Here is a 60,948-nt window from a genome sequence, read left to right on the forward strand (position 1 = left end):
CAGAATTAGGAGTTATAGGCCTTAAATTAAGCAATTTTCCCCAACACCAAGAACATTCCCAAGGCATTTTAGTAGAGCATGAATTTTGTCCTTTCAGTAAGTATTTGTTTACCCAGGCAACCCAGAACAAGCTTGACAGGGTAAAGGCAACCAGACATTCCTCATAACCGAGGCATTATTTGAATTTTGGATTTGAAACAGCTGTCTGATTAACTTTTTTTCTCAGCTGCACTATCTGCACGTTCATTCCACTAGTAAGCATACTTATCAGTTATTTAGGTAACAAAAAAAATCCTGGTAGAGAAGTTGATGTGTTTGATGTGTGCAGTGGAAGCCCTTCAAGAATAGCTACACAGCTGGGGAAGAAAGACTGGAATTTCAAAGTAAATCCATGCAATGACTCAAGCTGGATTACACCAGCTTCAAGTCAGAGGCCATTGTACAATAATTCTATCGTCTGCAATTGTTCCAACACAGGTGGTGTATGCCACGTGGTTAGCATGTAGACTACCTTTGCTTATATAACACAAAAGTTATTCTATTAAATTTTCTTATGAAGGTTGAAAGTTCAAATAGTGTATAAAACACCCTTAAACGTTTAGACTCCTAATTACAAAACAACCAATTCAAGCTTTATGACAAACAACTAGTGTGCAAAAAATGAACAAAAGCTATAAACAGAATTGGTAAACAATCTAAGCCAATTAAAATCACAACCTACGGCAGATAATAAAAGGTAAAGACAAAAGGGAAGGAAGATACAAACACAAGGACAACACCCGATGTGTTATCGAAGAGGAAACCGAAACCCTTGGCGTAAAACCTCTCCGCCGCCTTCAAGCAGAAAGTAATCCACTAGAAAATATAGTTGGGATACATGAACAACAATAGACCCTCTAAGCCTAATCTACCCAGTGTACCTAAACCCTCCAAACTTCTTGCTCCAACGAGGTTGCGCCGAACCTATTTCTTTTCTAGCTTCTCAGATTCCGCTACTTGACCATAACATCAACTAATGTAGATTGGTTCCTTCCTAACTGCTTCCCAGAACACCAAACAGCCCTTTCACAATAATGGATATGGTGAGAACAGGTTTTGGTAAAAGACCTCTCAAGGGTTTAACAATGGAGATGAAGAGAGTTGAGGAATTTGAAGAGACTCTTATGTAAAGATTGTAGATGAATCAATCTTGTTTTACTCTAGGGTTTCTCTCTCAAAATTCTCTCTAGAAGCTCTCATTCTTATGTGGGTATAAGGGGTATTTATACTAGTGTGAGAATGGAATGTGAAGAGTCAGATTTTTTCAAAACAGGGGTGGCTCACTGCTTGGCCTCGCGGCTTGACTGAGTCGTGAGATCCAGCCACGCAATAACAGAACGACCAGTTGTCCTATTTTGTCTTGTAGTGCTCCAGCTAGCATGACGCTTCAACTTCTGGCATGCTTGGCATGTATGCTGCTTCTGGTGGCTTGAAGCCGCGAGTCACCCTCGAGATCAAGTTGCGAGTCTCTGTTTTCTTGCACACTCTTGAGCATTTCAACAATCTATCTCACTCACTACCCTTACAATAATCCCACCTAAATACAAGGTTACTAAATGCTGAAATACAAGCAAATTTGGCACGAAATAAAGCCAACATGATGGTTGATTAAATTCAACCTTACAATCTTCCCCTTTGGCTATTTCATGACAAAACCCTAAAATAGACTCTAGCCTTAACATGTGAGTTAGGAATAGTTGAGCAAAACTCACTCACACCTAACTCTAGAAACTGTGAAGCTCTTGAATCATATGAACATGAAACTCCTGAAACACAACAATACACCATGATCATTGTATGCAGAAAAGCATGAAATGCATATGAAACAGGCAATATGTGATCAAGCAAAGATGGAGTTAAGAAACAAACCATGGCTTGATCAACAAATCAATCACTACAAGGTAGTGACCATAATGCTCATTCACACTTGGAATGAACACTTGAACAAATAAGCAAACAAGCTCAATGCAAGTCACTTGCATACTCAACATTCAACCAATGCACAATACACTAAGTATATGCATTTAGGAACAATCCTACAAGGGCACAAGAGTGACAGTCCTTAACAAGAAAATGCATGACATTTAGTTAAAAGTACTGATTTAACAAAGTATAAAAGGTTGCATAAAGCATGATACAAACCATAAAGCCTACAGATAAGAACATAAACCTTAAAAACTTACAAAAGCAACATGGGTACAAACCATATTATAAACTAAAAAACATCAACAATATATATATATATATAAAGTAAACCAAGTTTCAAAAACATCCATGTGTTAAGAGTTAGAATCTAACATACACCAAAACCACAGTGTATCAAACCCATAATATAAACCTATAAGATAAAAGGTAAGACCAAAACAAAAGTATGTGTACTCCCCCTATTACTATGCACACTTCCCTTTGAGCTTTCTCCCCCTTACTGTATGCTCTCCCCCTTTTTGGCACGAATAGCTAAAGGCTGTCATCTAATTTTTGTTGAATAGTGTCTAGCTGATTCTCCATGGTCTCGAGTCGCATTTGAACATGGTTGTTGGTGGAGTAGAGAAGTGCCACCAATTCCTCAATGCGTTTCTGAATGCTTTCAAGCAAACTACCCACTCTATCAGTTTGAGGATCAGACTGTACTTGTGGAATGCTAGTTTGTTGAACTTCAGGGATGACACGCGAAGTGTGTGTGGTATGCACATGTGTCTCTGACTCAGGAGCAGATGGAGTAACCAGAAAGAAATGTGCACTCTTTGGTGTTTTAGATGAATGACTTTTGTTGGCTTGTAGAGTGAACATGGAAATTGGACGCAGACGGGTCATCATTTTTCCATCTGAGGGAGGAACAATGCCTTCACAGAGAATGATCTTCATGATGAGACTGCAAAATGGAATACATCCTCGAGCTACAGATCGAGCCGCGGTCTTCCTCATGGTTTGAAAGATGTGGGCACAGATATCAATGGGGGCTCCTGTAATAAGATCACAAAGGAATTGAGCTCTTCCAAGATTGATGAAGGTAGTGTTGGACAGTGGGTAGAGATTAGAGAACATGATCAGCTTTAGTGTGGTCAACTCTGGTGCAAACTTTGTGGTGCTTATGGATGTGCCTGTACTGGATACTTCATGATCAGGTCCTAGAACTTGTAGAATGTCTTGAGTCTCTGGCGTTCGATCATCATACGGAGTTAGGTCCACATCCGTAGGTCTAGTGATGCGGAGAATTTTGGCTATGGAGTTTGGGGTGATGATAAATTCCTTTCCTCGTACCTAGCAAACTAGCGCAACTCCAAGATCACTTGAATTAGAGTAGCATTCCTTAACCAGTTCATCCATTGGATCGACAAAATTCCCAAATAAATTTGCCCAATCTCTTGGCTCAAAGATTCGAGGGATAAAAGTGGTCCCTAAGGTGTCAAACTCAACCACCTGTTCCACAATAGGAGATGCCCTGTCAAAAATGTTTGAGTAGATGTATGAGGTAAGTGGGGTTCTGAACCTCTCCAAATTGGAGTCTTGAGATGACTGAGATGAGAGTCGAGTCCTATTAGCAATTGGGGTTGATGGATCATCAGTAACAATGTCTTTGCCCTTAGAGGATCAACGAGACATCTACAGGAGAATAGGCACACAACAAAGAACCAAAAACAGCACCACAAAGGACAGATATCAACTTGATTAGATTCAAATATGAGTGTAAACCAGAGATATCATACACAACTACAAACATAAGTTAGGTTAGTGCTAAACAAAACCATAAGTAACATTGAAGTGCAGAATGAGGCAGGTGCATCAAAATGGTGATTGTGTAAGAGAACACAGAGAAACACAAATTTATGAATAACTGTTAATGAGACAGTCTACCATGAGCATGATATGCACAGATCAAGAACATTAGTGAAATAAGGACGGATAGCACAAATAAGACCACAGAAGATAGGAACAGGCATAAAACATCAATATGGAAGAACAGTGGAAACCACATACACCCAAGATAGAGCACATGGTAGTGAGGCACAGCATTCTGAAAATGAAATGATTTAAAGTAATACCCTCAAGACACAAGCACACACATGTTATGTCAACATAAAAACACAGTAATATATAAGATAAGCAATCCAATGCCTCTGACATACTTAAAAACTCACACATACAAACGGAGTAAAACAAAAAAAATACCAAATCCATTTACCAAATGAGTATGAAATCCAACAACAGCCAAAGCACAGAACAAAGAAAATCACAATGAGACCAACAATATGAAAACGGATGAAATCAGCATCAAACACAACCCTCCATACCCAGCAATCTAAGAGTAGAATGTTCGAACACAAAAACCAGTAACAACTCAAACGGCAAGAAAATAATACTTAAAACATAACATATGAAGTGAGGAAGAGAAAACCCATACCTTTTCTTGATGATTTTGAGAAGAAATGAAGCAACAATGGAGTTCGAAGTGGGTTACACGGAGTGTTTGGGAAGGAGACAGTTGAGAGAGAAGATGAACAGTCACAAAAAGTTCGAGGGAAAACTGAAAAAGAGTTTAACAACTGCCCTCACTGTGCAAAACACGCGTTTTTCGCGGCTGAGGTAAGTCGCCAGATACACCCGCCAAAACACTTCAAGCCAAAATTTATGAAAAAATTTCTAAGTGTTTTTCGCGACTAGAAGTCTCACTCGCGAGGGATTCACGAGCTGAGCCACGAAAATCTATGTGTACCCTTCGCGACTGGACCTTCCACTCGCGAACAAGTCGCCAAAAATGACCCGCGAGCTCGCGACTGTTGCATGTGACTTGACTAACCCGCGACTGAGCCGCCAAAACAGGGCAACACTGTTTTTTGAAATTTTCAGTTTTTGAAGAACAAAACACTTTCCAAAAACACCTAAAACACTCAAAAAATTTTTTGTGTTTGAATCAACAAAGATTGAGCATGTGAAAACACATTTTATCAAGTACAATCACACAAATGAATATGGCATTCATTGAATATAAACTTGTGTGTCATGTGTGGGTATCAACAATGAGATAGTCCTTAGTCTAATGTGAAGTTTCAATGATCAATTCAACCAAGGCATACACAATTAGCACTAGATCATGTGACCCATCTCAATTACAGAAGTATGCATATATGACCTCCCATAAGACTTGATTACATAATTTGGAGCTTTACTTTTGACTCCACTTTCAATCATAACATTTGATCTTTTTGATCCTTTTGAGACAATCACCTCTTATTGTGAGAGTGATATTTGATATTTCACCTTAATGAGACAGCCTTTGGCTTTTTGAATAATCATTCACTTTAATTTTTGGTCGCTTTCCCTTTTTTTCTAGTCGAATACTAGTATGTGCGACAGACTTTTGCAGCTCAATATCTCTTTTCATTTGGAGATTTACATTTGGTGAGCTCTTTTTAGCAAAAACAAAAATAAAGAGTGGGAAGATATATAGGCACAAGTCTATGCATGTCTCAAGATCAACATAACCATTCACGAATCATTCATGACAAGTTTGAAGATCTATTTACAACAGTCACAAAGATTTCAAGATTTCTTCCACAGTGATAAGAGTGCAAAGAAACAAGCTATGCTCATAAATGCACAAAGCCATTAGTACAAAGGTACAAGGCAAAACAAGTTTTGAAGCAAAACTCAACAATGTCGATCAAACTTTTTGATTTTCTACTTTTTATGTGGTTTTTGGATTTTTGACACATAAGAAGGAAAAGATTGATAAAAAACAACAAAAAGGAATAAACGATAGAATGCAAAAATAAACAAACACATTTCAACCAACACAAATAAAAAGCAAACATCCAAACTAAGTCACAAACCATATGAAGTATTGATGCATAGACATGTTGTAATGCTTATGCATGAGTACCCTTTTTCACCCACATGTCACTTGCGTTTGGGGTGATTTCCTTATAGGATTGGGTATGGGAGTTAGGGCTTTCAAACCTTCGTGTGAAGCTCTCCAAGCAGTTGGTGAAAGCACCAATCATCTTCATCACATCCATCATTCCGGTATCACCACTTTGATATCTTGATGGTTCACCAGCCCAATTTCTCCTGTCATTTCTAGGTCCTCATGACCTTGGAGCAATTGCATTATTCATTGCTCTCAGCTTTTGACAATTTGGCTGAGTATGCCCTTGAAGTTCGCAATGACGACACACATAGTTCGATCTAGGACCTCTTTGTGATCGTGGACGAGACTTGGCTCGAGATTCAGACCTACCCACAAATTGATTACGAGGGTTGTTCAACATCCGTTGGTTCTCCACATTCCTCTTCTCCTCAATCTTGGGCTTCTCAGCAGTAGGGCCAACTTCAGTTGACTCTTTGGCCTTTATAAACTTCACTTCTTTAGTGATATTGCCAGATGAGCTACCCCCTCCGATATATCCCAACTCGGATTTGTCTGAAAAGCTCTTTTGTGATGAAACAACATCATCTAGCTTCTTGGTGGTGACCCTCTCTATTTTAGCATTTGCTTGCACAATCTCTTGCTCAAGAAATCTCACTTTTGTGTAGGCTTCTGACAGCTCACCATTCAGTGTTTCTATCTCACATTTAGCCTCCTTATAGCGAATTAGGAGACTTTTATAGTGCTCCTCTGCCTTCTTCATTTTTCTCACAGCTGCCTTGGCCACCCTCGTGTACTCACCCAACTTCTCCAGGAGTGAGTTATAATTCTCTTGAAGATTGGCTGTGCTTTCATCTTCTTCAGTATCTGATTCTTCAACAACTCCCAATGATTCTTCATCACTATGTTCTCCAAGTTCTTGTACAAGCAGATTCAACTCGTCTGAAGACTCAACATGGGCAATAGTCATAAAAGCTGAATAATTCCCTTCTCCGTCACAGCTTTCCTCAGAATCTGAGTCGGATGAATCCGAGTCACTCAATGTCGTGGCATACACTTTGCCTTTCGATTTCAAATAATTCGGACATTCTTTCTTAAAGTGTCCATGCTCGTTGCATTCAAAATAAGTGACACCTTGTGTAGATTGAGATTCTTTTCCATCTTTCTTTTTGAATTCCCTTTTCTCCCTTCCTGAACTTTGGAATTTCCCTTTATCACCAAATTTGCCATTATTCTTGAATTTCAAGAATTTTCAGAAATTTTTTACAAGGTATGCAACATCTTTGTTAACTACATCTTCTTCCGATGAGTCATGGACTTCCACTTTCTCATTAATGGTCTTAAGAGCAAGAGATTTGCTCTTCCGTTGATTGGGTAGCGACATTTCATAAATCTGAAGAGAACCAACCAGCTTTTGGACTTTGATGTCATCAAGGTCCTTGCTCTCTTCAATAACTGTCACTTTGGCACGAAAACTTTTCGGTAATGATTGAAGGATCTTCCTTACAATTTTAGAATCCTCCGTTTTCTCTCCCAAATTGAACTTGCTTACAATCACCTCATTCAGCTTGCTATAGAAAGAGTCAAAGGACTCATCCTCACTCATTTTTAGCTCCTCAAACTGAGTGGTTAGCATCTGCAGCTTATTATCTTTCACTTTCTTCGTTCCTTCGTAGGTGGTCTCCAATATCTCCCGTGCTTCTTTGGCAATGGTAATGTGAGAAATCCTATGAAACTCATCTGGAGACACACCACAAAAAATTGCATTAAGTGCTTTACTGTTAGCATTAGATGCAGCAAGTGCTGCCTTATCCCATGTGGATTTGGCTTCCTCAGGCTTGGTCCAACCTATATCAACAACATCCCAAACTGATTCATCAATGGAACATAGAAATGCTCTCATGCGAACCTTCCAAAAAACATAATTACTACCATCAAAATATGGAGGTGCATTCAGGGATTGAGACCGATCCATCTTAATAGGGAGTCAAGGATCACACTATAGTAATGAAACCACTAAAAGTGTACCCGCTCTGATACCAATTGAAAGTTCAAATAGTGTATAAAACACCCTTGAATGTTTAGACCCCCAATTACAAAACAACCAATTCAAGCTTTATGACAAACAACTAGTGTGCGGAAAATGAACAAAAGCTATAAACAGAATTGGTAAACAATCTAAGCCAATTAAAATCACAACCCATAGCAGATAATAAAAGGTAAAGATAAAAGGGAAGGAAGATGCAAACACAAGGACAACACCCGATGTGTTATCGAAGAGGAAACCGAAGCCCTCAGCATGAAACCTCTCTGCTGCCCTCCAAGCGGTAAGTAATCCACTAGAAAATGTAGTTGGGATACATGAACAGTAATAGACCCTCCAAGCTTCTTACTCTAACGAGGTTGCACCGAACCTATTTTTTTTCTAACTTCCCGGATTCCGCTACTTGACCATAGTATCAACCAATGTAAATTGGTTCCTTCCTAACTGCTTCCCAGAACACCAAACAGCCCTCTCACAATAATGGATATGGTGAGAACATGTTTTGGTAAAAGACCTTTCAAGAGTTTAACAATGGAGAGGAAGAGAGTTGAGGAATTTGAAGAGACTCTTATGTAAAGATTGTAGATGAATCAATCTTGTTTTACTCTAGGGTTTCTCTCTCAAAATTCTTTCTAGAAGCTCTCATTCTTATGTGGGTATAAGGGGTATTTATACTAGAGTGAGAATGGAATGTGAAGAGTCAGGTTTTTTCAAAACAAGGGTGGCTCGCGGCTTGGCCTTGCGGCTTGACTGAGTCATGAGATCCAGCCGCGCGATAACAGAACCACCAGTTGTCCTATTTTGTCCTGTAGTGCTCCAGCTAGCATGACGCTTCAACTTCTGGCATGCTTGACACGTGTGCTTCTTTTGGCGGTTTGAAGCCGCGAGTCACCCGCGAGATCAAGTTGCGAGTCTCTGTTTTCTTGCACACTCTTGACCATTTCAACACTCTATCTCACTCACTACCCTTACAACAATCCCACCTAAATACAGGGTTACTAAATGCTGAAATACAAGCAAATTTGACACGGAATAAAGCCAACATGATGATTGATTAAATTCAACCTTACAAAGGTTAATGGCAAATAATAGCAATGAATATTTGAATAAGATGTGTAACTTAGTTGAAAATTGGATAAACACCTATTTCTTTATTTTGCTAAATTTTTCTCTCTTTTAGTCATCGAATTTAAGCTAAGACATTACTTTGAAATTGTTACATAAAATTGTAATCTCTCTCTATTTTTATTTTACTTTAATCTTTGTTATACAGATTTCTTAAAGGGCAAGATCTTGCTGGTATACTTCCACCATCTTTGGTTAAGCTACCCAACCTTAAGGAAATGTAAGAAAGGCTTCCGATTATTTGTTTTTCTTGTTAGCCAGCAAATTGGACTATAGGCTTCTACTTACAGCAGACTTTCCTCTTGCTAACAGTGATTTGAATAGAAACTACCTTAGTGGAATGATACCACGAGAATGAGCTTCAATGAAGTTGGAATTTCTGTAAATGACTCACTACCCTTTCGAGTCCAAGGTTAGCTGGTTAAAGCTAATTATTAAACTAATGAAAATGAATCAAGTGCAGGTCCATCAGTACGAACAACTTATCAGGATGTATTGACTACTTGGCAAACATTACCACTCTGAGAGCTCTATCTGTTCTGGATCTCTATGTTAAATAATTTCAACAAATCGTTTGGTTAAGCTCTGCTGTCTGTAATCTTGGACTGTATTTCAGATCCATTGAAAGCAACCTGTTCTCTGGCCCTGTTCCCCCTGGGCTTGCAAACTTGGTTGACTTGGAGATTCTGTTAGTGATTCTTTCTTTTCAAATCACATTTGATTAGTCATTTCTAAATTCTCAATGAGTTTCATAACATAATAATAGCGTATGTTGAACTGATCTTAAATTTTCTTTTTTACTGCAGCGTTCTTAATGCTAACAATCTCACGGGAGAGTTGCCAGTAGCTCTCACTAGTCTGACCCAATTAAGAGTGCTGTAAGTGGTTGTCAACTTTTCAATTTCTGTACTAACAGTAATTTTTTATTTTTTGTTGAAAAATGATCTGGTTTGTATTTCATTCTATCTTGTTTCTATCTAGCCCATATGCAGTGGGATTAGCAGTAACAACTTCACTGGAAGAATACCTGATTCCGTTCAAAGTTGGAAACAACTTCAGAATTTGTATGTGATATTCCTACAATTTTATGTAAAGCACTTCTACTCAAAAGTTTTAGGCTTAATCTAAATCCATTGGACTTATGTCCTTAACAGAGAGATCCAAGCTTGTGGTCTTGAGGGGCCCATTCCTCCTAGCGTTTCGATCTTAAGCAATTTAACAGTGCTGTGAGTTCTGTGTTCTATGTTAAAATTTCTTGAGTTTCATAATCTCTGCAATAATTTCTTGTGATTTTAAACTAATAAAATTCATAGCCAATGAAAATAACAGTTATTGATGGTGCAATATCATGCAGACGGATTAGTGACTTGCATGGAGTGGGTTCACTTTTTCCGAACCTAAGTAGCATGGGAGGCCTGACAAGATTGTAAGGTTTTTATGTTGTAAAATTATCTGCAATTAGAATAATACACATATTATTGCAATTTTGCTTATATGAAATTGGTTTATGTTTCAGGATGTGGAGAAGCTGTAATATCTCAGGACAAATCCCTGGATATATATATCAGAAATGACACAGCTGAAAATTTTGTAATTCCTCTCTTCATTCTTCTCTTTAATTTTTAGTGAATTACAAGAAGATTAAGAAATATGGAGAAAAATATTTACACTTGACAGGTATTGAAGTTCAAAATGAGTGGACTTAAGCTACATTGCAATTGATAACTTGCTAAATTCTAATTTTTGACACAAAATTTTGAGACCTTTTATTCCTAGCTTGACAAATAGATTATTGTATAGTATTAGAATTAGTATCTCAAGAGTTATGATCTGAATTTATTGCCTCTTTTGTCTAGCGATTGTAATTTAAACTGTTAAAACAGAATGTTAGCCAAGGATATCTACAGATAAGAACGATAATGACATTATGATGTTTAGAAGACCTTTAGTCTCTTTAATTTGGTATATACCATGAAAACCTTTTACACTCTCCAATGTAGGTGTGAGAAACTGAAAATGTTATACTACATAATACATTGATAAAAGATAAAAGTGTCAGGTGGAGCCCAAAATTCATGATAGGAAAGAAAGATGAGTAAGATAAAATTAAGAGAGGTCATATGAAATATGAATAAGTAAAGTTTGGGGGCTAGCTGTATACTTTTCTCAAGTTGCATAATATGACAGGTATTGAGACAATTTGTAAGTTCATTCAAGAAGAATTAAAGTTGAGACTAGTTGTTTAGGTGTACACTATACATAAATATTTGTTTTGGATTGTATGTAATTAGATGAATTCTAGATGATTATGCCCATGCTATTACCTGCCACATGTTTAAAGATAATTTGACTGATGCCTACTTGAGTTACTCAGTACAGCAATGCCCTTCTCAGATTTATGCTTAGTACTCTTCAATTATGAATGGAAACAATAATAGATTTATAGCTCCATGGATTAAGTACGTGAACATATTATCAGGTTTTCCATCAATCTGCTATACCTAAATTTATGTTATTTTCTAGGTCCATTCTCATTTGGGGAACAAGCATGTCTCTAAGTTAACCATGTTGACATGGACAGTTATTTAGCTTACTTTCTTGTGTTCTTATGACATCTGCTTTTTCCTTTTTTATGGATCTTAGCTTCAACAGATTGGAAGGAAACATTCCAAATTTGGAAGTTCTAACTAGTTTGGACACCATGTCAGCAATCTAAATTCATGCAGTGGGCAACTTACAACCTAATCCTGGGGCCATTTATGTTAAGCTGGAAATACTATGTTGGCCTGCTTTCTAAAGCAATTTAATCTTTTGAGATTGTTGATTTACCAACATAGTGTAAGAGCCTTTTTGTCTGAAAGGTTTTTGGAATGAAGCATTATGGTACAAAGTCGTATGTCTGAAAGGTTTCATACAAATAGAGTCAGCTCACAAAAGTTTAAAAATAAATTTTCTTTTATGTACATTCAAAATAGTAACAATATGTGTGTTTCTAATCACAATGTGATGATTTCATGCTCATTGGATAGATATCTGACAAGAAACTTGCTCAGTGGGCCAATTCCAGACTGGATCAAGGGCAGAGATAAGTAGATAACCGCTAGTATGCTTTCCATCTTAACTTCTACACTGAATTTGCATGATATTTTTGTTCACTTATTTTATTTTATTTGGGACAGTAGAAGCATATTCTCTTAAGGTATTACACACAATGTTTTATATCTGAAAATGTATATATTTGAAATCCTAATTTGGATAATGGTTCATTTCATGACCTCTTTATGGGTAGGTTGCAGAGAACATTCTCCACGAAATGGGTGAAATAATCCCATTCTTCTGGCAGCTTAATTTGCATTTTTCTCCATGTAGCATCACCTTGAAAGAGCAGCATTATTTTGTTCCATTGTTCAATGTTTGTTATCTAGAAATGCTGGTGGGGGTGGCCAAGTGGGCCTAAATTGATGTTGCTTTGGCTTTGATAAATCCAGTTTGAAGTTTAAGAAATGCCATATTATGGTAGATATATAGAACACAATTCTGTTATAGAATACATGTAAGATGTCTTTCTTAGAACATCCATAAGGATGGTATAAATCACTGAATTGGTTAATTGTTTAGCTAATTATGGAAAAAAGGGATTAAGATTGTATTAATTGGTGGTTAATATGGTCATAAGTTTGTATACAACTCTCAAATTTCCTCTTTCAACATTTTTACATATTAGATCAATTGTAGCGTTAAGATCAATTCAAATCAAAATTGATGAAAATGTAATTTTATGTATTGGAAGATTAAAGGAAATCACGTTTTTGTGCAGTCAAATAGATATCTCTTACAATAATTTTTCCGAAAGCTCTGCGCCAAACACTTGTCCTGACACCTTGTAAGAAACTTTTTCCTCTTAAAGTCAACCTACTTGAGCTTTCAACACCTTTATTCATTTACTTCTTCTTCTTTTTTTTTTTTGGGGGGGGGGGGGGGGTGGGGTGGGGAAGTAACTCATTTGTAATTCAAAAGAAATTTGTTCAGAAGCTTTTCTGGACAGAACAACTTGTAAGCTTCTAATTTATTTGACTTCTAAGGAGAGCACTTTTTATAATTTTATTTTTCATTTCCATTTTTTTTTTAAATATGCTAATTCTTCTTCCTTATGCTACATTTTAATCTAGAATTCTTACGGAATGTCTGAAGAATAATCCATGTTCAAAAGGTATATATACATATTAGGACCAAACTAGCATTTAGATGCTTCAATTATCAATATCACACATTCCTCATCAATGATTTTTTTATCAAGAAAACAAGAAGAAGATTAAATTATTAATGATAATTGAATATCTCCTGTTTTGTTTGATTGTATCTGATTACTTTGGTGCTCTCTAGATCAGTATTCCTTGAATATAAATTGTGGTGGAAATGCAACCACCATTGGAAACATCAAATACGAAGCAGATTTAGAGCTAGGAGGTGCAGCAAAATTTGTTCGCATGATGTCGGATGATAGTTGGGGCTTTAGTAGCACTGGAGATTTCTGGGGTATTTGGAGTGGCGCACATGACTACATAGCAACAAATGAATCTGTACTCAAAATGAATGACTTCGAATTGTACACAGATGCACGCCTGTCTCCTCTCTCTCACATGTTATGTGCGCTGCTTGGCAAATGGAAGTTGTCCTTTTTCGGTGTTGGAAGACGGATGTTTGATGTTTATATCCAGTTACTGGTAGTCAGTCAGATTATTCTTCTTCCCTAAATGCTATAGATGATAATTTAACCTAAATAAGTTGTTGTAGGATGAACTGGTACTGAAGGATTTTGATATTGAGAAGGAAGCACAAGGAGATGACAAATAAATTGTTAGGAACTTTACAGCATTTGTTAAGAATAAAATTTTGGAGATCTGCTTTCACTGGTCTGGGAAAGGGACAACAAATGTCCCTAAGAGAGGAACATATGGTCCTCTTATATCAGCTATCTCCATAGATGCTGGTAAGTACAAAAGTTGTATGTCCTGTATTCCTTCTTTTACATGGTCAGGCATTTCTCACTCTAACTCTTTCATTTTTGAGTTTTGATTCTTTTGAATGTTTCTATTTTCCAAAACTAAAAAGTAATATATTCTTATTGTATGGTTTACGGAGAAGCAGTCCCCAAAACAACTGGATGCGAAGTAAAATACTTGAAACAATGTTAATGTGCAGCTTGGTCGAAGACATACAAATATTTTTTCTTATTCCTCTCTAATTCCTTTTTTGTTACCTAACCTGTGTTTTGAACCATCTAATAGTATCTAGTTTTACTCTAGATCCACCTACGTGTATGCCTTTACAGTACAATATACAAAATCGAATGCAGTTTTACAATCACTATTTTTTGCTACTTTCCTTCTTTGTAGATGTCAACCCTCCTGATGATAGAAAAAAGAAGATACTTATCACAGTTGGAACTGTAGTTTTGGTGTCAAGCCTTATCCTCCTGATTTTAGGAATTCTTTGGTGGAAAGGATGTTTGGGAGGCAGGACATCAAGGGAAGAAGGTTACTCTGTTTTGATATCATTGACTAGTCAGAATACTAATGAAGCAGTCCTTTAAATTTTTAAGATGCATTCTAATATATGAAACTTGTTCCATACAGAACTGAGAGGCCTAGATCCACAAACTGGTTTTTTTACATTCAGGCAAATCAAAGCTGCCACTAACAATTTTGATGCTGCAAACAAGCTAGGGCAAGGTGGCTTTGGAGCTGTATACAAGGTAATCTACAACTTCATTATGGTGATATGGTCTTCTATCTTTGCATGAATGCATTTAATACCTTTTTCTCTTATTCCCTTCGCATATTCACTGGTCCAGATAGACCTCATACATAACCAATAGCGCAAATTATACTGTCAATGCAGGGCACTTTATTAGATGGTACCATAATTGCAGTTAAGCAACTTTCTTCTAAATCAAAACAGGGGAATCGTGAATTTGTGAATGAAATAGGCATGATTTCTGGATTACAACATCCGAATCTTGTTAGACTGTATGGATGCTGTATTGAACGAAATCAGTTATTGTTGGTATATGAATACATGGAAAACAATAGCCTTGAACATGCTTTATTTGGTAAGCTTAATCTTTCATCTTTGGCATATTATTATCTTGACTTGAAAAGAGTAGGAGTGAATTTCCATGAATCATATAGGACCTATAGGTTGAACTAAAAATTTGGATATCATTGATTGAGCTATCTACATTGCTGGTCCAGAGGAAAGCCGACTGAAATTGGACTGGCCTAGAAGGAAAAAAAAATGTCTTGGCATAGCAAGAGGTCTGACTTTCTTGCATGAGGAATCAACCCTGAAAATTGTTCATAGGGACATCAAGACTAGCAATATACTACTGGATGGGGACCTTAATCCTAAGATTTCTGACTTTGGGTTGGCCAAGCTTTACGAAGAGGAGAACAGCCACATTAGCACCCGAGTTGCAGGAGCCGTGCGAGCTACCTTTTTCTCTTCCTTCATTCTGAACTTATTTTTCTTGTGTTCTTTTTTAGACAAATATGAATCTTAATGGCTCTAATTTCAAGTTGCTTTCCTAAAAGAAGACCAGAATATGGCAGCAGTTGAAGTCTCCATAAACAAGTTCAAGTATACACAGTACTATGGGAAAGTCCTCACTTTAAGTATTAGTAGGAGCTTTATTTATATTAGCCATCTTCATTTGCTACCCAATTGTACTCCTATTTGGTATTCCTGCTTTACAAATCATTTACATGATAATTTAGAAATAATCTACAAAGTTATTTTACCTTAATTTTATATGTATCGAAGCAACATCTCAAACTTCTCATCAAATAGAAACTGCAGAATAAAACAGAAGGATGAGAAAATTCTGTTTTATTCAAAAATTAAATTTCATACGGTGAATGCTACCTCTAAATTTTTACCTTTTTATACAAGGATTAAGCAATATAGAGAAATTTTAATTTATATTCTGCTTTCCAGTATGGCTAATGGTGCATGACGACATCAATTATCAACTTGCAAAGTGGCTATATCAGTAATAGGTAGAGAAATAGAGTCACCCCCCTTCCCCTCCCTCTCTCAACCCACCCAATCAACATTAAGTGTAGTTTTTCAAGGCCTGCAATGGTTAACGGTACAAATATTGTTTTAGGTGAAGTTTCTTTCATGTGAAACATATTTGTGACTAAATAATGCTAGCTTTTTTAATGGCATAATTGCTTGCCAAAATGGAAATAAAATTATTATGATAGGAAATCTAGTTACCTAAAACGATTTTGTCATGGATTTGTTTGTTAGAGAAGCTTGTAACCTCATTCTAGTGAAACCTTACTAATCGAATTATCTTTCTGTGCAGAGAATACATGGCACCAGAATATGCATTATGGGGATATTTAACATATAAAGCAGATGTATATAGTTTTGGGATTGTTGCATTGGAAATTGTTGCTGGGAAGAACAACATGAAATATCGACCAAATGAAAATTTTGTATGCCTTCTAGATTGGGTAAGATAGATCTTCATCAAAATTTTCTTATAACTGAAACTAAAAGCAGCTTTGAGACCCAGTCACTTATTTTGGGACTTCTTTATTTGGCTCTGTATTGTGCGTTTATTTACCAATCCAGATTTAAGTGCCATTTTGCGCAAGACTTATCTTCATTGAAACCAAATAACATTTACTGAGTTCCGATTAAAAAATTTAAAGAGTTATGCATTCCATATATAAAATTTTCTTTATTCTTTTTTTATTTTATTTTATTTATTTATTTGGTGGGTAGAGGGGTGACCTGAATAATGATATAAAATGAAAATGTTAAATTGAGTTAGTGTTGGCAATATAAGAATAGCATGAAATCTAGCACAAATTTCAATTTTATTTTCATTATAAGTCTTTTTATATATAATTTCTTTTTAAGAACAAGTTTTTTAGATATAAGTCTTTTTAGATATAATTTCATTTTCCCCTGTTTGGTAACAACCTTGAAAATGGGCTTGAGAATGTTTTTTAGTGTTCGGTATGCAATTTTTTTTAATATTTCTTATATAATTTAAAACATGTGTATTATGTAAACTAACTAATGTAATCAGTATAAATAAAAAAACCAAGAATGAATTTGGTTTTCATACTAAAATTTTGACAATAAATACAATCAAAATTAGTTGTCAAATTTTCATTTTTTCTACCACTCATCTTGCTCATGTATATGGACAGTAACGTCCATACATACATACATACATACATAAAATTGATAGGAAAATACATCTTCAATAAGTACAAATAACAATAACTTTTTACTGTCTACTCTTTTTGCTAGTACACTAATTGTCTACTATGGTCAACAACAAGTCTTCAATATCACTCTAAATTATGTATTTACATAATGTATTTGCATAATATATCATCACTGTATAGTATTTGCATAATGTATCTACCTGGAATACATCAAACCAAAAATTTCTTAGAGAAAAAATAAAATCAAGCTTGAAATTCAAAGCAAAGAATTAGGATTTTGGTAGAGAGGAATGAAATAATTACTGTTGCAAATTTGTTCTCCTTTGCAAGTCAGAGCTATTAACCAATTAGTGAAGGAAAAAAAAACCTAATCAGAGAATTGTGTTATAATAGGGAAGAGAAACATGGAGAAAAGAGAGAAGAAAGACAAATAGAGAGAGAGATCTACGGAAGAGGAGAGACTAGAGTTAGTAGCAGTGAGGGTGTGAGGAGAGAAAGAAAAGGGAAAAGAGAAAAAGTGAAAGAGCGTACCATGAGAGAGAGATTGTTTCCCCCAAAAGAATTTTGGAAACAACCCATAGAAAATAAGCCATATTTTTATTAGGATTTTCCGTTGACTATAGATAATTTTCTGTTGACCAATTTTTTTTTGTGCTACCAAACATTGGAAAATGTGGAAAACCATCTATACAAAAGGCTTTCTAATGAAATAAACAATGCATTTATTTAATTTTTTGGTGGGTAAAGGGGTGACCTAAATATATGATATAAAATGAAAATGTTAAATTGAGTTAGTGTTGGCAATATAAGAATAGCATGAATCTAGCACAAATTTCACTTTTATTTTCATTGTAAGTCTTTATAGATATAATTTCTTTTTAAGAACTAGTTTTTTGTATTTTGCTTCAGTAAATTATTACCTTATCGATTAAGATTTGTATTGTTTTGCTCAATATATAATGCTAATTAATTTCTTCTTTCCATTTTCTTCTATATTCTTTTACAGGCCCTTGTTTCACAACTAAAGGGGAATTTGATGGATTCGGTGGATCCAAACTTAAAAATCTAATTTCAGTTAAGAAGAGGCAGTAAAAATTATGAAAGTAGCTCTATTATGCACTAATCCATCACCAACACTTTGGCCTACCATGTCTGCTGTAGTAAGCATGCTTGAAGGCCATACTGCTGTTCATGAGTTGATCATGGATCCAAGTATTTATGGTGATGATTTGAGATTTAAGGCCCTAAGAGAATACTTTGATCAGATCATGGGACAGGGCTCAGATGACACGCAGAGTCTCATTCATTCATCAGATGCGACATGGATTGGCTCTTCCACTACATTATCAAGTCGATCTTAATTCTGGGTTAGGTAATCATTACATTGCCCGTCATGACGAAAAATTCTTGTCTAATGATAAGAAAATATATTGAATCCCCTGGTTGCAAAATATGTGTGTTTCATAAAGCTTCTTGTATATTCTTGTCAACTTAGGAAAGAAAAAAGAAGAAAATTTAAGAAAATAAGCTGTGAAATTGTCCCTTTACATGATTAAAACATTTGATATGGCAGTTCATGCACTGCTTCTGTGGCTTATCCTTTTAAAAGTGTTATCTTGGTACTAACCGTTAGGTCAAAGTGGAAGTTACATACAAAATTACATAAAGTTTGGCATTACAACGTTCAACCATTCACGTTGGTTCTACCTCATTGAATTTATAACTGTTGAAGTACAATTGACACTGTTATTTGATAACATCCATGCTTTCTGGGTTGATGGATGTTTTCCTTTGTATGCTTCTGAGAAGTTTGAGCAAAAGAAAAATGTCCTCTGCTGCATGGGGGGTTGCCCATTCATACGGCGACAGTTTTAGTCAACAAGTAGCTAGTGATGGTAGTGCGTGCCCCTTAGAGGTCCCTGTTCCATTAAACATTGTTAGAATAGAAATGCCTGAGAACTACTCTTTTTTTATTTTCCTAAAAAGGCAAAATATGAAAATGACTATGAGATCCATTTGAAATCCCAAACTCAGAAATCTATTCAATTTTGAGGTCTTGTAAGCTCAAACTCTAAATTTGGTTAGCAAATCACTGTCTTTACCTTCATACCAATAAGTGAGCCTAAACAAAGTTGACAATCAATGTATTAAGATTGCTAATTCTAAATTGTTGTTCCTTGATTTCCATGGGTAGAAACATCCAAGATTGTTTCAACCATACAAACCCAAAAGGAAGTTCTTCAACATGGCGTAGGTTGATTAAAAAGGGAAAAAGATCTAATCAACGAGTTATTAAGATTTAGATTAAAGCTTGATTGATTTAGATTAATGCATGATTTAAAGGTAAATGTAGTTTCAGTTTGTTCCCATCAACGGGTAATTAATCTTTTTGCTTGGTTGCCTTCAACTGCTCAACATCCCGCAGTTATAGTCATAAGCCACTTCCCACTTCCAAGTAAATGATACTCTATTTCACAGACTTCACTTCATCTACCTGATTATTGAAAATGACCATAACCAATCTATTCATTCTTCTTCTTCTTCTTCTTTCATTTTATTTATTTATTTTTTTTAAGAATCACAGAATGCATTATAAGAAGGTAATTTGCTTGGAATGGTTGTTAATATTCCAAGGATTTCTTCAGTACTCTAAGCATATAAGTTGTTTGAAATCTTGAATTACAGAAAACTCACAGATACGATGAAATTAAAACTACTAAGTAGGTTCAAGAAATTAAAATTGGTTCTCCCCACCAACAAAAAGATAATAAACTTTCACTGTTTTAAGGGAAAGAAACCAAAATACATAGAAAGGGAAACAAAACCAAATACTGAAATACAAATAAAGCAAACTACTTTGTTAACATGAAAGCATAGCAATTATATAAAATAACATAGCAAACACCCTAATCATTATAGGTACCGATCTTGTCCATGATCTTAGCAACAACTTCTTTGGATTTTTTAAGCAGCTCTATACTCTTGCTTATTTTCTGTCGCTTTGAAGCAACTGCAGGCGACTCCTCGAGCATCCTTTCAATCCCACCACCAGGTCCCATCAACTCATTAACAATCTCTGCTTCAAACTCTTTGTTCACCAAGTTCCCAATACTGAGCAGTAAATGTAGAGCCATGCAGTCAACCAATCTCTTTAACACAATTTTCCAATAAGCTGTCATTCTCATCTTCAAATCAAAAGCCTGTTGTAGAACATGAGGATATTTCTTTAAATGGCCAACATCAATCTCACCGAAATCTTCAAGCTCTCTCATTGCAGGCCTTTCTTCATTATTCAAGACGTACTTCATGAATGCATCTTGTTGAACCATTAATTTATTCCAATCAGATGAGTACTCCGGATTACAAGTATAATCCGTCTGCTTCTCCATTTCAACGATCTCCATGACCCAGTTGATAGAGCGCTCTTTCATCTTGGCTATAAGATTATGTCCAGCACGCCTGAAAGACAGCTGAAGCTGGTAATAGTGTTCAGAGTGGTGCATCATGACAGAAATAACAATTTCCTCAACATAACTCCAGACCTTCTCAGCAAAAATAGTTGGAATGCTAGATATGCCTTTCACCCTTTTCTGTAGGATAGTAAGGAAGGCAGTGCGGGGAAGAAAATTCGGCAGTCCAATACCCTTGGTTTCCTCCAAAACCATAATCTCATCCATCAAAAATTTCTCTGCAGGGTCACTTTCAGAATGCTTGTGAAGTTCATCGGAGAACTGGTTGAGCATTTCAACCAACCGAGCAGTGCAATGCATGTTTTGCTCATCTGGGTATTCATCAAATTCTCCTCTCACAAGAATTTTCCGTAATGATTCTTTGGCCATTCCAATAATCTGCATGAAAGCTGTCATTGCCTCAGTAGGAGATGACATCTTCTGGGGCATTCTTTTCGCTTCAGCAATGTTCAAGCTCAACTTGTCATTAATGCTCTTCACAATAGCAGGCAAATTTCTCGCTATACTAGCTGCTTGAATTTGCACCAGCTTTTGTGCCAGAACAGGAATCCCCACAATTGATTTATCAATCTTGGAAAGCTGAGGATGTGATTCAAAAAGTCTAGCCTCTTCCACTCGTGCCTCTTCATAAGTTTCTTCTCCTATCCGATTCCTAACACAGACATAGCCAAGCCCAATATTGACATCATCAGCAGTAACCTTCTCAAGAAGGCCTTCAGGAGACTTGTCAGACTTAGTAACAACAGCAAGAGTCCTCCCACCATTCTTGTCCACCGTCTGTGACATCCTGATAGATTCACAAGTAGTGAAATCCACTGTTGCAGATAGAACATTGAGTATAATACTCTCTTCAGGAGTGATATACTCCATGATAATATCTTTTATCTGGTCATAGATGTTTTCAGGTTGACCATGGACTGGCACTCGAGTTATTCCAGGAAGATCAACCATAGTTAAATCAGGCACACCATTTTTCCTCACCTCCAATGTCAAAGGAGAGTTGGAAATCCCCTTCCCGAACCCGGCAATCTCCTCTGTGGCAAGATTTATAGCCTCAGAAACATGTTCTTCATCGGTTCGAACAACTTTACCATTGAACTCCAAGGAAAGATCAGGTTCAGGAGTTGGCTGGTGCATGAGCCTCATTATGAGAGGCACCCTTGTGCAAATTCCCTGGCCACGGGGAAGGTTGATACCGGCAAGTGATTCAAGAACACTTGACTTTCCTGAGGACTGGTCCCCAACCACGACAATGGTGGGGAGCTGAATGCCTTCTCTTGTGATCATAAGGTGACGCAGGCTGTCAACTGTATCGAGGAGTGGGCGAATACGATCATTGTAGGATGAAATGATGGGTGCATCTTGGACTGCTTGAGCTACTACCAGTGAGCTTTCTTCTCCCATGTTTTAGTAGAAAGGAGCAAAACTCAGAGCAAAAATGAAAGAGAAAGCTAGAGAGAGATATAGTGTATGTGTTATGGAGAAAAATGGTATGTGATGCATAAGAATGAACTGGTCTCATTCATTAAAAGATGGGAAAGTAAAGAAACGTGGGGTCTTAATTACCTTCTTCATGTGGAAAGGGTGTTTTTGATATAAGTGTGGGTGAAAAAGTGTGTGAAAATGTATATAAGTGTGTTTAAAATGCTCAAAAGTATATTTGAAATGCCCTACCAAACGGGCTGAATTACCTAGTTTCTTCCAAGAGCATATTGAGTGTACAGTGTATGAAACCCACGGTTGAAATCGTGTTTTGAAACATAATTTCAATTAAAATTGTGAAATCATAGTATTCGTTTGGCATGATTAATTTTGCCAGTTTATTTTACTATTCAGCTTATTTTTGTTACTATTTATGGGTCTCACTGTACTTTTTGGTACTATTCATGGGTCTCAATGTACTATTTCAGCTAACTTTTACCTTTATCTATAGTACTTTTAGCAAAAAAAACTTCAGTTTCAGCAAAATAAACGGATCCCAAACAAATCCAGAATCTCACTATTTCACAATTATAACTTAAATCTTATTTTCAAAAATACAATTTTATAGGCTATGCGTACAACTGTGTGTAATAACTAAGAAGATGTGTACAACAATAATGCACTAGTAAGAACTCCTCTCAAATTTTCAAGGATTTTGCTAATGTGTATCCTAAGGGTACACAATAAGAAACCAAATTTTGAAAAAAATTTATTAAAAATTAAAAAAATTTTGTCCCAATAAAATTTTTCTAAAAATGAATTTATTAACGTGTGTCCTGATAAATTTGTTAAGGGCACACGGGATCCAATTTTCAATACATGGAATTTTACCTTGGAGAGTTTTCTAAGAAGAAATTGTTTCTTTGTTGTGAAAGATAGCTTTAGGCAAAGCAACTATATAGCTTTAGGCAAAGCAACTTTAGTGCTGTACGATGTCACCAATGAAAGGCTTTGCCTTTACATAAGTCTCCCTATTCTCAAAAAAAAAAAAAAAAAAAAAAAGTCCCCCTATTTTACTGACTTGTATGTGGTAACCAATGAACGTCTTCGCCTTCTTTGTGAAGTTTCAACGGAATATGTCCTATACATTGTATACAAAGGAAAAAGGTCACCTACACACGTCTTTTACACACTCCGTACGCATACTTTTTTGAACTAAAATAGTCATTGCCCATGGTGGGAACTGGGAAGTGCCCATTGTGTGGGAAGCCAATACTTGCGCAGACCTATTGGCAAAGTAAGGAGCTTCTCAATCACAGAGAAAAATTCTATATGCCACATGCTAAACTTTTTGTTACAATGCCTTATGCCTCTCTGTTGCGATTCCACGGGTTTTGTCTCATCTCGTGAAGTTGTCTGCAAATAAAGCTTTAGCTACTATTTTTAGTTTTGTGTGTTCGAAGTTCAAGTGTTGTTTCTAAATTAGTGTTTGGTTTGCTTGTTGGGTTTTAGTTTGTTTTGTAAGTTACTGCTCTCTCAGTTAGCAGAGTGAACTCTGTTGTGTTTGTTATCCTTTATTTCAATAAAGCCTTCGTTTATGCCAAATATATATATATATATATATATATATGAATAGTGATATATGAAGTTAAAGTTTTACTAGATTGAGGTTACTAATTGATGTGTTAGCCTTAGCCATCCTAAAGAGAAAATTTAAATATTTATTTATAAGAGAAAATTTAAATATTTATTTATGAGATAATTGAAGTATATCAATCATAATTATTGTCATATTAATATCTATAACATTTTCCTACATATATTCAATCACACAAATTATTACATGTACTCTAGATATATCATCTTATCAATAGAATGTGTGGATGAGCACTTGCAAGGTTTCATATTTATATATCTCTCATAGTTGTTTGGTTCTTTTCTTTGTTCTTGCTTATTATTTCCTCCTATTTAAATCTTGTGGGGACTCTTGAAGAGCTCATAAAAATTTTCAATTATATATAAAATGAGTTCAAGATAAATGATATCCATAAAACAAAATATTTTTGTGGCTTATAAATTTAATATCTTCCAAATAGAATTCTTATTCATCAGTCAACATTACGGGTGTGGATTCTAAAAGAAAAAGAAAAGAAAAGAAAAAAAAAACAAAAAAACAAAACAAAACATTAGGGGCATGAAGTTAAATTGTCAAAAAAAAAAAAAATGATGGGTTGGGTTGGGTGTGGGTCAATCAATTTACAAACCCGCCTAACCTACCTATATTTAATACATATTTAAAAACTATTTTATATAATTTTATTATTTACTTTTTATTTATCAACTAAGTTGGAATATAACTATGTTATATCCTACTAACTTTGAAGTACTAATTAAATGATTTGTGTTGGTTTTGTACCATACTCATGTTTATTTGATTATAAATTTGTTCTTATTTGTATTGGTGTTGTTCTAATACTCAATTAAAAATATAAAACACTTTCCAACCCATCGGTCTAACTCTAACCTAGTCCAGGTGAGCGGTGATGGATTGTGTTAGACTCTAGTGATGGGTTGGTTGGGTTGGATTTTTTTTTTTAACCCGATTATAGTGAGTCGGATTGAAAAAACTTGACTCAGTCTGACCCATGCACACCCCTAAGACCTAACATACTCATAAAAAGTTCTAAAACACTTTCTCAATGGATAAAACTCATCCTTTAAGCACTCCAATTGTAGTTTAGTCATGTGATACCATGAAAGTCCCTTTTCACCTGTCATGGCATTTTTAGTAAACTTGCTAGTAAGATAGTTCTGCACCAACTTGAAAACATTGGAATAAGATCAAGCATATATTATGTTACTTCCATGGGACGATTTACATGGGATTATTTTATTCAAATTGAACTAATCCACAGTTGGTTAGATATGCAGGTGATAGTTATCTTTCTAATCTACAAAAGAGACAAATCATAAACAAAATATTTATTTACTTGTGACAATATTGCTATTTCATAGAGATTTGTCAAGTAAATAATTATGTTATTTTCTCAAATCACTTAAAGATTATCGCAAATGAAGTTCTATGTATTAATGACGAATAAATATTCAAAAAAAAAAAAAATGATGATTGTATTTTGTTTCCTTCGCTTAGGTTTCATCGCACAATGTTTTTCTTTGCAAGGTTTTTAATAAGGCAATTATAAAGTTAGAGCATAATAAGAATGCTTTTCTCTTTTTCCTTCGTCATTTGATCTTTTCCAATAAGGTTTCCTTAGTAAGGTGGTATTAACGAGGCATATTTTGAGTGCGTGGTCATTCGATAGGGAGTGTTGTACTAAAAGATAGCTTTAGGCGGAGCAACTTTTTTTTTTTTTTTTTTTGAGAAAGAACTTATGAATTTCATTAACGAAAATGAGTTACATCCAACTGTAAAAACTGATTAATATGGGATGGAACATCCTCCATCCAAACTTGAAAATCTGGTATGCGTAAAGCATATTTGGCCAGATTATGAGCTACAGTATTACCATTTCTCAAAACATGAGAATACAATAATCTTCTAAATTTGTTTCCATACTCTTTCACATCTTCAACCAGCAGACCCCACGGCAGTAAATTCTGTTCTTGTGCCTTCAACGCTTGAATTAAGTTCAGCGCATCACCTTCAAGGATAATATTCTGGAAGCCCAGTTCATGTGCAAAGGACAGAGCCTTCAATGCAGCCAAAGCTTCCAAGTCCTCAGCCGTGTACTGTTGGATTATTTTCTCTGCACAGGACGCCAAAACAGCACCCTACGAGTCTCGAATCACCACTCCCACACCAGACATTCTTGAGGATTCAGCTTTTGCTCCATCAAAGTTAATCTTTACAAAACCGTTTGGTGGTGCCGTCCAACTCTTATCTCCCCTGCCGCTGCACACCCCTTGGATCTCTGAAACTTGCAGGTCAGTTCGGTATTGCACCAGACTGGTCCGTGCCTTAGCAGCAATCTGATGAAGCGGGCTTGGCTGCAACTGTAACCTTGCCTTGTTCCTCTGATTCCATACTCCCCATGCCGTAAATGCTAGCAGTTCCAGAGATTTCCCTTCATCAATCATCCATAGCAGCAGCTCCTTGACAGTGACAAAGCCCACTTCATACCGGAATTTCCACATACATTGATCTGCCCACACTACATCCAGTTCCGGACATAACCATAATGCGTGAAGCGGGTCCTCCACAGCATTATTACACCTCTCACACGTTGGGTCTTCAAGGATTTTTCTTCTCATCAAAGATTGTTTAGCGGCAAGCTCTCACCTTAGGCGGAGCAACTTGAGGGCCACAATTCACTTTTGATTTTTGGCCTTTAGTGCTGTATGCTTTAGTGTTGTTCGTGGTAAAGAATTAAAGGCTTTGCCTTTACAATTAAAATAGGTTCACTTTGTAAAATTTCAACGGAATATACATTATATATTGTATCACACAAATTGTTACATGTACTTTACTCTTTAGACATAATTAATATTATGCTTGTTTGAGAATAGTTTATCTAAATTTTTATTAAAAATATGTTAAAGTATACTTGTACTTTAAAAAAAAGTTAAAAAAATATGAAAAAAGCTATAAAAAAATGTGAAATTTTAAAAAACTATACATAAAAATTAAAAATTAAAAGCGAAGTTTATATATTAATAACAAACAATAGATGACCACTTGCTAGATTTAATTTTTACATACTCATATGGTTACCCATTGCTTTTGTTCCATATGGTTCAAAGATTTCCTCAATTGACAAAACAAATATTTACGAATGTGTCATTCAACAATGTTGTTTGAAATTTTCAAAATTGGTATGAGGTGCTTTTTAAATTCATTATTTAAAAATCTTTATTACTGGTTCCTCCAAAAAAAAAAAAAAATCGGTTATTATTTATATACTTTATGTTACCTAATGGCAAAGACTGGCTCCTTCTCATCAGTCATAAGTGAATGCTGTTTCATTCTTGTTGTTCTATGGATTATACCCATCTACATGTCCCACTTACTAATGAGCAAGCTCTCATCTAACAATTCAGTTTATTCCTACTAAAATTAGATGACCTTCTGGGACATAATTAGTGTTCAGATTAGTTCATTAGAAGTTTTGTAATTGTAGCAAATAGCCTAGATCCAAATAGTCATAAGAATATTAGTTGCATAATTGCATTGAAAGGAGGGATTTAGAGAATGACAAGACAAGAGGATTACTGAATCAACTGTCACAATCAAAGCTCCTGGAACTTGAATAGCAGTTGGATGTAAGCTATGTAAACATGGCAAAACTTAAGGGCTTGTACACAAATGCCTGACCTGTCTTAGAACTCTGATTTTGTTAAGCAATAAACTAATAACTAGGTTCAAGAAATAAAAATTGGTTCTCACCAACTACAACATGATAATACTACAACGAATATTACCAATTCCAAGAAAGGAAAACAAAACAAAATGCATAGAAAGCAAACAACTTTATCATAAATAACATAGAAAAACTCACTAATCACTAATTAGCGTAGGTGCCAACCTTGTCCATGATCTTGGCAACAACTTCGTTGGACTTCTTAAGCAGCTGTATACTCTTGTTTATTTTCAGTCGCTTTGCAGCAACTGCAGGTGATTCCTCCAGCATCCTTTCAATTCCCCCACCAGGTCCCATCAATTCATTCACAATATCAATTTCAAACTCTCTGTTAACCAAATTTCCAACACTGAGAAGTAAATGTAGAGCCATGCAGTCAACCAATCTTTTTAACACAATTTTCCAGTATGCAGTAATTCTCATCTTCATATCAAAAGCCTGTTGCAGAACATGTGGATAGTCCCTAAGTTTCCCAACTTCAATCTCACCGAAACTATTAAGCTTTATCTTTGCAGGCCTTTCTTCATTAGTCAAAACGTCCTTCATGAATGCATCTTGTTGAGACATTAAAGTATTCCAATCAGACAAGTACTCTGGATTACATGTATAATCTGTCAGCTTTTCCATTTCAACGATCTCCATGACCCAGTTGACTGAGCGCTCTTTCATCTTGGCTATAAGCCCAGCACGCCTAAAAGATGACTGCAGTTGGTAATAGTTTTCAGAGTGTTGCATTATGACAGAAATGACAACTTCCTCAACATAGTTCCAGACCTTCTCAGCAAAACTAATCGGTATACTCGATTTGCCTTTCACCTTTTTCTGTAGGATAGTGAGGAAGGCAGTGCGGGGAAGAAAATTCGGCAGTCCAATACCTTCATCTTGGCTAGATTTTCCCGATGATTGGTCGCCAACAACCACAATGGTGGGGAGCTGTATGCCTTCTCTTGTGATCATAAGGTGACGGAGCTTGTCAACTGTATCAAGGAGTGGACGAATACGATCATTGTAGGATGAAGTGATGGGTGCATCTTGGTCTTGTTGGACTGCTTGGACTAGTGCAAGTGAATTTTCATCTTCACTTTGTACGACAGTGCTAGATTTCTTTTTAACAGAAGAAGCAGTACTCTTCACTCCTGCCATGTTTCAGTTGAAAGGACAAAAGTTACAGTAAAATCAAAAGCAAGCTAGAGAACAAAATGGTATGGAATGCATAAGGGTGAACGTGAATGGGTATATTTATAGAGGTCTCAATCTCTTTCATTAAAAGAGAGATAGAGGGACCTGACTTTTGGTATTTCAATGAAACCAATGAGGATGAGAAGCCATGGGTTTTGAAGCTACGTACATGAATGCTCTGATAATTGGTAGGAGTACTTGTTGGTAATGTAAGGATGTAATAAAAATACAAAATACAGAATTCAAAAGATGTGAAACGGTGTTTTTCCTAGCCCATACATACAATATGATGCAGTAAATGAGCTGAGGGCCTGAGGTTCAGTGGTTCAACCCTCTCGGGAGTGTAGTCATTGTTTGGTGGACTACAGTGACTATTATAGTTCTCGAGTTTTAAAGGTTACCTGACTCCAAGGAAAAAAAACCAATGTTGTACACGAATGATCAGTAAAAGCTCCCTTCGAATTCCAATATGGAATTTTACCTTGGAAAGTTTTCCGAGAAGGAAACTGATTCTACCTACAGCATTTATCATGCAGGATGCTAGTAGTATCATTGGTTTTTTTTTTTTTTTTTGTACTTGCATATTGGTCTAATATTGATAGAGATTTTTTTACTAGGTTTTTGATTCTTAGACCTTTATTATTTTACATACGGTTATGCTAACGGATGCTCTTAGAACACTAGCAATAGTGGTGTTAAATAGCTATATGGCTATTTTTAGCACCACTAAATATTATTATGTACCCTGCAATAGTGGAGCCAAAACTATATTTTTTGGTTTCATAGTTACAGTGCATAGCTACTTTTGACTGTGCACTCATAGTACTATAGTTGAAAGGTAATTAAAAAAAAAAAAAAAAAAAAAAAAAAAAAAAAAAAACAACAACAACAACAACAACAACAACGTTCACACTGCTTTTGTCTCTCTCCTCACTACCTCTCTGTGTTTCTCCCAATGTCCACCATGCGTTCACACTACTTTTGGTTGTGGTTGTGTTTTGGTGGTTGAATGAAATATTATTTTATTGTGTTAAAAGCTAAAATAAAATCACTGCTGTTGGATGTGAAAAAGTAAAATAAATAAAGTGACTTTTTGTGGTACTAAAAAGCTAAAAATTTGGCTCCACTGCTATAAATACTCTTAGGGCAATGGTTAACAATTTATTTTAGGAACGTTTTGACATCACTTTTATGGAAAATGAAAAAAATTGTCAAAATATTAATTACTTTTTTTTCCCATAAAAAATTTCTTTAAATAGATTGTTAACTATTACCCTAAGGGCATCCGTTAGCATTTCTCTTTTACATAAACTTTTATAGGTTAAAATATGGACATTCCCACATCAATTGTACCTAGATAATAGCTTTTCAAAAAAAATGAAATAAATAATTGTGAGTAGATAATAGAGAGAGAAAAACAAATTACCTTTGTTATTAGAATTGGCCCATGTGCAAAAATGTCTGAATTTACACTTGGAGACAACAAGAATTAGTCAAAAATACCTTAATCGGTATTTAATGTGACATATTTGAAAGGATTAATCAAGGCAACCAATATGGAACAATATTTATAACTTCTTTTGATAATGAACCATATATATAACTTTTTTTTTTTAGAATGAACAATATTTTTAACTTTAGTGTTCGTGGTCACAAAGTCTATTAATTGGTAATTTGGTATAAACATATTTGAGAATATATATACACCACAAGAAAAGCATGTTGAGATTGTGCTCGCTATGTATGAGTTGGAGACTCATTTTTTTTTTTTTTTTGGGTTATATTAGAAATAAATACACACATAAGGGAGAGGGAAATGAGTTCTAACACAAAAACACACCACAATTCTACTCAAAAGCTATGATAGCTTTTGAGGGAAGTTTGAAACATTAGAATTGGACCATGTTTAACCTAATTAGGTCGCCGGCAGTTAGACACGTGTTGACCAATGAGAATGCTACTTTAATGTCTTTGTAACATTCAGAAATTTTGCAACATAACGACAAGCAACATCTTTCATGATGACTCCATTGTTTCAAAAACTGGGCCGACCTGACCGGTTTAATCGATTGAATTGGGATCCAAACACAGAACTTATACATTAAAAATTGGAAAAATGCGATTGAACCATGAAAACTGAAAACCCCAACTGGTAAAAAGGGGAACTAAACCCATTTTCGGTTCGTTTACCATTCCGTTTATTAAACCATGAATGCCTCCCATTTCTTATTCCTCTTAATTTTTACGTGAGAAGGTCCGAAGGAAAAATTGATAAAGAATCATTTTCTCTAATTTTACTAATTTTCATCTAACCCACTATTGACATTTTAGCTTGCCACCTAGACAAGTATTAATTTTTTTGCCAAACTGGTACGCAAGGCTCACTCCATATATTTTGGGACCTAAGGTAAGAATTAAATTTAGACCTTTTATATATATAAATATCAATTAAATAATAATTGTTTTATAATATAAAATCTATTCTACTTGCTTGTTAAGATTCAAAACTAGTAATTAAATTTTTGTATTCAAGTTATATAACATCTCTTCTAAACCGATAATATTTTTAATTCACTTAATATTTCTTGTAGGGATAAGGGCCCAAAATTATATATTGGGCCTTGGGCCTTGTCCAAGGACGTTGGTTGGTCCAAAGATGAATAAATAGTAGTGAGGGTATTAAGCTTAGAGTCTCATAAGTATGTTGCGAATGGAAAGGTTGGGGGAGGTGGTCCGAGGAGTAGTATCTCCTCGGATAAACGACGCACAAATCAAATGTATATCCTATTGTTTAAAGTGACATTACAGGAAATTCCACTGATAGGGACGTGAATTATGAACGTACAGGAGGGATAGAAGCACATAAATATCTAAGAGAAAGTTGCTACCACCACATTGAATGCTCTATAACTAACTCTCTGGCCGCATTAATGAGGAAGTGATCTTTGAACAATATTTTTCAGCCTTACAGCTACCCCTAAAGACTTCAGGAAGGTGCTGATGGGACAGTTATCAACACCAACCATCTAACTTACACGTGGAGGGTAGAGATGAAAAGGGAAAATAGTATAAAAGAAGAAGGAGGCAATGAGAGAAGGGGATTGAGAAACTAAGAGAAAAACACTATAGCATCAAGAATTGACTTTGTAATCAAACCTGAAAGAAATATATAAGAACTGATCTCCTCGGACTGTGTCGAGGACGATTTTCTTTAGTATAAACTCGCCTTTTCTTATTCTCTTGTGATCTGAATCCACTTTAGTGCTTGTCTGATTCATTAAAACCTAGTTTTTCCAACCCACTCTTTACAAAATCATTGTTTTAGGCTTTTTGGGCCTAAGTCCACCCACCTTTTGGGCTAGGAACTCAAATTTGGTCTTTACAATTGGCGCCGTTTGTGGGAATTACTGGTGTTATATTGAGTCTAACGTTTAACAATGGTAGGTTCAGGTCCAAACTAGGCAAAATTTATGGGGTCTCAACGTCAAGATCACTTTCGTGATCTTGAACAAAGAAGAGACCTGGAGGAGAGTATGCATACTACCCATACTAGCAAGAGTCATTCTCGGGGTGGAAGCCACCTCTCTCATAAGAAAAATACCAAAACCATGCAGCTGGAGATTGATCACTTGAAGAGAAGCTTATGCCACAAATGGCAAAAGCAAGCTCCTTCCAATTCTGACTTCTCTTCTGACAATAAAAAGGATGGTAGTTATAGGCGCAGCTGAAGGACCCTCCCAGTGAGTCTTTCTCGTATGATGAAGATTATCATTATGAGCGCAGAAAAAGAAATTCATCTTCGAGAGGCCTGGGAAATGATGCTATGAGTAGAGCACTCAACCAAATTTCCAGATCACTTTTCACGTGCAGGATTGAGGGAGGAAAACTTCCCCGGCGATTCACTTAGCCCACGTTCACCATGTACAATGGTCGAACAGACCCTGTGGAACATGTTAGTCACTTCAATCAAAGAATGGCTATACACTTTAAGAACGAGGCCTTGATGTGCAAAGTGTTCACTTTTAGCTTGGGGCTTGTGGCGATGAGGTGGTTCAATGGTTTGGGTGCGGGTTCCATTGGTTTCTTTAAGGAACTCACTCAGGCCTTTGGATCCCGCTTTATCACGTGCAGCAGGGTTCCTCGGCCCTTAGATTCCTTGTTATCCCTGTCCATGAGAGAAGGGGAGACCCTGAAAACATACTCGAACAGATACTGGGAGATGTTCAATGAGATAGATGGTGACTTTGATGACATAGCCATCAGGACTTTCAAGGTTGGCCTACCTACTGAGCATGGCTTGAGAAAGTCTTTGACTAGGAAGCCTGTTACTAGTGTACGCCAGCTTATAGATTGGATTGATAAGTATAAGAGGGTTGAGAAGAACCAACAGCAAGGCAAGAGAAAGGGTAAGGTTATCCCTCAAGAGATGAGGGATTTCAAGTCGGACCGTTACAATAATAACAGACCCCGGAGGGATTTTGCCGGGCAATCTGGGCCTACAGCTCCTCAAGTGGTAAACATTGTATTCCGAGAACCGGTGCATCAAGTTTTAGAGAAGATAAAAAACGAGTCATACTTCAAATGGCCAAACAAAATGAGTGGAGACCCTTGAGGTGTAATTAAAGCCTTCATTGCCAATACCATTAAGAGCGAAGGCATACCACTGAGGACTGCAGGACTCTATGGAAACATCTAGAGCAACTGGTTAGGGAGGGAAGGTTACAATAGTTTTTGTATTGTCCCAATGGGCAAGGAGACCAATTAAGGTCAGGAGCTCAAGGGAATGCTTTTTCAAGGCCCCTGATAGGCACAATCAATGTCATCTTTACTGCACCTAGGAGAGCTGGTTCTCATCCTTCTAGGGTAATGTCCGTAGCTCGGCTAATAGCCGAGGACTCTAATTTTGAGTCGAAGATGGCTAGGGTGGAGATTCGACTGGCACTGAGTTTTTCAGATGGGGATAAGATGGGAACCATCCAGCCACACAATGATACTCTAGTGGTCACCCTCAGAATAAGAGGGTATGATGTGAAAAGAGTGATGGTAGATCAGGGCAGTGGTGCAGAAATTATGTACCCTGACTTGTACAGAAGGTTGAATCTAAAGCTTGAGGACTTAACAGCCTATGATTCGCCTTTAGTGAGTTTCAATGGGAAGGTTGTCATCCCAAGGGGCCAGATTAGTTTGCCCGGGCAAGCAAGTTCAAAAGTGGTTGAGGTAGACTTCATTGTGGTGGATGCATACTCTCCCTACACGACCACAGTGGCAAGACCCTGGCTTCATGTCCTAGGGGCCATATCTTCAACTCTACATTTGAAAATGAAATATCCATCAGGGGACCTGGTTGAGGAGCTGGTAGGGAGCCAGTCCATGGCTAGGCAGTGCCTCGTGGCTGCAATTATGCATCAACCCGCAACTGAGTCCTCAGCCTTTGCTGAGGGGGGTTTATAGCAGTCAAAGTCTTCGGTGTTACCTATAGATAGGCCGGCTAAGGAGACGAAATGTGAGGATTTAGAGAAATTTGCTATGGGTGATGACTCGGAGAAGTATTTTTAGGTTGGGACTCAGCTACCGCCTTAGGAGAAGGAAGAGCTGGTAGAGTTTCTCAAGAGGAACATTGACGTGTTCACTTGGAATGCCTACGAAGCTTCGGGGGTGGATCTAAGCCTCATCTGCCATCATTTGAACGTCAATCCATCTATCACCCCTAGAAAACAACCACCTCGGTGCTCATCTAAGGATTATTCTGATGTTGTTAAAAACAAGGTGATGATGCTTAAGCAGGCCGGGGCTATTAAAGAAGTGTTCTACCTTGAATGGTTGGCCAATACTGTGGTTATGAAGAAGAAAAATGGAAAGTGACGAGTATGTATGGACTTCACAGATCTGAACAAGGCTTGCCCAAAGGATCCTTTCCCCATGCCTCGGATAGACCAGCTAGTGAATGCCACTGTAAGTCATCATCGGATGAGTTTTTTGGACGCTTTTCAAGGCTACCACCAGATACCTTTGGCTTTGGATGATCAAGAGAGGACATATTTTGTTACTTCTATTGGGAATTATCATTACAAGGTGATGCCCTTTAACTTAAAGAATGTAGGGGTTACCTATTAGAGGATGATGACCAAGATGTTTGAGCCACAGTTAGGAAAAAAACAATGAGATTTATATAGATGATATGGTGGTAAAAAGTAAGGCAGAATCCGAGCATGTTAATGACCTCGAGAATATCTTTGGGATATTATGGAAACACAACTTGCGCCTTAATGCTTCTAAGTGTTCTTTTGGTGTTGAATCAGGAAAGTTCTTGGGGTACATGGTTACACACCGTGAAATTAAAGTTAACCCTGACCAAATCAAAGCAATTAACAATCTTTAGCCACCTCAGAATCCCAAAGAGGTCCAGAGGCTAACAGGGATGACCGCTGCTCTAAACCGATTCATCTCTTAGTCAGCAAACAGGTGTAGGCCTTTCTTTCAGTTGTTGAACAAGTGGAAGAGATTTGAATGGACTGAAGAGTGTGTCCTAGCTTTCCAACAGTTGAAAGAGTATCTTTCTCGGCCACCCATTATGTCTAGACCTAAGATGGACAAGGTTTTGTTTATCTACATTGCAGTAACCTCCCACACGGTGAGCTTGGTCCTAATACGAGTTGATAGTGGTGTACAGAGGCCAGTTTATTATGTGAGCAAGTCACTACATGAGGCCAAGGTCCATTACCTACCACTGGAGAAGGCCATTCTGGTAGTGGTGCCTGCTACACGTAAGCTCTCCCACTATTTCCAATCACACTCTATTGTTTTCTTAACCTAGCTCCCTCTCAGATATCTACTTCGGAGTGCTGACTACACAGGGAGGATTGCAAAGTGGGGTATGATCCTAAGGGCTTTTGATATCAAATACATGCTTTTCACCTCTGTCAAAGGTCAGGTTCTCACCGATCTAATGGCTAAGTTTGCTGAACCCCCATTAGAAGAAAGAGTAAAGGAGCAGAACATGGATGAAAAATCGGTTGGTGTAATCTCCCTACAAGAACCTTTGTCCTAGAAGGTCTACGTTGATGGAGCAGTGAACCACAGAGGATCTAGAGTGGGGCTAGTTCTGGTATCTCCGGAGAGGATTACAATTGAGAAATTCTTGAGATTAGACTTCTCGGCCACAAATAATGAAGCTGAGTATGAAACTCTACTGGAAGGGATGACCATGATTCAGAAAATGGGTGGAAAACAGTGGAAATATTTTCTAATTCAAGGCTGGTTGTGGGCCAAGTTCAAGGAGAGTTGGAAGCCAGAGATCTCAGAATGAAGGAATATTTGAATCAAGTTAGACATTTACAGTCTAGATTTGAGTCTTTTCATTTGTCACAAATCCCTAGGAGTAGAAATACACATGCAGACTCTCTTTCCACGTTGGCAACATCCTCAGCACAAAATTTACCTCGGGTGATCCTTGTGGAGAACTTGTGTAAACCCACTGAGGAAGACTCTTAAAAATCAACACCCCACTTTTTCTTCTGGGATAAGAGGGAAAAATTAGAGTTTTGAGGGGCTATTGTAGGGATAGGGGCCCAAAATTATATATTGGGCCTTGGGCCTTGGCCGAGGACATTGGTTGGTCCGAGGACGAATAAACAGTAGTGAGAGTGTTAAGTTTAGAGTCTCATAAATATGTTGCGAATGGAAAGGTTGTGGAAGGTGGTTCAAGGAGTGACTGAATAACTCCATTATCAAATCAAATGTATATATTTTCGTTTAAAGTGACCTTTCAGGAAATTCCATTGATAGGGACGTGAATTATGAACATACAGGAGGGATGGAAGCTAAGAAATATTTAAGAGAAAACTGCTACCACCGTATTGAATGCTCTGTAGCTAACTCTCTGGCTGCATTAATGAGGAAGTGATTTATGAACAGTATTTTTCAGCCTTATAGCTACCTCCAAAGACTTCAGGAAGGTGATGATGGGACACGTATCAACACCAACCATCTGGCTTGCACGTGGAGAGTAGAGATGAAAGGAGAAGATAGTATAAAAGAAGAAGGAGACAATGAGAGAAGGAGATCGAGAAACTAAGAGAAAAACACTGTAGCATCAAGAACTAACTTTGTAATCAAACCTGAAAAAAATATATAAGAACTAATCTCCTCGGACTGTGCCAAGGATGATTTTCTTTAGTATAAACTCGTCTATTCTTATTCTCTTGTGATCTGAATCCACTTTAGTGCTTATCTGATTCATTAAAACGCAGTTTTTCCAACCCACTCTCTACGAATTTATTGTTTTGAGCTTTTTGGGCCTAAGTCCACCCACCTTTTGGGCTAGGAGCTCAAATTTGGTCCTTACATTTCTTAAGATGTTATGTTTATTAACAAATAATTAGATAGATATTTATTTGATTTTTTTCATAAATTTGATTTTTTTATTTAGTTAACAACTAGTATATTATGATTATTATTATTAAAGCAACACCTATACTACTATCAATAAAAAAATGTGATCTTCTATCTAACTAAACAAAACAAAAATAAAAAAATGAATTGTAGACGTGACCACCTATAATATAATTTTTTTTCCCATAAAACCCATGCTACACCACCCCAAACTATGAATATTAAAAAAAGTGAATGATAGTCAAAATAATGAATATGGCTAGTGTAAAAGCTTAAAACTAAGCTAAATATTTTTTTTTTTTTTAGAAGGAAAACCCGATAATATTAATAGAACAAGGCTGAAGAATCAGCTAATACAAAATGGGAAATATCTGTTGGATAGGAATCCAACCAAACTGAAATAGGAAAACACAGTCTAGCTCTCTGAGCCAGAGCACGAGCAACGGAGTTGCCCTACCTGCAGACATGAGAGACCGAACTACTCACAAAGGAGTTTACAATACAGAGAAAATCACGGATAAGATGGCCACCTGGAGCGAAGTCCCAGCCACCCCATTGAAGGGCCTTCATTACCTGCTCCGAATCTCCTTCAAAAGTCACCTTATCAAGGCCCAGGTCTTCTGAAAAGAGAGCAGCCCTTCTAGCAGCCAGCAGCTCTAAAACTTCCACAGACGAAGGTTTTTTAATCTTTTCTGCCAGAGCAGCCTTAACCTCGCCAACGGAATTTTGCACAACCACCCCAATCCCCGCTTCACCAGATTCATTAAACATTGCACCATCAAAATTAATTTTCCAACCGTCATCAGCAGGTGGACTCCAAGTTTTTGGAGCAGAGTCACGGAGCGTGGGAGAGCTTTTCTTAAGGGACTTAAAATCATGCACATATTCACGTGCAAAACCAGCTATCTGATCCAGCGGCCTTACACTCTCACCAACTCGGGTCTTATTCCTATGAAACCAAATCGACCATGCCGTCGTAGCAAACAGAGGAATCAGCTCTAGCTTTGTGAAAACCAGAGCAACCAGCTCTTTAAAAGAAGAAAAGATCAAACCTGACCTGAAGATCCAGCCAAAGTCCCTACTCCAGACCTCCTTGAGATCGTTACAACTCCATAGAGAGTGGAGCAGGTCCTCCTGAACACCTGCACAGCGGTTACAACTCACATCCAACAATATTTTACGTTTGACCAGATTGTCTTTTGTCGCTAGAGAGTTTGTACAAGCCCGCCAAAGGAAATGTTTTATTTTTCCGAGAACCTGAATTTTCCAGAGTTTTTTCCAAAACATTCTATCTCCGGGATTTTCTTGGTTCGTGTTTTCCATAGAGTCCTGACCTTCACACAGCAAGCAAAACCCAAATTTAACTGAGTATTTACCGGATTTTTCATGGGGCCAAATGAGCATATCAGGCTGAGGAGTTGAGCATAAAGGAAGAGCTTTAATCCGAGTCGCATCCGGGGGATGAAAGCAACGGTCAATCAGCTGAACATTCCACCAACCCGAGACTTGGTTTATCAGCTCTGAAACCCTAGCTAGATAACTCCATTATCTAGATAAAACAATGGTTACTTTCTTTGTCTCCTACCACTAAGACACTACCAAGGGTCAAATAAATATAGAGTAAAGTTAGTTTTCACCTAATTAAACAAGCAGAGAGAGAGACGAACGGAAAATAAGGTCCAACGCAGCTGCAAAGAAACTTAAAAAAAAAAAAAAAAAAAAAAAACTTTTATGCTTTAAATGAAGAGTGGAAAAATTTCTAGCAATATGTGCCCAAAAAAATGTGGTTTGAGAATTTTTGCTTTATCAACCGATTTCAATTTTGTTTTATTAAGAGAAATATATATTGAGTGATTTTCTGACTTTTGTATGTGAAAGACTATGAATTTTACACTCTAAAAGTGTGATATGTGTCACCAATCATTGAAAAAAACAATTATTAGGGATAGCAATAACAGTCACTGCCAAATCATTTGTGAGGTAGTGATAGAAGTTGTAATAGTTTTAACATTTTCATTTTCAAAAAAGGCTTTTGTTAACGGGTGCTGTTCAGCACCCGTTAGAGCATTTGCAGCAGTGGAGCTAAAAAGCTATAATGCTATTTTAGCTCCACCAATATACCAAAAAAGGCTTGCAGTAGTGGAGGCAAACCTATAAATTTTAGCTTATTTGCTATAGTGCACATCTATAAATAGATGTGCACTGTAGCACACATCTAAAAAAAAAAAAAAAAATTTATTCCAACTCCGATTAAAATAATATAACTCACTTTATTTTTTTTCATTCTTTTATTCTATCTCACCAACTCTCAGTTCTCTCAAGCTCTCATCTCTCTCATCTCTCAAGCTCTCATCTCTCTCATCTCCCAGCCCACTCCACGCTGTCGCCGTCTCAGCCCAGCTCACGTCGTCGCCGTCCCAGCCCAGCCCACGCCGTCGCCGTCCCAACCGTCCCAGCCCACGCCGACGCCGTCCCACGCCATCCCAGCTCATGCCGTCGCCATCCCAACCCAGGCCACGTTGTCTCCGTCCCAGCCCACGCCATCGCTATCCCACTCTCCTCTCTCACCGTCACTTTCCGATGTAGCGTAATCGGAAACCAAAGTGTTGGCAAGGATGTTGACAGTGTGGGCAGCATCGACACGTGGGTTTGTGTCTGATTTATGCTGGGTTTGTCTCCGGTTGGTGATTTTGTTTGGTTTGGATTGAGGATTTGGGTTTTTTTTTTTTTTTTTTCTCTGCTGTGGACTGGTGGTGGTGGTGGTGGTGGTGGTGGTGGTGGTGGTGGTGGATGTTTGTGCTGTGTGGTGGTGGTGGAGGATGTTTGTGCTGTGTGGTGGTGGTGATATATTATTTTATTGTAGTAGAAATATTATTATTTTATTGTAGTATAAATATTATTTTATTATGATGAATATATTATTTTATTGTGTTGAAAGTTAAAATAGATCCACTGCTGCAGTATGTGTGTAAGTAAAATAGATAAAGTAACTTTTGGTGGAGCTAAATTGCTAAAAATTTAGCTTCACTGCTGTGGATGCTCTTAATATTGATTTTTTTTACTAATAAAGTATTGTTACCTTTCGGGAGTAGAAAAAAGCATGGTAAAGCAGCAGTTAAAGTGTCAGTAGAGCATACAAAATCGTACATTTTACCACATGACTGAAATACCCTTTAAAAGTTCTTCCCTCTTCCTTTCATTTATTAACATTTTTCAACTTGGCGGATCCAAACTTAAAATCTAATTTCAGTAAAGAAGAGGCAGTAAAAATTATGAAAGTAGCTCTATTATGCACTAATCCATCACCAACACATCGGCCTACCATGTCTGCTGTAGTAAGCATGCTTGAAGGCCAAACTGCTGTTCATGAGTTGATCATGGACCCAAGTATTTATGGTGATGATTTGAGATTTAAGGCCCTAAGAGAATACTTTGACCAGATCATGGGACAGGGCTTAGATGACACGCAGAGTCTCATTTATTCATCAGATGCGACATGGATTGGCTCTTCCACTACATTATCAAGTCGATCTTAATTCTAGGTTAGGTAACCATTACATTGCCCGTCACGATGAAAAATTCTTGTCTAATGATAAGAAAATATATTGAATCCCCTAGTTGCAAAATATGTGTTTCATAAAGTTTCTTGTATATTCTTGTCAACTTAGGAAAGAAAAAATTAGAAAATTTAAGAAAATAAGCTGTGAAATTGTCCCCTTACATGATTAAAACATTTGATATGGCAGTTCATGCAATGCTTCTGTGGCTTATCCTTCTAAAAGTGTCATCTTTTTTCTTTTTTTTTTTTTGAGTAAAATCTAAAAGTGTTATCTTGGTACTTACTGTAAGGTCAAAGTGGAAGTCACATACAAAATTACATAAAGTTTGGCATTACAACGTTCAACCATTCACGTTGGTTCTAGCTATCTCATTGAATTTATAATTGTGGAAGTACAATTGACACTGTTATTTGATAACATCCATGCTTTTTGGGTTGATGGATGCTTATGCTTCTGAGAAGTTTGAGCAAGAGAAAAATGTCCTCTGCTGCACGGGGGTTGCTCATTCATATATACGGCAACAGTTTTAGTCAACAAGTAGCTAGTGATGGTAGTGCGTGCCCCTTTAGAGGTCCCTATTCCATTAAACATTGTTAGAATAGAAATACTGAGAACTACTTTTTTTTTTTTTCCCTAAAAAGGCAAAATATGAAATGACTATGAGATCCATTTGGCATCCCAAACTCAGAAATCTATTCAATTTTGATGTCTTGTAAGCTCAAACTCTAAATTTGGTTAGCAAATCACTGTTTTTACCTTCATACCAATAAGTGAGCCTAAACAAAGTTGACAATCAATGTATTAAGATTGCTAATTCTAAAAATTTGCTCCTTAACTTCCATGGGTAGAAACATCCAAGATTGTTTCAACCATACAAACCAAAAAGGAAGTTCTTCAACATGGCGTAGGTTGATTAAAAAGGGAAAAAGATTGAATCAACGAGTTATTATGATTTAGATTAAAGCTTGATTGATTTAGATTAATGCATGATTTAAATGTAAATGTAGTTTCAGTTTGTTCCCATCAATAGGTAATTAATCTTTTTGCTTGGTTGCCTTAAACTGCTCAACATCCCACAGTTATAGTCATAAGCCACTTCCCGCTTCCAAGGAAATGATTCTCTATTTCACAGACTTCACTTCATCTACCTGATTATTGAAAATGACCATAACCAATCTATTCATTCTTCTTTTTTCTTTTTTAAGAATCACAGAATGCATTATAAGAAGCTAATTTGCTTGGAATGGTTCTAAGTATTCCAAGGATTTCTTCAGTACTCTAAGCATATAAGTTGTTTTGAAATCTTGAATTACAGAAAACTCACAGATATGAAGAAATTAAAACTACTAAGTAGGTTCAAGAAATTAAAATTAGTTCAAGAAACCAAAATACATAGAAAGGGAAACAAAACCCAATACATATAAAGCAAACTACTTTGTTAACATGAAAGCATAGCAATTATTTAAAATAACAAGCAAACACCCTAATCATTATAGGTACTGATCTTGTCCATGATCTTAGCAACAACTTCTTTGGACTTTTTAAGCAGCTCTATACTCTTGCTTATTTTCTGTCGCTTTGAAGCAACTGCAGGTGACTCCTCGAGCATCCTTTCAATCCCACCACCAGGTCCCATCAACTCATTAACAATCTCTGCTTCAAACTCTTTGTTCACCAAGTTCCCAATACTGAGCAGTAAATGTAGAGCCATGCAGTCAACCAATCTCTTTAACACAATCTTCCAATAAGCTGTCATTCTCATCTTCAAATCAAAAGCCTGTTGTAGAACATGAGAATATTTCTTTAAATGATCAACATCAATCTCACCAAAACCTTCAAGCTCTCTCATTGCAGGCCTTTCTTCATTATTCAAGACGTACTTCATGAACGCATCTTGTTGAACCATTAATTTATTCCAATCAGATAAGTACTCTGGATTACAAGTATAATCCGTCTGCTTCTCCATTTCAACGATCTCCATGACCCAGTTGATAGAGCGCTCTTTCATCTTGGCTATAAGATTATGTCCAGCGCGCCTGAAAGATAGCTGAAGCTGGTGATGGTGTTCAGAGTGGTGCATCATGACAGAAATAACAATTTCCTCAACATAACTCCAGACCTTCTCAGCAAAAATAGTTGGAATGCTAGATATGCCTTTCACCCTTCTCTGTAGGATAGTAAGGAAGTCAGTGCGGGGAAGAAAATTCGGCAGTCCAATACCCTTGGTTTCCTCCAAAACCATAATCTCCTCCATCAAAAATTTCTCTGCAGGGTCACTTTCAGCATGCTTGTGAAGTTCATCGGAGAATTGGTTGAACATTTCAACCAACCGAGCAGTGCAATGCATGTTTTGCTCATCTGGGTATTCATCAAATTCTCCTCTCACAAGAATTTTCCGTAATGATTCTTTGGCCATTCCAATAATCTGCATGAAAGCTGTCATTGCCTCAGTAGGAGATGACATCTTCTGGGGCATTCTTTTCGCTTCAGCAATGTTCAAGCTCAACTTGTCATTAATGCTCTTCACAATAGCAGGCAAATTTCTCGCTATACTAGCTGCTTGAATTTTCACCAGCTTTTCTGCCAGAACAGGAATCCCCACAATTGATTTATCAATCTTGGAAAGCTGAGGATGTGATTCAAAAAGTCTAGCCTCTTCCACTCGCGCCTCTTCATAAGATTCTTCTCCTATCCGATTCCTAACGCAGACATAGCCAAGCCCAATATTGACATCATCAGCAGTAACCTTCTCAAGAAGGCCTTCAGGAGACTTGTCAGACTTAGTAACAACAGCAAGAGTCCGTTCACCAGTCTTGTCCACCATCTGTGACATCCTGATAGATTCACAAGTAGTGAAATCCACTGTTGCAGATATAACATTGAGTATAATACTCTCTTCAGGAGTGATATACTTCATGATAATATCTTTTATCTGGTCATAGATGTTTTCAGGCTGACCATGGACTGGCACTCTAGTAATTCCAGGAAGATCAACCATAGTTAAATCAGGCACACCATTTTTTCTCACCTCCAATGTCAAAGGAGCGTTGGAAATCCCCTTCCCGAACCCGGCAATCTCCTCTGTGGCAAGATTTATAGCCTCAGCAACATGTTCTTCATCGGTTCGAACAACTTTACCATTGAACTCCAAGGAAAGATCAGGTTCAGGAGTTGGCTGATGCATGAGCCTCATTATGAGAGGCACCCTAGTGCAAATTCCCTGGCCACGGGGCAGGTTGATACCGGCAAGTGATTCAAGGACACTTGACTTTCCTGAGGACTGGTCCCCAACCACGACAATGGTGGGGAGCTGAATGCCTTCTTTTGTGATCATAAGGTGACGGAGGCTGTCAACTGTGTCGAGGAGTGGACGAATACGATCATTGTAGGATGAAATGATGGGTGCATCTTGGACTGCTTGAGCAACTACAAGTGAGCTTTCTTCTCCCATGTTTTTTTTTTTTGATAGGAAATACTCAGAACTTTTATTCAATACGTTGTAAAGAAGATTCATCATTTGCACACACATGTGCCACATGACTGGGACACTCTTCCAGTAATACGACCAAGTTCTCAACATTTTGAGCATGCTGAGCTAACAAGTGGGCAGGGACCTTATAATATGTAGAAAATCAAACGTCCTGAAGCTCTGGGCTTTCCGCAGCACGCCTTGGATGATGTTCTTCTCCCGTGTTTTAATAGAAAGGAGCAAAACTTAGAGCAAAAATGCAAAAGAGCTAGAGAGAGAGATATAGTGTATGCGTTATGGAGAAAAATGGTATGTGATGCATAAGAGTGAATTTTTTTTTTTTTTTTTTTTTTTGAGAAAACATAAGAGTGAACTAGGATGGAGTATTTTTATGGAGTATTTTTATGGACTGGTCTCATTCATTAAAAGATGGGGAAAGTAAAGAAATGTGGGGTCTTAATTACCTTCTTCATGTGGAAAGAGTGTCTGCTACACCACAATGACTTAGAAGTTTTAGGGTCTGTGGGGTAAGAAATTTTTAGTATAGTTATTTAAGTGTCGTGGAAATATATGTAGGTTAAAAAGTACTGTAGAAATATGTATTGTAATGTTTAAACACTGAAAATTGTTGTTTAAACAACAGTATCAAACATCCCCTTAAACATTAAATTACCTAGTTCCTTTCAAGAGTATATTAAGTGTACAGTGTACGAAACCCACGGCTAAAATCGTTTTTTATAACATAATTTTAGTTAAAATTGTGAAATCATAATAATCTCACAATTTCACAATTATAACTTAAATGTTATTTTCAAAAATACAATTTTATTGGCTATGCGTACTACTGTGTGTAATAACTAAGAAGATGTCTACAGCAATAATGCGCGAGTAACAACTCCCTTCAAATTTTCAATACATGGAATTTTACCTTGGAGAGTTTTCCAAGAAGAAATTGATTCTTTGTTGTAAAAGATAGCTTTAGGCAAAGCAACTTTGGTGCTATACGAGGTCACCAATGAAAGGCTTTGCCTTTATATAAGTCTCCCTATTTTACTGATTTGTACGTGGTAACCAATGAACGTCCTTGCCTTCTTTGTGAAGTTTCAACGGAATATGTCCATACTTTTTTTGATTATCGGAATATGTCCTATACATAGGAAAAAGGTCACCTAAACACGTATTTTACACACTCCGTACGCATACTGTTTTGAACTAAAATAGTCATTGCCCATGGTGGGAACTGGGAAGTGCCCATGGTGTGGGAATCCAATACTTGCGCAGACCTATTGGCAAAGTGAGGACCTTCTCAATCAGGGAGAGAAATTCTATAGGCCACATTCCTTTTTGTTACAATGCCTCTCTGTTGCGATTCCACGGGTTTTGTCTCAAGCTTTAGGGCTTGTTTGGATGCTTTTTTTTTATCACTTAATTTCCATCACTCATTACTTTAAAATACCTTACCCGTTTGGCACCATCACTCACTTGCCATCACTCAATATTTTTCACACTATTTGTGGGCCCCATACTTGTCACTCAGTGCAGCTTTCCCCCCCCCCCAGTACCCAAACTCACCGAACCCAATATAATAATAATAATAATAATAATAATAATAATAATAATAATAATAATAAAAGAAACCCAAACTCATTGAACCTAGTGAAAAAAAAAAAAAAACGAAGAAGAAAGAAAGAACTGAAGACCGAAAATTAGAGGTGATGAAGAACCAAAAAAAAAAAAAACCAAAAACCCAAACCCAGTGAAAAAAAAAAAAAAAAAAAAAAAAAAAAAAAAAAAAAAAAAGAAAGAAAGAAGAAAGAAAGAAGAAAGAACCCAGCCAACGGAGACCAGTGAAAGAAGAAGAAAAAAGAAAAAGAAAGAAAGAACCCAGCCAACAGAGACAGTGGAGAAGAAAGAAAAAAAAATGGTTAAAAGTTGCGGCTGACCCTGACAGTGGGTCCCTCCATATGTGTTTAATTACAAAAATGACATTAAAAACAGAGTTATGGAAACTGAAAACAACTAAAATGTGTTTTCAGTTTCCATAACTCAAAAATCAGAGAATTGAGTGATGGAAACAAAAAACTGGAAACAGAGTTATGTGGTGTCAAACAGACTTCTCAGCTATGGGTCTCACCATTTTTGAGTTATGAGTTATGGAAACAGAGTTATGAGTTATGGAAATCACTCATCCAAATAGCCTCTTAGCTACTATTTTTAGTTTTGTGTGTTCGAAGTTCAAGTGTCTTTTTTAAATTAGTGTTTGGTTTGCTTGTTGGGTTTTAGTTTGTTTTGTAAGTTATTGCTCTCTCAGTTAGCAGTGTGAACTCTCTTGTGTTTGTTATTCTTTATTTCAATAAAGCCTTTGTTTATGCCAAAATAAAAATAAAAATTATGAGTAGTGATACATCAAGTTAAAGTTTTACTAGATTGAGGTTACTAATTGATGTGTTGGCCATCATAAAAAGAAAATTTCAATATTTATTTATGACATAATTGAAGTATATCAATCACAATTATTGTCACATTATTTTATAATAAGTTTTATGTAAAAAAATTTATAATATCTTAAATATTTTCCTACATATATTTAATCACACAAATTATTACATGTACTCTAGATATATCATCTAATCAATAGAATGTGTTGATGAGCACTTGCAAGGTTTCATATTTATTTTTCTCTCATAGTTGTTTAGTTTTTTTCTTTGTTCTTGAAGAGCTCATAAAAATTGTCAATTATATATAAAATGAGTTCAAGATAAATGATATCCATAAAACAAAATATTTTTGTGGCTTATAAATTTAATCTCTGGCAAATAGAATTTTTATTCATCAGTCAACATTAGGGGTGTTGATTCTCAAAAAAAAAAAAAAAAAAAAAAAAAAAAAATGACATTTGGGGCATGAAGTTAAGCCATCAATCTACTATGGCCAACCCGATACAACCCAACCCACCGAGTTGGGTCAATTTGTAGGGTTGGTGGGTTGGATTAAATTGTCAAAAAAATAAATAAATAAATAAATAATTGGTGGGTTGGGTTGGGTGTGGGTCAATTGATTCACAAATCTACCTAACCCATCTATACTTAATATATATCAAAACTATATTATATAATTTTATTATTTACTTTTTAATTTATCAACTGAATTGGAATATAACTATGTTATATCCTACTAACTTTGAAGTACTAATTAAATGATTTGTGTTGGTTTTGTGCTATACTCAGGTTTATTTGATTATAAATTTGTTCTTATTTGTATTGGTGTTATTCAAATGCTTAATTAAAAATATAAAAAACTTTCCAACCCATATGTCTAACTCTAACCTAGTCCAGGTGAGCTGTGATGGATTGGGTTAGACCCTTGTGATGAATTAGGTTGGGTTGGATTTTTTTCAACCAGATTATAATGAGTCGGATTGAAAAAACCTGACTCAGCCTGACCCATGCACTAAGAATGGCAACTGGTTGGGTTCGGGGCGGGTTTCTTTATACCCAAACCTGACCCGCGAGCCTGCCCCCGTAACCTAAACCCACCCCGTTTAATAAACGGATTTTTTTTCAACCCCCAAACCCGCCCCGTCGGGCCCCGCAGGCCCTGTCTAGTCATGCTTGGCCCAAAAGCACAAACATAAACACAAATCCTAAACACAAACATAGAAATCAAAGACACAAAAATTTCAAACTTTCCCTTTCAAAATCACAAACACAAACTCAAATCCTAATACAAACACAAACACAGATTTCACAAACACAAAAAATCCAGATTTTCCTTTTCAAAATCACAAACACAAACTCAAATCCTAACACAAACACAAACACAGATTTCACAAACACAAAAATTTCAGATTATCCCTTTCAAAATCACAACACAAACACAAATCCTAACACAAATACAAACACCGATTTCACAAACACAAAAATTTCAGATTTTTCCTTTCAAAATAAAAAACACAAACACAAAAATTTCAGATTTATGATTTTCCTTTTCCAAACAAAAAACCCAAACACAAACACAGAAATCACACACACAAATAAAGAAAAAACAATGAGAGACGAAATGAACCAAAAAAAGAAAAATCATAGAGGGTGGCCATGAGAGATTAGCTGAAGCGTGATAGAGCTTGAGGTCAGCAAACGAAACAGTGAGACGTGAGCTTGAGGCTGGTAGACGAAATGGTGAGGCATGAGCTTGAGGGTCGGCGGTGACTAGTGTGAGTGAATGAGACTGGGTGACTGGTGAGGAGAGGCGGCTGAGACCAAAGAAAAAGATGAGAGGAGATTTAGGGTTAGAATAGATTATAAGTGTGTGTGTGTGTTAGGGGGGGGGGGGGGGGTTGGTATTTTTAGTTTTAATCTAGTCGGGTTCAGGTTCGAGGCGGGTTTCACTAAAACCCGTACCCGACCCGAACCAATTTCGGGTTTTGTTTTAAAAACACAAACCTGACCCTATTGTTTCGCGGGTCAGGTTGAGTACTTTTTGCCATCCCTACCATGCACCCCCCTAGGGCCCAACATACTCATAAAAGTTCTAAAACACTTTTTCAATGGACAAAACTCATCCTTTAAGCACTCCAATTGTAGTTTAGTCATGTGATGCCATGAAAGTCCCTTTTCACTGTCAAGATAATGAAGAAATTCTTGATCCTAGAGTACCATATCTTAATGCAATCAATGCCCATATGTATCTTGCAAATCACAAAACCTGGCATAGCATTTTTAGTAAATTTGCTAGTAAGATAGTTCTGCACCAACTCGAAAACATTGGAATAAGATCAAGCATATATTATGTTAGGGATAATTACAGATTATCCACCTGTGGTTTAGCCCGAATTTAACTTATCCACCCTTGGTTTCATTTTTGACACTTTCCCCATTCGTGGTTCATTCCGTTTATGCTCCGTAACCCACCTCTAATTTTTCCGTTACTCTAACAAGTTTCATCAAAAAATCAAACAAGAAATCAAATCAAACACTCCTCATCTCCCATGCACTCTCTCACGCTTGCTCACCCACTTGAGATCTTAGATGCTACAATGGCACCCACTTGATTTATTAGTCCGAGAATCATCATTAAAGGCAAGAATCACTTACTACTCTTTCCATTGCTTCTTATTTGATTTTATCTCTCTCTCTCTCTCTCTGGTTTAGATAGGCAGTAGCTTTAGGTCACAGTTGCAACAATGGAGGAGCCAAGGGTGGCTATATGGGTTTGGGTTTTGATTTGTGGAGGAGGAGCATGACTGATTTGGGTCTGGGTTTTGAGGGGCGTGAAGTGTAGGTTGCAATTTGGGTTTTGGTGGTGGTCGATCTGAGATTTTGGGTTGTTATGGTGGACACGGCTTGGTTGCAGTGTCATCGTGGGGGTGGTGGATCATCAGTGTTGCTAGTGGTGGCTCCATTCCTTTGCTCAAACCCAGATCCATGATAAGCATATCATTTTCTTAGAAATGAAGTGAGCAACACCCATGAACCCATTCAACGGATCAACCATTGAAGATCATGTCTTCTTACATCTAGTTTCCACGTTGCTAGGAACAAAATTTGATGTCATTTGCATCATTTATGGTTTGTCTACATGTATTAAAATATTAATGAGTCAATGATAGTGGAAGTCTTGGATTGGATCACGGATGATTCAAGCCTATTGTTATGGGAATTTAAAAGTTGGAATGAAAGGTGGAATCACCGGGGTGCTTGGATTTTTTGTGGGTTTTTTATTTGCCATTGAAATCTAAATTTTTTATTTATTTATTTTATAGGTACAAAGATCTAAGTCTATTGTAGTTTGATGGTATTACTTGATCTGATTTGTATTAGTTTTCTGGGTGTATGTTCTTCATGTTTGTAAATTGTGAGAAACTAATACCATATTTTAATCTTGTTTTTCTTTTGTTTCTTTTGTTTTTCTTGTTTTGGGAGGAGAGAGACATAAAATGGGTGTAAAAAGACTTATTTACCCATCTTTTTTAATAGAGGTGGATAATAGAGACTAAACAGAAGTAATCTCAGATGGGTAAAGTATCAAAAATAAAACCACAGGTAAGTAAGTTAAATTCGGGCTAAACCACAGATGGATAATCTGTAATTATCTCATTATGTTACTTCCATGGGACAATTTACATGGGATTATTTTATTCAAATTGATCTAATCCACAGTTGGTTAGATATGCAGGTAAAAGTTATCTTTCTAATCTACAAAAAAGACAAATCATAAACAAAATATTTATTTACTTATGAGAAATATTGCTATTTCATAGAGATCTGTCAAGTAAATAATTTATGTTATTTTCTCAAATCACTCAAAGATTATCGCAATTGAAGTTCTATGTATTAATGAGGAATAAATATTAAAATATATATATATATATATATATATATATGATGATTGTATTTTGTTTCCTGTTTCCTTCGCTTAGGTTTCATCGCCCAATGTTTTTCTTTGCAAGGTTTTTAATAAGGCCATTATAAAGTTAGAGAAATATAAGAATGCTTTACTCTTTTTCCTTCATCATTTGATCTTTTCCGATAAGGTTTCCTTAGTAAGGTGGTATTAACGAGGCATACTTTGAGTGTGCGGTCATTCGACGACAGGGAGTGTTGTACTAAAAGAAAGCTTTAGGCGGAGCAACTTGAAGGCCACAATTCACTTTTGATTTTTGGCCTTTAGTGCTGTATGCTTTAGTGTTGTACGTGGTAAAGAATTAAAGGCTTCGCCTTTACAATTAAAATAGGTTCTCTTTGTGAAATTTCAATGGAATATACATTTATATTGTATCACACAAATTATTACATGTACTTTATTCTTTGGACATAATTAAAATTATGCCTGTTTGAGAATAGTTTATTTAAATTTTTGTTAAAAATATGTTAGAGTATATTTCTACCTTAAAAAAAGTGAAAAGATATGAAAAAACTATTAAAAAATGTAAAGTTTTAAAAAACTATACATAAAAATTAAAAATTAAAAGCAGAGCTTATAAATTAATAAAAAACAGTAGATGACCACTTGCAAGATTTGATATTTACATACTCATATGGTTACCCATTGCTTTTGTTCCATATAGTTCAAAGATCCTCTCAATTGACAAACAAATATTTATGAATGTGTCATTCAACAACGTTGTTTGAAATCTGAAAATTAGTATGAGGTGCTCTTTAAATTCAGTGTTTAAACATTCTAAAACGAGTAACGTAACTCAAACACTCCTATTAAACGCGTTTTGTTTTTGTTTTTTTATTTTATTTTTTATTTTTTTTTTAGAAACAACAGTTTTTAGTGCTTAAACACTAAAAACCATTGTTTGGAATCACCAAACAAATAGGCTTACAACTATTTGGATTCAGAGAATTTCCTTTGTATATATGTAACAAACTAATGCTGTAATAAACAAATTTTCCAACTTTTCCTACTTGTTTATTTTTAAAATTAACTTTCATTTTTGAAATATTTCAGGCCTTTGATTTTGAAGGCTCTCATGCACAAAAAGAGTACCACCAAATGTAGATATTTGTTTTTACATTTGGTGGTATTCTTTTTGTTGGAAAAGAAAACAATATTGTTTTTTTTATTTATTCCTGATAAATTTGGTAATGCAATGAAGAAAGGAAGATTTAAAATTAGAAATATCAGGAAGTACTAGTTGAGTTACATGATAAATTTGATAACGCAATGAAGAATGGAAGATTTAAAGTTAGAAATAATATGGTGTCAGTAGTTACTATAAATTCTACACTATCTTAATCTGAGTGTTTATATTTGTGAAGCTCTTTCCTAGAGATTTGAACTCTGACCTTTATCCCCCATACTTTACAATCACTTATACTTGTGAAGTGACTATCGCACCAAAAATGCGCGGTGGTGTTACTGCAAATAATTAAACATATAGAATTTAGTATAGTTATTCATAAAACTTGTGGTTACAAATCACTCCACGTTAATAAATTTTACAAGGGCAGAGCATCTTCATAAATCCATTTCCTTCAATAAATTTAATTTACAAAGGTCCTCTTCCACTAAGCCAAAAACATTTTCCCTTTGTAGTTCACTAATGCGATTGACAGACAACAATGCTTAGTTCATTTATAAAATCTTTATTACTGGTTCCTCGAAAAAAAAATCGGTTATTATTTATATACTTTATGTCACCTAATGGTAAAGACTGGCTCCTTCTCATCAGTCACAAGTGAATGCTGTTTCATTCTTGCTGTTCTATGGATTATACCCATCAACACGTCCCATACGTACAACAGTTTAATCAATTTCATTATTCTTAGCACTTACTGACTAATGAGCAAGCTCTCATCTAACAATTCATTTTATTCCTACTAAAATTAGATGACCCTCTGGGACATAATCAGTGTTCAGATTAGTTCATTAGAAGTTTTGTAATTGTAGCAAATAGCCTAGATACAGATAGTCATAACAATGTTAGATGCAAAATTGCATTGAAAGGAGGGATTTAGAGAATGACAAGACGAGAGGATTACTGAATCAACTGTCACAATCAAAGCACCTGGAACTTGTATAGCATTTGGATATAAGCAATGTAAACATGGCAGAACTTAAGGGCTTGTACACAAATGCCCGACCTGTCTTATAACTCTGATTTTGTTAAGCAATAAACTAATAAGTAGGTTCAAGAAATAAAAATTGGCTCTCACCATCTAAAACATGATAATACTACAACGAATACTACAGAATTCCAAGAAAGGAAAACAAAACAAAATGCATAGAAAGCAAACAACTTTATCATAAATAACATAGAAAAACACACTAATCTCTAATCAGCGGTGCCAACCTTGTCCATGATCTTGGCAACAACTTCTTTGGACTTCTTAAGCAGCTGTATACTCTTGTTTATTTTCAGTCGCTTTGCAGCAACTGCAGGTGATTCCTCCAGCATCCTTTCAATTCCACCACCAGGGCCCATCAATTCATTCACAATCTCAATTTCAAACTCTCTGTTAACCAAATTTCCAACACTGAGAAGTAAATGTAGAGCCATGCAGTCAACCAATCTTTTTAACACAATTTTCCAGTATGCAGTCATTCTCATCTTCATATCAAAAGCCTGTTGCAGAACATGTGGATAGTCCCTAAGTTTCCCAACTTCAATCTCACCAAAACTATTAAGCTTTATCTTTGCAGGCCTTTCTTCATTGGTCAAGACATCCTTCATGAATGCATCTTGTTGAGACATTAGAGTATTCCAATCAGACAAGTACTCTGGATTACAAGTATAATCTGTCAGCTTTTCCATTTCAACGATCTCCATGACCCAGTTGACTGAGCGCTCTTTCATCTTGGCTATAAGATTATGCCCAGCACGCCTAAAAGATAACTGCAGTTGGTAATAGTTTTCAGAGTGTTGCATTATGACAGAAATGACAACTTCCTCAACATAGTTCCAGACCTTCTCAGCAAAACTAATCGGTATACTCGATATGCCTTTCACCTTTTTCTGTAGGATAGTGAGGAAGGCAGTGCGGGGAAGAAAATTCGGCAGTCCAATACCTTTGGCTTCCTCCAAAACCATAATCTCCTCCATCAGAAAGTTCTTTGCTGGCTTCGTTTCAGCGTGCTTGTGAAGTTCATCAGAATACTGGTTGAGCATTTCTACCAACCGAGCAGTGCAATGCATGTTTTGAAGATCTGGGTATTCATCAAATTCTCCTCTCACAAGGATTTTGCGTAATGATTCTTTTGCTAATCCAATGATCTGCATGAAAGCTGTCATTGCCTCAGAAACAGATGACATCTTCGGGGGCATTCTTTTCAGTTCAGCAACATTCATGGCCAACTTGTCATTAATGCTCTTCACAATAGCGGGCAAATTTCTCGCTATACTAGCTGCTTGAATTTGCACCAGCTTTTGTGCCAGAACAGGAATTCCAACAATAGAATTATCGATTTTGGAAAGCTGGGGATGAGTTTCAAAAAGTCTTGCCTCTTCAACTCGCGCCTCTGCATAAGATTCTTCTCCTATCCGATTCCTAACACAGACATAGCCAAGCCCAATATTGACATCGTCAGCAGTAACCTTCTCAAGTAGCCCTTCAGGAGCCTTGTCGGACTTAGTAACAACAGCAAGAGTCCTCTCACCAGTCTTGTCCACCATCTGTGACATCCTGATTGATTCACAAGTAGTGAAATCCACTGTCGCTGAAAGAACATTGAGTATAATACTCTCTTCAGGAGTAATATACTCCATGATAATCTCCTTTATCTGGTCATAGATATTTTCAGGCTGGCCATGCACGGGCACCCTAGTAATTCCAGGGAGATCAACCATTGTTAAATCAGGAACACCATTTTTTCTCACCTCCAATGTTAAAGGAGCGTTAGAAATCCCCTTCCCAAGGCCGGCAATCTCATCAGTGGCAAGATTGATGGCCTCAGAAACATGTTCTTCATCTGTTCTAACAACTTTTCCATTGAATTCTAAGAAAAGTTCAGGTTGAGGAAGTGGCTGGTGCTGAAGCCTCATTATTAAAGGTACCCTCGTGCAAATTCCCTGACCACGGGGAAGGTGGATACCGGCAAGTGATTCAAGGACGCTAGATTTTCCCGATGATTGGTCGCCAACAACCACAATGGTGGGGAGCTGTATGCCTTCTCTTGTGACCATAAGGTGACGGAGCTTGTCAACTGTATCAAGGAGTGGACGAATACGATCATTGTAGGATGAAGTGATGGGAGCATCTTGGACTGCTTGGATTAGTGCAAGTGAATTTTCATCTTCACGTTGTACAACAGTGCTAGATTTCTTTTTAACAGAAGAAGCAGTACTCTTCCCTCCTGCCATGTTTCACTTGAAAGAGCAAAAGTTACAGTAAAATCAAAAGCAAGCTAGAGAGCAAAATGGTATGGAATGCATAAGGGTGAACGTGTATGGGGTATATTTATAGAAGTCTCAATCTCTTTCATTAAAAGAAGTAGATGGAAAGTAAGAAATGGGGGGTCTTGATCATCCAAATAAAGAGAGATAGAGGGACTTGACGTTTGGTATTTTCAATGAAACCAATGAGAATGAGAAGCCACGGGTTCTGAAGCTACGTACATGAATGCTCTGATAGTTGGTAGGAGTACTTATTGGTAATGTAACACTACAAAATACAGAATTCAAAAGATGTGAAACGGTGTTTTTCCTAGGCCATGCTTACAATATGATGCAGTAAATGAGCTGAGGGCCTGAGGTTCAGTGGTTCAACCCTCTCGGGAGTGTAGTCGTTGTTTGGTGGACTACAGTGACTGTTACAGTTCTCGAGTTTTAAAGGTTACCTGATTCCAAAGAAAAAAAAATTGTACACGAATGACCAGTAAAAGCTCCCTTCGAATTCCAATATGGAATTTTACCTCGGAAAGTTTTCCGAGAAGAAAACTGATTCTACGTACTCCATTTATCATGCAGAATGCTAGTAGTTTCATTGGGATTTTTTTCCCCTTTTCTTTGTTGTACTTGCATATTGGTCTAATATTGATTGAGGGATTCATATCCCGTGCAATACCTATCTCTCTCTCCTCTCTTATTTCTCTCTCTCTCTCTCTCTCTCTCTCTCTCACTTCCACCAGCGGTTTTTCTCTCTCTACCTCCCTCTCCCTGACGCTCCTCTCAACCCCAACTGTGCCTCCAGTACAGCCATTGCTCCGCCTCGCCAGTTTTGACAAGAGCGGGCTTGGTCTGTCGGATTACCCTGAAACCCACAAATCTCTTTCCCCACTACCACCCACAGTATTCTCTAAAACCCACACTATGCTCTGAAGTCTTCTAAAAGCAGTAGATGGTGTCAATCAACTGCTTGTTGTTTGTCTCCGTTGAAGTCCGACTGTTTTGGGTATGGTTGATTGGTTTAATTTTTGGGTTTCAAATGAATGGCAGTTGGATGGCCGTTTACAGACTTGGGGGTTAATGTCAAAATGGGTTTTGATATGAGCATGTGTTTTATTGTGTAAATACTAAATACTTGTCATTGTGTGCGTGAGTGATTGAGTGTGAGTGAAATTTGTATTTATGCTTAAATTAGTGTAAACACATGGAGGAGACTGCCGGCCTTAAAATCTGGGAATGTGAGGGTTAGTTCTATGTAATAACCTTGTCATTGTGTTTTTTTCCTTTGCTCTGATCTTTGTTATTATCTTGCTTCTTTGCTCTGATTTTTGGGCGGGGTGAGGTTAAAATGTGAGGCGTTTGATTAAAAAAGTTAAAAAAAATGGTTTAGTTTGGTTTTTAAACAATTTTTAAAATTACTTTATTTGATTTTGAACTAGTTTAGGTTTATATTCTTTTTGTTTAGACTAAGTACATTTTAGTTAGCTTCTAAATACAATCATACACAATGACCTTAGAGGCTATGTGGATTATGCATATTTAAGTTCAATTTGATACAGTAAAGAAGCTTGGCCTAAGAAAATTAGATGCAGCTATGGAATAAAGATGGATTTGCACATATAATATGAAGAGATAAGCAAAGAGAAAGAGAATGTTAACCTTTTTAAATTTTTTTTCTCCTTGATGGTTGATTTAGGGATGTAATCTCACTAGTAAGTAAACTTGTTTTGGTGGTCCTAGTTAAAAAGAGGGGAAAAGGAACATACACACACAGAAAGAGGCTTTGGAGAGAGATTGTGTATTTCATGATAATATGCATAGGGTATTTTGTGATAGAGTTGAGACTTATTGAAAATGACAAATTGGGTGATAACGTTACTTTAATCATGACTACTGTATGGTTTCTGAAAAATTACTTTGATATTGATTTCACAGATTATGGTGTGTCTTCATATCATATTGGAACTGGTTTTGGTCATTTTGCTATTGCAACTCCAAATGTAAGTTTCATTTTTATATTCTTGGAAGATTGTTGATGTAATTTCTGTTTTAGTGTTGAGGCTGAATTATGCATTCCTTGAACATTTAGGTTTACAAGTTGGTTGAAGACATCCGGGCCAAGGGTGATGTTGTCACTAGAGAGCCTGGTCCTATTAAAGGTGGACAATCTGTTATTGCCTTTGTGAAGGATCCTTATGGTTATGTTTTTGAGCTTCAAAGAGGTCCAACTCCTGAGCCACTCTGTCAAGTAATGCTTCGTGTTGGCGATTTGGAAACTACTGGCACCATCTATTTTAAGCGAATCTTTGCCCATGGATGTGTATATTTTATTAGAACTCTTGTTATTATTACTATGTTCTTGTAATCAAAGTTTTCATTTCAATAGAAGTTTTTTCATTCTTGAATCAAATCCTTTTCTTGTTTATCTTTCGTCTCATGTATCGATTTGTGATTGTAATGCAACATCATAATTGTTCTACTAGTTTCAACTTTCTTTTTTTTTTTTGGGATAGGAAATCACACACTTAATATTAGACAACATTAGAGTTTACATCATGAAGAATTGCAAGTTCTAAGAAACTTGGACAATTCTCCATCCACATACATTGATTAACTATACCCTTGGCATACTTTACTAACAAATGAGCTAGGGAGTTAGCATTACACTTTACATGAGAAAAATACACAATGTGGAACTCCAATGAAGCTAAACTAATCCCCATTATTACCGCATCAATTGAGGCCGGAGGTGAGGATGACTAATTCAACGCTCTAGAAACCATTAACGAATCACCCTCCATGATGATGTCTGATAAACCCAGCTGCTTTGCGAACTACATACCAATTTCAACAGCCTTCGATTCCGCTTCAAGAGGTCCCAGTGGTGTGTGTAAATGCTTGCACATTGCTGCTACAAAGTGCCCATGCCAATCCCATACAATCACACCAATTCCCACTGACTTCAACTCAGCAAACACAGCAGCATCAACGTTACACTTAAAACACGAAGTGGGTGGCGGGTTCCACCTTTGAACATGTTGAACAGAAATGTTTGTAACTGGTGTCAAAACAATGATAGATCGGTATTCCTCCAGATATTGAGTCACCCAATGAAGAAGCATCCTACCATCTTTTCGCTTTCTGCCACATTGAACTTCATTCCGGTTTCCCCACAACGCCCACGCACAGTTTAGCAGCAACTGCAGATTTTCCGGTGAACTTTTTTCATCCATCAATAAACACCATACCATCTCCTTAAAAGAACTTAACCGGTTCATTACATTTGGAAAAACCAACTTGGACGACGACCAAAGCTCTTTTGCTCTGCCGCATTTCCAGAAAAAATGGATCGAATCTTCCTCCTCCACGTTGCATCCATCACATGTAGCCACTTGCAAAACATTTCTTTTAACAAGGTTAGTTTTCAATGGTAAGATGTCCCGGCAAGCCCTCCAAGCAAAGTGCCTTATTTTGTGAGGCACATTGATCTGCCATAGACGTTTCCAGAAGCTCCTTTCTTGGCTGCCATCAAAGCTTGAACTAGAAAATTTAGCTATTGACATTTGGTAAGCAACCCAGTAGGCATTCTTCACTAAGAACACTCCATTATTACTCCAAGCCCAAATCAGTTTATCTTCGGGCAGATGAGAACTTCTTTATAACCTCTACTTCATCCAGCACAAACAGAGCATCTATAGCATCAGCCTTCCACGAAGCCTCATCCTTATTTATCAATTCTCCAACCTTCATATCATGTGGCATAAACAATCTAGGAGATGAAACCATGAAAGTTGAAGGCTTAGGCAGCCATTTATCACCCCAAATCTGGATACTCTCATCATTACCAAGCCTCCACCGTAAACCATTTTTAACAAGGGGTTGAGCAAACATAATACTCCGCCAAGTAAATGAGGGATTATTGCCCAAAACAACCTATGAAAAATCACATGTAGGAAAATACTTAGCTTTCAAAACCTTATACACCAATGAATCATGACCTTGTTGAAGCCTCCACCCTTGCTTAGCCAATAAAGCCAAGTTAAACTCCTTAAGTTTTTTAAATCCCATCCCACCACAACTTTTGGGAGCACATAATTTTTTCTAACTCATCCAAGCTATCCTCCTCTCTTCATTTCTTTGCCCCCACCAAAAATTACGTATCATAGACGTCAAATCCTCACAAAGAGAGTCTAGCAATTTAAAAACACTCATAGTATACGTTGTAATTGCCTGTGCCACAGCTTTTATCAACACTTCTTTTCCTGCCTTAGACAATAACTTCTCTTTCCAACCAGCAAGCTTTTTCCTTAGTTTGTCCTTAATAGAATTGAAAGTAGTTTTCTTATTCCTACCCACCAATGACGGCAAACCAAGATATTTTTCATGGTGCTTAATCACTTGGGTCCCAAACCTCTCTTTAATAATTTCTTGAATATCCATAAGAGTATTACTACTAAAAAATAGAGAAGTTTTGGTATGATTTAACTGCTGGCCCGAAGCACATTCATAAACCCGCAACACCCTCTAAAGGGCATCACACTCCTCCAAGGAAGCTTTACAAAAAATGAGACTATCATTGGCAAAGAAAAGATGGGATATTATGGGACCCCTACGGAAAACCGCAACTCCCCCCAGCCTTCCATTCTCCACCTCTTTCTTAATAAGAGCAGAAAGACCTTCCGCACATAGCAAGAATAGATATGGAGATAGAGGGTCACCCTGCCTTATTCCCCTACTTGGAACAATATGCCCTTTAGGTTTGCCATTAATCTTCACAAAATAAGAAACAGTAGTGACACAACTCATAATCAAAGCACACCATTTATCATCAAAACCCAACCTTTGCATAATTTTTTCCAACCATATCCACTCTACCCTATCATATGCCTTACTCATATCAAGTTTTAAAGCCAAATCACCCACTCTACCACTCTTCTTTTGACTAATATGGTGCATCATTTCATAAGCTACAAGAACATTATCAGTGATTAACCTAGCATGCACAAATGCACTTTAGGTATCACTAATAATAAAAAGTACTTTTTTCAATCTATTAGTAATGGCTTTTGATGCAATTTTATAAACCACATTACAAAGACTAATGAGTCTATAATTAGTCACAGATTTTGGCTCTTTACATTTAGGAATAAGGACAATATGTGTATAATTAAAATTAGGTGGGATGATACCTGAATTAAGGAAGGCTAAAACAATTGAAGTAACCACAACACCAATCATGGGCCAAAAGTTTTGATAAAATAATGGAGGCATGCCATCCGGTCCAGGAGACTTCAACGGATACATTTGCTTAATGGCATTTTTCACTTTAACTTCTGTAAACTCTCTTACAAATACATGATTCATCCTTGGGGTGACTTTATGTTGGACTGCATCTAAGATTTCTTCAAAATCCGTAGGACCACTACTAGTAAAAAGCCTTTCATAGTACTACAACATCAACTCCTCCACGTGCTCATCTCCCTCCAACCACCTACCATTCTCATCTAACAAACCCTCTATGAAATTCTTTTTGTATCTTGCAGAAGCTTTCTCATGGAAAAACCTGGTGTTCCTATCTCCCAATTGCAGCCAACTAATTCTTGATCTTTGCCTCCACATATCATCTTTCTTGTCCATCCAACAATTCAACTCAATCCTAGTATTCTTCAATGATCTAATCATATCCGGTGTTGAAGGTTGCAACTCTAACCATTCTAACATTTTCTGTAATTCAGCCACTATTTTCCCCCAAATTGCCAAATTCTATGCCATTCCACACCTCAAGTCTAGCACGGCAATTCTCCAAGCATTTATTAAGAACATCATCCGACCCACCAAGTAAGCCTTCATCCCAAGCTTCCTCCAGTATAGCCTCACATCTTGGGTCCTTTAACCACATTGATTCAAACCGGAAAACTCTAC

At 36.7% G+C, this 60,948-nt stretch overlaps 4 protein-coding genes, 1 long non-coding RNA gene and 1 pseudogene across 6 annotated transcripts; 3 read left to right on the forward strand and 3 right to left on the reverse strand.

Moving 5' to 3' along the window:
• The first annotated feature begins 9,219 nt into the window (after positions 1-9,219).
• On the forward strand, positions 9,220-9,682 carry LOC126728976 (uncharacterized). Its single transcript, XR_007656440.1, has 3 exons — positions 9,220-9,294; positions 9,387-9,455; positions 9,538-9,682. It is a non-coding gene; the product is annotated as an uncharacterized LOC126728976 (long non-coding RNA).
• A 3,882-nt stretch (positions 9,683-13,564) lies between these two features.
• On the forward strand, positions 13,565-16,440 carry LOC126728378 (probable LRR receptor-like serine/threonine-protein kinase At1g07650; annotated as a pseudogene).
• Positions 16,441-20,005: 3,565 nt separating this feature from the next.
• On the reverse strand, positions 20,006-44,536 carry LOC126728971 (dynamin-related protein 4C-like). Of its 2 annotated transcripts, XM_050434750.1 has the most exons (2): positions 42,356-44,536; positions 20,006-20,378 (listed from the first exon to the last, which is right to left on the reverse strand). In XM_050434750.1, the coding sequence occupies exons 1-2, from the start codon at positions 44,313-44,315 to the stop codon at positions 20,233-20,235; spliced, it is 2,106 nt and encodes a 701-aa protein (XP_050290707.1). In that variant the 5' UTR covers positions 44,316-44,536; the 3' UTR covers positions 20,006-20,232. The 2 variants fall into 2 exon arrangements, with proteins under 2 accessions (XP_050290707.1, XP_050290708.1); XM_050434751.1 differs by lacking the exon at positions 42,356-44,536 and having other exon boundaries at positions 20,006-22,304.
• LOC126728974 (dynamin-related protein 4C-like) lies at positions 27,485-29,178 on the reverse strand. Its single transcript, XM_050434753.1, has one exon. It carries the CDS (start codon positions 28,737-28,739, stop codon positions 27,741-27,743), a length of 999 nt encoding a protein of 332 aa, XP_050290710.1. The 5' UTR covers positions 28,740-29,178; the 3' UTR covers positions 27,485-27,740.
• An 8,429-nt stretch (positions 44,537-52,965) lies between the features above and the next one.
• Positions 52,966-55,002, reverse strand: LOC126728379 (dynamin-related protein 4C-like). The gene has a single exon (XM_050434213.1). It carries the CDS (start codon positions 55,000-55,002, stop codon positions 52,978-52,980), a length of 2,025 nt encoding a protein of 674 aa, XP_050290170.1. The 3' UTR covers positions 52,966-52,977.
• Positions 55,003-56,230: 1,228 nt separating this feature from the next.
• LOC126728380 (lactoylglutathione lyase GLX1-like) lies at positions 56,231-57,391 on the forward strand. Its single transcript, XM_050434214.1, has 3 exons — positions 56,231-56,270; positions 56,962-57,026; positions 57,116-57,391. The coding sequence occupies exons 1-3, from the start codon at positions 56,231-56,233 to the stop codon at positions 57,389-57,391; spliced, it is 381 nt and encodes a 126-aa protein (XP_050290171.1).
• The last annotated feature ends 3,557 nt before the right edge of the window (positions 57,392-60,948 follow it).

This window comes from Quercus robur, chromosome 5 (assembly GCF_932294415.1).
Source record: "Quercus robur chromosome 5, dhQueRobu3.1, whole genome shotgun sequence".
Taxonomy (NCBI): domain Eukaryota; kingdom Viridiplantae; phylum Streptophyta; class Magnoliopsida; order Fagales; family Fagaceae; genus Quercus; species Quercus robur.

Bases quoted from the DNA above. Each gene is read 5' to 3' on its own strand.
- LOC126728974 (XM_050434753.1), bottom strand. From the start codon at position 28,739: ATGGCAGGAGTGAAGAGTACTGCTTCTTCTGTTAAAAAGAAATCTAGC.
- LOC126728971 (XM_050434750.1), bottom strand. From the start codon at position 44,315: ATGCTCAAAATGTTGAGAACTTGGTCGTATTACTGGAAGAGTGTCCCA. The intron at 20,379-42,355 runs CTGGTGGTGGGA...AGTTGATGGGAC, and splicing joins TGTTAATGAGTTGATGGGAC to CTGGTGGTGGGATTGAAAGG.
- LOC126728379 (XM_050434213.1), bottom strand. From the start codon at position 55,002: ATGGCAGGAGGGAAGAGTACTGCTTCTTCTGTTAAAAAGAAATCTAGC.
- LOC126728380 (XM_050434214.1), top strand. From the start codon at position 56,231: ATGGAGGAGACTGCCGGCCTTAAAATCTGGGAATGTGAGG. The intron at 56,271-56,961 runs GTTAGTTCTATG...TTGATTTCACAG, and splicing joins TAAAATCTGGGAATGTGAGG to ATTATGGTGTGTCTTCATAT. The intron at 57,027-57,115 runs GTAAGTTTCATT...TTGAACATTTAG, and splicing joins TTGCTATTGCAACTCCAAAT to GTTTACAAGTTGGTTGAAGA.